Raw genomic sequence first — 70,974 nt, 5'->3', positions numbered from 1 at the left:
ATAAGTACTCCAGACCATTATCCGTCCTCAAGCAGCCCAAGACTGAGCTCTTTTCTGCCTCCACACCAACACACCATTCTTTGAACTTTGTGAAGGCTTCTGATTTTTCTTTCAATATGAAAATCCATATCTTTCTGGAGTAATCATCAATGATGCTCATGTAGTATCTTCCACCACCAATCGACTTCACTTGAGCAGGACCCCACAAGTCACTATGGGCATAATCCAGTGGCCTTGTGGAGGTGTGGATGGCATTTGGGTAACTCAGCTTCTTGGCTTTCCCAAGCATACACTCTTCACACTTTAATGAGTCATCATCTGGTGTTTCAGTACATTGCACAAGCCCTCTCTTAGCTAGCTCCTTTACAGTTCCAATAGCTGGATGGTCAAGCCTAGAATGCCAAGTCTTCAAGTTTTCAGCAACAAGGACATATGCCCCCTCCATAATGCACCTCTCCAGAGTTGATGTCATGTAGTATAGACTCCCTTTTTCTTTCTGCTCTCATCAATAACTTCCCAGATTTACTAATTGTCATGATGTCAGCTTCAGACACAAATTTACATCCCTTTTTCTCAAGAGATCCCAGAGATATCAAGTTTCTTTTAATTTCTGGTATGTATCTCACTGAGTTGAGTAGTATGTCGCATCCATTCCCAACTTTCAGCATGATTGTGCCAATCCCCTTGATTGAACACACTTGATTATTCCCTAGGATAACAGATCCTGAAGCTTCCCTCAGTTCTTCAAACCATGACCGATTATGACTCATATGAAAACTACAACCCGAGTCCATAATCCAAGAACCATTTTCCTTCCTATCTGTAACGTTTAATGCTATTGGAAGCTCACACTCATCCACTTCCTCAATGGAATTTACAACCTTTCCCCCACCTTCCTGCTGCTTCTTCTTCCAAGCAAAATAATCTTTCTTTAGGTGGCCCGGTTTCTTGCACCAATGGCAAGATCTTGTTTCCTTTTGTTTACTCGGACTAGGCTTAGGAGCATCACTATACTTCTTGTATGGTTTCTTGCCCTTGAATCTCTTCACATTCAAGCTTTCATGGACTGAATTTCCTAACTTCATCTCAATACTTTGCAGCTCCTTAGATCTCAAGGCAGCCTGCACTTCCCGAAAAGTCACAGTCCTCTCCCTCCCATACAATATAGCATCACGGAGCTGATCATAATTCGATGGGAGCGCATTTAATAACAAAATCACCTTATCCTCATCACCAATCGACACATCTATATTCTTCAGATCATCAATTGCCTTATTAAAATCCTCCAACTGCTCCAACACCCCCTTTCCCTCCAAGAACTTATAGTAATACAATCGCTGCTTCATAATCAGTCTATTTGCAAGCGATTTAGTAAGATACAAGTCTTCCAATTTAGCCATTATACCTACCGCCGTTTTCTCCCTCGCAATCTCTCGGAGTACTTTATCTCCAAGGTAAAGAACGATCGTGCTATACGCCTTCGCCTCAACCTACGCACGTTGTTGAATCACTTTCTCATCAAGATCCTTGTCCTCTGCCTCCTTTTCTTTTGGCGTCAAAGTAGATACAAGACCTTGCTGGGTAAGCATAGCCTTCATCTTCATCTTCCAAAGGGCGAAATCGTTCTTGCCGGTAAATTTCTCCGCCTCAAACCTCGATGCCATCTCTGTCGCAGATTCGCTTTCTTCTCACAAGAATCAAATCGATTCTCAAATCGTGCTTCCCACCGGACGGCGCCAATTGTTACGATTATGATTGGATTTGTGTTGCGTGTATGTGTGCTTGATCGGAGAAGAATCGAGCGAAGGATTTCGTGAAGAAGAAAATCTTATTGAAGACGGGAATGAAAAACAAGCTCAAACAAACTCAACAAACTAACGGCTATTTAAAACTAAGCTAACTAACGGTCGAAAACTAATCGAACGGTCAGGATTTAATCTCATCTTGAGCTCGTGATCTGATGGCTGCTGAAGCGTTTCAGCTCACCCGATTTCTTTAGCTTTGATGCAGCTCGATTGCAGCGATTCATCACTCAATTCCCACAATAACAAAATCACAATTCAACTAATACTAAAAAAATCTCTCCACAGATCACAAATTGCTAATCTAAAAAGAATTAATCGCATCATGTTTTCCTCTATTTTCAAATTGGGGCAAAATGACCCTGTAATTTTGACTCTCAATCACCTCAACCGATGAAGCAACGATTAACTTCAAAATCACCGTAATTCAACAGCAAACGACGACGAATGCACAATAAAACACGATGAAAGTCTCAACATACCAAAATTATCGCCGAAATTGGTCCAGATCTCGGCCTGAATAGTGCGGTTACTGTCAGCGAAGCCGATAACCTCGACAAAAGCGGTGGGAGGGATAGAAGGATGCCCCTTGACGAGTTCCTGCTCGTCGGTGGATTTTCCGGTTACTGAACCGGCGTCGTTTCTGAGAACTTGAATCACCGCGCGAACTCTCTGGCCTAGATGCATCCGCAGCATCTCGGCGTTGACAAAAGCCGCGGGATTCGATGCATCCATTTCTTCTAGAAAAAGTAAATAAATTCAAATACGCTATCGAGAAATCTGGAAAGAGATTGCTGCTACTTGCTAGGGTTAATTTATGTCTCTCGCCTTCAGATTTGTAGATTAATCAACGATGAGATGTGAATTTTGCTTGAATTGAATTAGGGATTTATATTGATTAGAATTGATGCCCAAATTGTAGAAGGAATGGAGCCATATATTCCCGCCTTTATGGCCGATATTTATAGAGTACTCCCTTCGTCCCCTACCTTCTCGAGTGACACGAAATTTTAGATAAAATAGTTATTTGTGATAAAATAAAATGGAAAAAATGATTGAATATTTTAAGAGGAGAAATGAAGAAAGTGATTTAATTCCAAAATGTAAAGGTGGATATCTTAAATGAGAATAGTAATTTGATTTTCTCTATATCCTTATTGCTCATAATTTTATACTATTTGGAATAATTGAATTAGCTTCCATTTTACTCCATTCGTCCCATTTATAGTTTTGATTTTAACTTTACATATAAGTTTTTAAAAAAAACTATGAAGAAACAAATAAAAAATTAAGATGTGAATCTCCCCTTTTATATAGTTGAATGAAATAATAAAATATAAGTGTAATAATTTAATAGAGTGTGAAATCTACAACCTAAAATGAAAAAAAGAATAAGTAGAATTTCATAGATGAATGGAGTTTATGATTTGGCAAAATCAGAAGGAAGAACGTGTAATTTTGTTACTAGATTTTTCCCTCTTCTTTGAAGTTTTTTTCGTTTCAATCTATATTAATTTATGATACTGTGTTGTGATGAATTGATATTAGGGAATGAGGTAATATGCTAGCCAATTTGTTGGTGAAGAAAAGAACACTCTTCCAAGCGAGGAGGTTTTTTTCAGATCATCCCTCACTTCTATGATCCGATAAACCTAATTTTCATCTTATTCTGCCTCTCAAATTGTATTATAAGTATTAAATTTGCACCTAAAATAAATCCATAACCACATATAATTAGCTACAAGGGAGATAAAAAATGTGATTTTTATTCATGAATAATTTTTATATTTGTAAATATAATCTCATATGCCTTTTTAGCGATTTTCGTTCATTGCACCCTCAATATCAAAAGGGCAAAAAGAAATCAATCCATGTTACTTCATAGCAGATGGGGAATATAAGAATAGACAAAGATGCCCTTCAAGGTTAGAGGGCGTTTTCATCCTGAAAAATCTAGAACGATGAAAAATGAACTCGTACGTGAAAAATGTAAATACTAGAGACTAACCATGCTATTGTTTTTGCTAGGATCTGCAATTTGGGAATTCATATGCTAAGGGCACGTAGTTCACTCTTTTTATAAAAGTAAAAGATAACGATTTTAAACTAATTACATATTGTATTTCACACTCCCTTCGTCCTAAAGTAGATATCACACATTTTTTCTTTGTTTATCCCATAAAAGATGTCGCATTTCATTTTTAGAAAATATTACCTATCGTACTAACATAGTATAAAAATATTTTCTCTCCCCCCTCTTAACACACAAAACAACATCTCTTAAAATCTCATGGCATCACCCAAATATGACATCTACCTCAAGACGAAGGGAGTACTACATTTGTCATGCTAGCATTCTTTTGGACTTTAATGTGATTTTTAATTTTCTGCTTTAGTATTATCAATTTATTTGTGAGGTTAATTTTTTAAAATATATATTGTATTATTAATAAAAATTAAAATGTTTTTTCATTCATAGATCAAAACTAAGGCAAGCTAAAGCCATTAGATTAGGGTAATCATCCGCTTAGATTATGTCATGTAACATATTTATTAATTAATTTTATGCTATGGAGCAATTAAAAAGAAATTTTCAATGCTGTTATTTGTTCTTTGCACAATGAGTCCATAAATTTGTGACATTATATTTGAAGGAGTGATTGGTTAGATTTTGATACGTCACATTCCTATTACAGAAATTAAACAAAAAATTTTGTCCCTTGTAATTTGGAAGCAAGATCCACGAATGAGGATTTGAATGTATGGATCTGCAATTCGAGAAAGCACGAAAAGAGAAGATTTGAAAATGTGATGAAAAAGTAGTGTACAAAAAAAAACATTCATCTAAATTGATTTCTTTATGATTGTCTTGGTTACGGCGAAAACTGCGCCTGCGACAGTTTTCTCTCTGATTTTCTTGGTTATGGTGAAAACTGCGCCAGCAACAGCGACGACGATCCCAGAAACGATGATCGCCTTTTTAAAGCTACGCAGCGCATCCTTCCTTTCCCGCTCTTTTCTTTCGGCCGCTTCTTTCTTCACAAACATATACTCATTTAAGTATGGTTTGGATCCTAATTAAGACGAGTTTTGTAGTGTGTGTGTATGATTGATTACCTCGACGGCGGAGGAGACGGAATCAACCTCGAATTCCTTGTTGCTGCCCGGATGCAACTCTTTCTCCAATTCGACGGTCGGAAATGCTTCCCCGGAGCTTGTCATTCTGTTGCTTTCAGTTACTATTGAATTGGGGTGAGATATGTCATATGTATGCCTTCTTTTCAACTAACAAATACAGGAAATGTGAATCTCGCCATACAAATTCCCTTCTAAATAGCTCATCTCTAACTAACTATGATGATGGATATGTTTAACTTCTCTCATATCATCTAATGGTAATAACTAATACAATATACTCCCTCAGTTTCATTCATAGCATTTTTTTTGGCATGGAGATTAATGACTACATATTCCATCCTTTCAATAAAAATATGTACATTTTAAAATAACACGGAAATTAATACATAATTGGTAAATTAAAAGAGAAGTGAAAGAAGAGTACTTAAATTAGTGTTAGTGAGATCGACATTGTTATTAGTATTTAATGAGTTAGTATGAAAAATTATGATTAAAATAAAATAAATTTATCAATTATCGAAACATACATTTTTTATATAACGTGTATAATACCACATAAACACACTTGTTAATTTCAATACATCAATAAAATTTTGCTCTAAATTATTATCAACATATTCATATCATTTTATAATTTGATATAATGAATCTTGCATCTAAAACATTTGGTTATTGGCTATTGATAAAATTGTTATTTGTGGTTTTTGATTAGATGGTTGACGTGTGTATTGTCAAGTTTAATAACTTTGAAGTCTATTTTTGTGTCAATCATACATGTAAAGATTGATTATACGACTGAGTTTATTGAGAATGTGTTGAGAAACAGGTAAAAAAAGAAACAAAATGGTGAAAACCTTGAAACATGGACGAGATCAGGCCCGCCAAGCGGCCCGGGTGAAAGTCAGCAGAAAAACATCCCCATCTAGAGATGCTACCCGGACCGAGTAGGGTCAACCCTACCCTGGGCAGTGTGAAACATGCGGAGAAGTTAGAATTCTCCCTATTTTCAGGCTTTTCAAATCCTACTCATATTTGGAAACCTAGGGCACGATATATACATTATTCCACAGAATTCCACACAATTCCTCACCCTACACACATACCATAGAGCAGCGGATTGAAGAACGGACTTTACTAACCTTTCAACAGAGTGCAGACGGTGCTTCCGATCATGATTCCTTCGATCAAGGGTGTAGTTATTTTAGTTAACAAGATTTCTACCATTAGTTTTTTTACTTTTGCTATAAACATGTCTAGCTTAATCTTCTGTAGCATACTACGGTAGATACAATAATTTATGTACTTAATTGACTTCTACCATATAGTTATTTTGATTTCTCTTCTGATAAGACACTTATTTGACTGTAATATTGTAAATGCATGTGGATTTTATTACAGTAATCGGGAGATGAATAATACTCTCTCCTTCCCATAGAAATAGGCCATTTGAGATTGGCATGAGTATTAATGTGTAATTGGTAAAGTAAGATAAAAGGAGAAAAAATAGTTGAAATAGTGTAATGAATTGTGGGGCCCATAAACGATGAAGGAAAAAAAAGGAGAAAAAGATTTTCATAAATGGATATAGACTATTTCTATGGGACGGACAAAAAAGGAAATATTGCCTATTTATAAGGGACTGACAGACAAATGTTTTCGGCGGGCGGTTCTTGTGTGTACTGGCCAAGAGGGTACCTAGACCTAGTCGTGTCGTTGGGTCTGTGCCTAAAACCCCTTGTCAACACAAAACCTCAACCAACTTCTACTAGTTAGTATAGTGGAGTAAGGGTCGATCCCACAGAGATGGAGAGGACGTGTGCAATTACGAAGACATCTTGGAAGGGTTGGTTTGCTACCACGCTTTATGGGGTTGAGATTAAAAGTAGGCGTGAAATAAAATGAAACCTATATCTAAAGAGGGAAACTTGAACTTGCAAATGAAAACATGACCTATACCTAAACTGACTAGTAGGTGAAAATGAGACATACCTGACCAGTAGGTCGGGGTGGGCTCTAAATGCTGCCTGATAAAAGAAACTAAAGTGCGTATGTAAACTAGGGTGCTAGTGTGCATATGAGAAGCTACTAGACGAAACTTACTACAAATTGCTAGACAAAAGGTAAAGGAAATCAAAGACATGCTAGCTAGCTAACTGCCTAGGTGTGCAGAAAAGCTGAAAAAGTGCAACTACAAAAGCAAAAAACAACATAAGTGGTCTCATTCTTTGATTGTGACATTTTCTTCTTCACTAAGCTAAACCAACAAGATTAGTTTTTAATCGAATAATTTTTGTCGGGCTTAGTTGCATGAGTCTATAACCTATGCATGGGCATTAAGGCAGAATAGAAGATTAGATTGGGTAGGCCTAATATGTTATTTGATTTTTTCTTGTGACCTAATTTGAGTTGGAATTCTTTTTTACTATGCGTTAATTGAGTCAATTTCGTTGATTACGTGACGTGACTATTTGAATAATTGATGCAGGGTGAAATTAATTGTTTCTCGAATAGTGATAACTTGTTTTTGAGCTTGAAATAGTGATGGTGAAATCACAAATGATTTTAAAAATTTCTTTCCGTGAGTAATATTTATTGGACTCAATTCTGTGTTGTATCCGATAAATTAAATAAATCGTACACTAAATAATTCCAAGAAAATAAAGGATCCCAGCGCCGATCTCTTCGGTGACTTTCCTCCCATTATCTCCAAAATAAAGTTTCAATTCAAAATTAGTCAAACACAATTTAATTGTGAAATCAATTACTCTTTTTATACCCCTTCCTCACGCTACTAACCGATCTTCAACTCTTCAGCCTGCTCCAAAAATAAACCTCCAATCATCACTTAATTCTAATTGATTGGGAATCAATTGCCTCAATTTCTCACCCTAGAAACGGTTTTATATACCCTAGCTTCTCACTGCCACTTCCACACATAGCACAATAGTCGAAAACTCTCAAACACTCCCAATTGAGGAAGAAGACAGCAGAGGCTTCTCTGTCGGTGCAAGGGCCCCAACTCTCTTTCTAATCCCTTTTACATCACAAATAATCGAAAACCAAACTCGAAGGAGGAGGGCATCGTTTGTTCACTTACCATCTGCAAGTTGAAAGGTATACACTTGCCCCACCCAAATCCAATTTCACTTACCATCCAATTTTGATTGCTGGAATTTTGAGAAAAAAATTTTGGGGTGTTCTTGGTTAAGATTTACAGTAGAGAGAGAGGGTAGCAGACGGTTTTGGGGAGAAAGGGGGCGATGAATTCGGGAATGGAAGAATAGTTGTTCCTTAATTAGCATCCTCATCCGTGCTCTTGCCCACGAGTATGGATGTGGACCCGAACCCACTTTTACTCCCTGCTCTTAGGCAAGTGCACAACACCCACATCCATGCTCTCCCGCAAGGCCAAGCTCAAGGTCCCATCATTCTATTATTCAATTTGAATAAAAACATTTCCACAAAATTAAAATGCATTAAAAATATCCAAAATACTATTACAAATTACAAAAAAATTAAAAATTACATAATTAAAATCCTAAAAATTAAAAATTAAATAATTTAATTCATAAAATTAAAAAAATCCACTACTCGTGGCCGAATTTTACCCAAATGTGTTTGATTAGGTCTTCTTGTAGCTCAATGTGGGCTCGGGTATCGTGCATTGTGTTCCTTGTTTCGATCCTCTCGCGCACCGTCGTATGCACACCTCGGCGTGGGAGAGACCTCGGGGTTGAACTTCCGACTTCATCCTCATCGTAAAAGCTAGCCGTCATCGGTCCTTCGTCAGCTATAATCATTTTGTGCAAGATAATACACGTGTACATGATGTCGGCGATATTTTTCACGTACCACAGTCGAGACGGGGCCTTCACAATGTTGAATCGGGCTTGAAGGACCCCAAAAGCTCTTTCGACGTCTTTCCGAGCGGACTCTTGACGCTGGGCAAAAAGAACCCGTCTCGGGTCTTGCGAGTTGCTGAGCGTCTTCACGAAAGTCGACCACCTTGGATAGATACCATTGGCGAGATAGTAGCCCATGTGGTATGCATTTCCATTGATGGTGAAGTCGATCACCGGAGCTACACCATTCAAAACATCATTGAAGAGTGGTGAAGAATAGAGCACGTTCAAGTCGTTGTTGGATCCGGCAATACCAAAATAGTCGGCGATCGCTTCAAAGATAAGTGTTGGGCCGCCGCCTTTGTGGCCGCTTAAGTATTGCCCCCTCCAAGCAGTCGGGCATTTCTTCCACCTCCAATGCATGCAGTCAATACTGTCAAGCATACCGGGAAAACAATGGACTGTTTCGTGTAAACGAAGCAACCGTTGGCAATCATCGGTGGTGGGTGCCCGAAGGAATTCCTCACCAAAAGCTGAACGAACCCCGTCGCAAAAATTTTTAAGGCAAAGGATTTCAGTTGACTCACCGACATGCAAATACTCGTCGAAGAGGTCAGCCGTTTGCCCAGTAGCAAGTTGTCGGATGGCACACGTACACTTCTGCAACGCCGAGAGACTTTGTCGACCGGTTGCGTCTATACTTGTTTGAAAGTATTCAACACGGACGAATATTATGTTGACAGTACGCATAAACAAGCGTTTTGACATGCGAAAACGGCGCCGAAAGTAATCTTCCGGAAACCGCGGCTGGTCAGAAAAATAGTCGGCAACGAGCCTTTCGTTGGTTCCCACCAGGTCACAGTGGATGTAGCGGCGAGTTGATCTAGTTGGTCGAGGTGGAGGGGCGGGGGTATTCGCGGTGACTTAGGCTTCATAGGCGGCACAATATTGTTCATAGTATTCTTGTTCTTCACGCTCCACTTCGGCAATGAGATTTGGTAAATCCATTTGAGAGGGTTTGAGTGAGAGAGGAAGATGTAGATAAGTTGTATGAAAAAATATGAATGAGAGATGAATGGGAGATGATTTGATACGAAAAATGGATGATAAATGTGTGTATTTATAGATGATTTTGGGAATAAAAAATAAAAAAATTCCAGAAAAACAGTAAAAAAATGGCCATATTTTTGGGAATCTGAAAATATATTTTTTTTAATTTTAGGTATTATTTTCGATTTAAAAAAATGAATTTCCAACGGAAATGCCGTTGGCCAATCAGAACGCGCCACGTCAGCTGCTCGCTGGCACGGACGTGCTCGATGCATCGAGCAGCGGCGGACAGCAGGTGCCGTGCCGCTGGCACGGACGGACGGACGCCGTTCTTCAACCGCTGCGTATGCTCTTATGCCTTCAAAATTTTAGAGTTTGTTTTTGTTTTAAAGAAAAATGGAATGGCAGTGTTGTGTGTACGTGTAGTTACTTTAGGTGGGGAGTATATTTTTGTTTATTTATTAATTTCTTTTTTATATTATCTTACCATGGGGTAATTGATGCTATTGTTTAAAAACATTTAATATTTGTTGGGGTGTGAGCGGCCGGAATTAATCGAATACCTAAGCTTCTAATTGGAAAAGAAATTATAATTTTGATCGAGAAAATAATTGGAGACATAGGATGCATGTGAAAGAGCAGGTTTGTGTCAGGTGTCGTGTCGAGCATAGGATGTATCCTACTGATCATGATAGAACCTCAGCTATGCCTGAACCTGGTATCAATAATTCCTCAACCCACTTCTACTGACTATTATAGTGGACGTAAGGGTCGAATCCCACAGAGATGAATGCGCTTTGGGAATTGTGGTGAAATTCTGGAAAGATTTGGTGAGCTACCACGCTTTGGGTTGAGACTTTATCTAGGCTGGAATTTAAGATGTTACTTTACTGACTACGAGGCGGGGAGAAAGATGATTGACATGTAGTTGTGTATGTGGAAAGTGGGGAGCATAGGGTTCAGGAAATATATGGAAAGTACGAGTTTACTATAAAAGGCTAAACGGAATATCAGAGGAAAAGAGGTAGTTAGGTGACTAGGCCTACAGATCTGAAAAGTGACAGCTGAAAAGTAAAGAAAAGTAAAGGACAAAAGCAAAAGTAGCTAAAAAGTAAAAGTGGTCCAAAAGTTGGATGGAGATGTTGTCTTCTTCAACATGAATCAAATCAGATCAGCGAATCCAGAATTATCACCATAGAAACACAGATCAACAACTTCATGAACACATATCTACAATTAAAACCTCAAATCAAAAGATCAAATACCGAAACTGCAACTAAACTTACTGGGCGACATGCAAGGAGGCAGAAACTACGTAAACTAGGCTTTCACACTTAACCATTTCAGATCTAAAATCTAACAGCTATCTAGACTTGCAAACTCAGGCAGATTAACTACAGAAATGAAAACATGCGATTCAACACTGGAAATTACTGTAACTACTGGATTTAAGCTATCTAGGCAGAAAAGAACAAGATCAAACACGAACCGAAGCACAAAAACAACTTCATATCATAGAAACGTTTGGAACACAACTAAGACTGCAAAGTAAGCAAATATTGAAAGTGCAACAAATCCAACGTAAGAAAACAAAGTGCGATTAACTAAGAAAGCAAATAAAGATTGTTTGCCACTCCGGGCGATGAAACTGTTAACACTACGAAACACGCTGACTGGAACAAAAGGATGTGGAACTCCGGCGAACTGATGAGCTTCAGGTGACCATGGTTGTCGGCGAGGAACAAGAATATGAAGGATAATGCTGAAGGATTGATCTACCGAAGAGAGATTGCTAACTAAGCATAGGAGTTGATGAACTAGTCGATGATGATTCTCTCTCCAAGTGGCTTCCTTTTATAAGGAGGCCTCTCTTGATTTTTAGGGTAGACTTCAAACCTGAAATGACTCTTTTGCCCCCTTGCTTGCGGCTGATCTTCCCAGCTATCCTTCTTCTCCATCTCGAGCCTTTTTTGCATGCATACTGGTCAGGATAGCAACATCCTGATGCCCTTCTCACCTGAATTCTCCTAACATTCTCATACTGGCTAGAACACTTCCCTGCACACTTTAGCAACTGTTTTGCAGATATATTCCAATTATGCACATTATACTGACCAGTAACCAAGGCCTAGAATACGACTTATCAGCATGCATCTTAATTTATTGCTTGATTATTTGTGTTGATCTATGTGTTATTTTAAAATTCTAAAGGTGATATCTCTTAAGTGAATCGTGATCGCAAGGGAAATAATATATTCGAGGATTAAACACTTGAGGTAGACTTTCTTTTAAATTATGACAACGTCCTTACTGTTTTTATCGATGGGAATGAAACGTGGAAATGTTTATCATGTCGTATTTTGGTATTTAACGCGCCTATTTGAAATGACTTTGCCATTTATTATTAAAATCGAATTCGGGTCCTTGTAGGGCTGCAAACCCTACTTGGATTAGTGTACACCTATGGTAGACTGTGTGCCAGCGTACGGCTGGGCCGGTCTAGCGACTTGGTTTGTGGCCACATTCCAAGTCATGTAAGAGCAGATATGGTTGATGTCTATGGGAAAATTACTGCGCAGTCAAAATTTTGAACGATGAAATATTTTGGTGCCTCGGGCCTTTCTAAAGCTAAAACCCCGATAGTTACTTGACAATGGCATGATAAATATTATTTTTGATAAACTGTTTTCGGCATAAGTCCAACGTGTATTTTATAGTACTCGGCCCTGCATGTGTTTTCTTTATGTGCAGGTTGAGCGGTGACGAGCATTGGTAGTGTTGAGCAAATACAATTTAAGTCTTTTTGGTTGTCCTTGCACTTTGAGTGTCGTTGTGTCTTCACACATGACGCACTCTTTCTGTTGAACGCTTCCACTAAAATAATACTATTTTTTTCACAATCATGTTTTGAACCTCATCTACTTTTGGATTATTGATTATGATATCTATTGACCTTGCATTTAAATGCTAAGACATTACTCTGATTCTTCCTTCGTTATTTGAATATTAATTATTTTGGTCAAACTCTTTTTTTAAACCGTAGAATTTTTCCCTTTCTTAAAGTCCTATCAGTCGTGATCACCCGCATTTATTTACCCTAGAAAGGGCGGTCGTGACAAGAATCTTAGTCAAATGCAAGCAAAACAAGTACTTAAACTAAGAAATCTTAAAAACAAAGCAAGAAAAGGATTGTTTGGCTCCTTGGAGCGATGAAACTGGAAGAACTTCTTGAAATATGGTGGCAAACTGGCTGGAACGGAAGGTGGACTCCTTCCGGCAAGTGGCCATAAACTTCAAGTGAAACCTAACTAACTAAAGCTATCTAGGACAGTGAAGTGGAGCTAATCTCCAAAGTGGTCTAAACGTGGACATGTTTCTTCAATGTCTATCTTCTATTTATAGGGCGTACTGCCCCAATCCCTAGGGCTATTCCTTTTCTTGAAATGACGATTTTGCCCTTTCTAGATAGATGATCATTTGTAGCAATCCACTCCTTCTCTTCCTCAAGCTTCATGGTACGCATTCTGATCAGTATTGCACCCTTACTGTGTTTTTTTCACCTAAATTTCTCCAGATGTCCTCCTCACTTGTATCTCACCCTGTACACTTTAGCAACTATTTTTGCAAATATTATCCAATTAAGCACGTTATCTTGACCATTAACCAAGGCCTAGAATGAGACTTATCAAGAACGGAGGGAGTATAATTTTATTCAAAACAAAAATTTACGCCTTAATCAATAATAGTTGAGAGACTTGAACTTTTATGTGAAGAATTAAATCCTAAGAACTTTAAGAATTGTTAATTTAATCCTAGAATGACACTCCAGTTTTAACTTGTAATCTACAAGTAGTGTACTTCAGGAGAATGTATGATTTTACTTTGGGATGGGTTAATAACTTTTGAGACTCTTAGTGGCATAGTTTAGAATTTAATTGATCATAAGATGGTTGTTATTGAACCCATAAAATTTTGTCTCTCCAATTCTTGGTTTCCATCTTTTAACTGTTTATTTTATTATTTATGCTTTCAATTTAGAAGAGTTAGAAAACAATTGTCTAGATAGTAGAAACAGTTGATAAGTAATGCTTAGGATTAATTCATTGGTCTATGTGAATACGATAATCTTTGCTTACCCATGACTATAATTGCACAGTATACTTACAGTTATCGAGCTACCGAGCCTCCACTTAACATATCTGCTAAGCCCGTGTGATCTGTGACAGAACTAGTAAGTAAAGAAAACGATGAAGAATTTAAACAAGACAACACGTCGTTGACACCTCTATTATCTTTGAGAGGGGATAGCTCATTCTAATAGTACTAGTTGCCGGGGGCGAACACAGTGAAGGAGAGGGTAGGGCGAACACAAAATGAGTTTAACTTTTCTACTTCTACTTTGTTTGAATTTTTTTTAAAAAGTGTCTTAAGCCCTTACCAATTAACGTAATTGAAGATTAAATTACTCCCTGCATCCCATAAAAATATAGGCAATGAGTATGGCACGTGAATTAAGACAAAATTGGCAAAGTAATAGAGATGAGGAGAATGGTATGGTAAAGTAAGAGAGATGAGGAGAATGGTAGTTAAAGTATGTTAGTGGATAGTGGGAACTACATTATTAAATTGATATAACTTTCCAAAAATGGAATGCACATATTTTTGTGGGACCGACGAAAATGGAAAGTGCGCATATTTTTATGGGGCAGAGGGAGTATTAAAAACTGATAGAGGGGCTGAACTTAATCTTAAAAGAATTGTAGAACAAGTGAATAACAATGGAAGTCGTCGTGTCTGAGAAGAAGAAGAGTACCCAAAAATGTGAATAATATAAGGGAAATTGGTCCTTAAAACCATGAACTTAGCCTAAAATGTGGTATTTCCCACAAACTTTGAAATTGGTACTCCCTCCGTCCCTACTAAGTTGAGTCATATTCCTTTTTGGAATGTCCCAACTAAATTGAGTCATTTCCTTTTTTGACTAAAAACAAAATATCCAATCACCCTTACTTTTTTCATTACATACTTTACTCTCTCTTTATCTTTCTTACTTTATTCATCTCTCATACTTTTCAACACAATTTCTTAATCTCCATGCCCAAAAGTTTTGTATCAACTTAGTTGGAACGGAGGGAGTATATAATATCACAAACTTTGCATTTTGTTTGGTATTTCTCGCGACATGTCTATTACTATATTTGACTAAATTACGAGACAATTTTATCATACTTGACATAAATAAATCAACGTGGTTTTCAATTTGACTTTTTATCCTACATGTTATGAACTTAAAAAGTGGTTTAAAATATCATAAAACGTATCACGGTTGCCTACGTAAAACAAGATTTTGATAAATATATCTTATTTGAGTGAGTTTGGAAAATACCAATCAAAATTCAAATTTTGTGATATTAAAGACAAATTTCAAAATTCATGGAAAATACCATATCTTAGACAAAATTCATGAGTTTAAAGACCAATATCTCATAATATTATATTATTAAAATCCTTCTTAAATAGTGCCGCATTGTTTTGCTTTAAAAAGTGAACCACTCTTAGTTTTCAAATAAAAGTGGTACTATTATTTGTATTAAATAGTTTCGATTAGTATTCCCTTTATCCCATTAGAAATGAAATATTTTTTTCTTTTTTGGGTTGTCGCATAAAAAATGAAACGCTCCCTAAAATGGAAACAACATCATCTCTACTTTTTCTTCTCTCTTCATTAACTTACAAAACAACCCTACATAAAATCCCGTGCCGAAATCCAAATGTTTCATATTTATTGGGAAGGAGAGAATATATTTTTTAGAGTGAACTACCTCAAAAGTCTCTAACTTTTTGGGTTTTGACACCACAAGTCCCTAAAAAAATATCATCAGAGGATCCTAACGTTATACATAATCACGAATCATGTTTTTAGCCACTTTTCGGACGAAAATGCCCAATTGGCTTGAAGGGCATTTTTGGCAATCCCTAAATTCGCTGACATATGAATTCTGTCACATTTCTATCAGCAACTTCTTATGTGATATCCTAATCAGTTCTGGTACTTCATACGTAATTAAAGTTTTGTCTTCTTATATTCCTCTATTTCTAGTTAGTGGTAACAATACTAGTTATACCATGTAGGAAATTCATTGAGAAACAATAAAAAATATGGAAAAGTGAAGTTGTTTATGAAATAAAATCTGAATCAATAATACATAGAATAAAAAATATTTCATATTTAAATAAATGATACAATAATTATTTTCTTGAAAACACTAACATTTAAAATATTATTTCATTATATATCATCAAACTAATTTATAAAATATTATTTCATTATATATCATCAAACTAATTTGTTAATCTAAGTCTAACTTTAAAATGATTTTATATTTATTGATATTTTATTAAGAATTTTAATTTAGCTCAAATTGAAATTTTAACGTTATATGAATATTCAGTCCTTATATATAAGTTTGCATAGTTTCTTGTAATTCATGATAAAATTGAAACATGAGTAATATATTGAACAACGGGGTCAACGTGCTTCGGCATGCGTACTTCGGGGTCCCCGGATCGAACAACGACGTCAACGTGCTCAACCAATCCGACCTCTTCGCTGATTTTTGGATGGTAAAGCGCCGGCCATCAACTTCATCGCTAACAACTGGCGGTATAAAATGGGGTACTATCTTGCCGTCGGCTTCTACCCGAAGTGGCCAACCTTCGTGAAGACGTTCAACAGGCCGGTGAACTAAAAACAGGCTCTATTTGCGCAGAAGCAGGAGGATGCTCGCAAGGATGTGGAGAGGACGTTCGGGGTTCTCCAAGCGCGCTTCAACATTATCAAAGTCCCGGCTCGTACGTGGTTCATGGAGAGTATGGTAGACATCATGTATACGTGCAGAATCTTGCACAACATGATTGTCGTCGACGAAGGACCTGGGGCGGGAAATTGGTTCGACCCTAAAACCCCCGGAAGCTCTACCGCAAGTAGTCCGCCTCGCAGTGGAGTGCATCCGTCTTTGCAAGATCGGTTGTCTATTCGGGCAAAGACACGTGATTCTACCGCCCACGCCCAACTCCAAGATGATCTAATGGAACACATTTGGGAAAAATTTGGCGGAAGAAATTAAATTATGTATTTTTCTTTTTTTAGGATTTTTAATTTTTTTTAAATTTTTTAAGAATTTTAAGTTGTAATTTTGTTTTATTTAATGAAATGTGTTTTTATTAATTGAATTTGTTGGAAATAAAAATAAAAATAAAAAATAAAATTGAATGAATAGTAAGTTAAGAGATGGTTAAGAGATGGAGTGAAAAGTACAGTGGGGCCCATGAATAGTTAAGGAATGATATGGTTAAGAGACGGATAAGAGACAGCGTTGCGAATGACCTAAATAATGATAAAATTTTAATTACGTATAAAGTCTCAAAATTTATTAGAAAATTAAATAAGAATTTGCTGATAAAAAGTGGCAGAAATCACATGTCAACAATATAATGGAGTGACAAAAATGTCATTTTAGGGTCTGAGGATTAGGCGCATGTTTTTTCGTCAGGGGCCTATGGTGCCACAACCCGAAATGTTATGAACTTTTGAGGCAGTTCACTCTATTTTTTTTATAGTATAACTTCTTGTTCAATTTAAATCTGCAATTATAAGATCCATATATATTGTATGAGTAAAAAAGAAAATTTGCGTCTGTACCTTCTAGTTGTTCGTATCATAATTGTCAATTTATGGATTTGAAGCAGTTACTATTACCTTTTTTATATTATTAGAGACATGATTGTGATATTGTAAAAATATTGGAAAATGAGTTAATAAACAAAGTAATTATATAAACACAGTGCTATAAAATATAGATACAATGAATCAATATATTATATTAAAATAACAAATTTTCAAATAGTAATTAAAAAAATGTAAATAGAGAAAAATTTGTTAATAAAGAATAAAATTTAAAAAATAAAATATCCCATGCACCAGTTATCGAAATTTTGTTAAGAAGTTTAAAATAAAAAAAATAAAAATAAAAATAAAATATCACCCTACCCTATGACACTACGCACAAAAGATAATAAAAAATTAAAAACCTACAACTCGAAAAAGTATTTCACTCTCTCCCCTCATCCCTTTCACACTTAGTAGGGTACATGGTTAATTACGCGTTCCCTAAATAAGACCTCCGCAATTTATTTCACGTGACCGGACCATATGCCCAAATCAAAAGAATAATATTCAGTACATTTTACACATGTTAAACAATGTTTTGTGTTCAAATAGTTCTGCATCTACTTATCGCCGACGAAACGAAACGAAACGAAACGAAACGAAACGAAACGAAACGAAATAAAATAAAATAAAATAAAATAAAATAAATAAAATAAAATAAAATAAAATAAAATAAAATAAAATAAAATAAGATTTGTTGAGGGCCATTTGCCTCAGCACTATGTATATATTGGGCAATAACGGTTATTCGTGATGCGTAATTCGTTGCTAACTTTATTAAGTTGTTAACTCTGCTAATTTATTAATATAGTGTATTAAAAATATCAATACGATGATATTGAAATATTAACAACTTACTTGATGTTTTAATACACTTTGTTGATATTAATATTTAAAATGTCAACACTATACATTAAAATGTCAATACAAATTAGTGTGTATATTTTAATTTGATTCTGTTGACATTTTAAAGTATACAAGTCAGAAAACTATTCTTCAATTATCAACTTGATTATGAAACTATGAGATAAAGAAAAAAGTAGCAATTGAATTATAATTAGTGAATTGTGGGACTCATATCATTATGATATGTGATAAAAACTTTTCAAAAACAAAAAAATATATACCAATTTTATGAAATAAATTAAAATAACGAAATAAGATTATTTTTTTATAACGAAAACATTTACATTACTTCCAAGGTCTTAGAGGATGAGTAAAAGAAAGGGAACAAATAATAATGTCGACTGGGTTAGGTCAATAACAGGTTTTTTCTTTTTCTAAAACAAGTGGGATGAATAAATAGGGAAAAAATAACTATAATGTTACAGTCAACGGTCTAAAAGTGGAAAAGAAATGTGAATGGAGTGGATAAAGTCAATAACAGATTTGTTCTTGCTCTCGTCATATTTCAATGAACTCCATTAATACGAGAAATAGCAAAATAATCATAAGAACTCCAAAATGAAAAAGCTCAATTTCCAGTATTAATAAATTGTATCTACACAGTCAACATGCATTAATGACGATTTCTAGATGTAGGCAACTACCCCAATGTACATCCACAAAATATTTACGTATCACTTTTTATGTCAATTTTATAGTACTACTACTTTATGAATTGTTACTACTAACTATAAATTGACATCATGAACGTGTAAACCTATCATGCTATGTTTAATTATGTTTTCTTCTATGAGCTTTAGGTAAATACATTGTTAAGAAATTGAATATAGAAACACTTGTTGAGCATAAAACAACTTACTATAAGTGCATACTTGGCAAACATGTTAAATTAGCATAAGATAATTAATTAATATGAGTTTTGATGGTCTAACATCGACCTTATTTATCTACCAAACAACTAAATAACTCATATAACACATATATCTTGATCTTATCTATGCTACCAAACAAGCAATAAATATATAGATTTAAGTGAACTGGAAAAGATGGGCTAGAACATCGACAACAATGAATGCAAAGACTCACAACACCATAAATAGATGAGCTCCGACGAATTGAAAAAGGTGGGACAGACCTTCGCCAATAAAGAATGCAGAGAGGTTTTCGTATACATTTTTTATTGACAAATAAATAGAAATTTAAAGGTCGCGTCTCGATGAGTTCAATCTCAAGACCTTTGCTTTTACACATTAATCACTCTATCACTAGGTCAACTCGGATATACAAGTTATTCATCTACCTTTCAATATGCAAAAAGGTACATGAAATGCATACTATCATATTTATAGGGCAGACCTATAAATATGTGTCATGTACTTGGTCTCCAAATTTATAAACATCACTAAAACTAATCTCATAGGAATTGGGTGACTTCAAATTGAAATTAGGCAAGTGCAATAAGATTATGTTTAACTTTACCCAACGCATAAATTTGTTAGGTGTGTGATCAAATACTAACTGATTTACAGTAATAACTAATAACTAATATCAATTTTGTGAATGGGTTGGCAGCGGAAGCGTACATAAATATATTACATAATAATTTTGATCTATTTAGCAGATTATTTAGACAAATTCTATTCGTGCAATTATCTCATGTATCATGCTCATAACTTGAATTAAATCTTGTTTTAAGTAAAATTGAAACCTAAAACATGCTTTCTACTGATTAGCCAATTTACCTTGAGGATTCTCCAAAGAATTGAAACCTAAAACATGTCTTCTCCACGTGAAGATCTTGAGTACTAAACCACGGATCTTCTGACTGGTTCCCGGACTGTATGCTGATATCAGTGTGGGCTGATCTCACCAGAATACTAGGACTTAAATAAAGAATACAGAAATCCCTCACGGAAGAGGAGAAGAAATCGTCTCATATGTGAGATAAGAGAGGGACGCAAATTTTAGGAAAATTAAAGTGTATATTTTATGTCTCATTTATTCTCCTATTTATATTAAGTCACATATTGGGCCCAGTAAGGGATATATGGAAGGTTTTGGATATGGTCTCCCCCAATTAGGGTTTTACTAATTAAATTGAACCCGCAATTTAATACAAGCTTATATTGGAATATTACGAGCAGCCACTACAGAAGTAATATTGCACTGCCCATCCAAATCCGAAATTATAAGTACTCCGGGTTTCCATTTATCTGTCGTTCATTTCCCGCGCTTAAGATAGAAACATCCATTAATTAATTAGTGTCTGCTATTAATTAACGTCTTATTAATTCAAAGAGTGGACTTAGCAAGAAACGCTTATTTATTATTCATGGAGTAATCAAACTCCAACTAGCTAGACTCCGAATAATAAAGCCTTGTTTTGAGCTCCTCTTGAGGACGTTATCAAACGAGACTCACCTCGCGCACTATTCAATATAATAGCAATCCTAGAACCGCTAGATATTAATCACCACTACCCAATATACCAGGATTATTGGGTTGCGAAAAACCCGTACCATTTGGTAAGTCAAAGTAGTGCATAATCAATACTGTATGCTCAATACTAACGTACATTGATTAAGAAATAAATAATTTATCAAGATCTCGTCTTTCAGTAAATAGCATAAAGACTTGTCTCGCTGTTAGATCCAATTCAGTGCTCTACCATACCAATGTCATCTTATTTCAGTAAGGCTTAGAAATATGCGGACTGACATTGCAACCTTTCACGATAGGTAGTCTAGGCGCCTATCTGGGTTGTGAAATTCTTATTTTTCTTTGTTCAGAACTGACCGTGTTACCTTAAAGTGGGCGACGCCCACAACCGGTCTACTAAAACAAAGACTTAGACTTTGTTTAGTTACTTATACATTTAAACATGCAATAAACATCCATTAAATGTAAAACATAACAACATTATGACAAAATTAATCTGTTTCATCCATTGGAAAATAAATAAAGAGTTTTACAGTATTCAATCACTCGAAATGTGATTTCTAGTATACGAACTCTAACATTTTATATATTAAAAATATAACTCTATCACTAGGTCAACTCCTTGTTGTTAGAAATTTGGGCTTCCACGTGACTAATTTAATGCGTGTGGCTATCTTTCAGTTGCCCAATTAAAGTGATTCTATAAAGAATAAAGTTTAGGCTAAAATGTATTTATTTGTTATGGAAATAAGTGTAGATACCATTTTGTGATTTTCTATTTGTTGAGGGACTGAATAGAAAATAAAGGTTCTTATATTTATATAAATATAAGATTAGGTTATGGTCCCCAGACGTCAGAAGAACATTCGATACCTCTGTATTCTCTCGGTAGACTATTGCAAAGAATGTCTCTGATCGTTTGAAAAATCCATAGCCGCTACAAAGCAATTCCGCCCTTCAATCCAATATGGATTAAGGTATGCTTCCGCTTTACAGTTTCTGCTCCTTCTCCGTCATTCTTGATTAATCATCATAGAGCGCTTCAGGTAATTGTTCACTCAATGATTACAACACTTGTTAATGTTATACTGCTATAGATATGTAAAGCTTATATTAGCAGCGAAATTGTAATCGAAACTTCTAAAAATTCACTCATATCACATATGTCTAAAACAATACTCCCTCCGTCCCAACTTAGGAGTCCCGATTTAACATTTTTATGTGTCTGACTTTAGGAGTTCCGGTTAGAATATATTCCATAAATGATAATATGCCCCACATCCCACTAACATTTTTCTACCCACATTTTATTATAAAATTAATATATAAAAGTAGGATCCACATTCCACTATTTTTTTTTCACCTACTTTGTTTTACATTTCTTAAACTCGTGCTAAACTCAAATGAGACTTGTAAAGTGGGACGAATGGAGTAGTACTTTTCGGGCGCCCATAAATGCCAAAAGCTCACACGTGTCATTTACATATTAGAGCATGTCCAAGTCTCCTAGCTAGGTTATCGTGGGTGCTAAAATATTTTTGTTGACATTCAACTGTAAATTTTCGAAATTGTTAATTTTGTTTCCAATTATTTTCATGTTGGAACGTAGTATTTGTAGTCGATGGCGAAAATATTGGCAAGTGTTGAATAGTTTACATAATTGATCGAATAATATTTTTGAAAATGAATCTTCTGCTTAGAAACGAAATGTTCCAAGTATTCCTAGAAATTCTTGCTCCCATTGGTCCATTGGTATCTCTATGCATCAAGATTCTGATTTATGAATCTTTCGTCGGTTCAAGAAATCCACCTCTGTCTCCACTGGATAAGTTCCCGAAAGTACTCTAAAAAAGGAACCTTAATAAGAGATATTTATCAAAAATATTACTCTCTCTATTTTAATTTAGGAGTTCCATTTGAGTTTGACATATATTTTAAAAAATATAAAGGAAAGTTGGTGAAAAAATTATAGTAGAATGTAGATCTTATTTTTATATACTATTAGTTTTATAATAAAATGTGAGTTGAAATGGTTAATAAATTATAGGGCATATTATCTTTTATGAAATATTTTAATTGAGACTGTTAATAATATGGGATGGAGAGGGTACATAGTCCATAGTTTTCTTTTACAAATTGGACTGAAATATTTATTTAATATTAATGCGACGGCGGGTCAGTTCCCATTTCCTTACTCTAAATTCGAAAAATAAAAGTAGTCATCCAGATACTAAGATTAATAATATTTCTGCCAGCAGATCAAAGGAAATAACCTTCACAATGGGATAAAAGATTGCGAAGACAATGAAAAAACCGGTACGTTAATTATATAAAAATATTTAGAAACATCTATTAATATTGGTAAAACTTTCAAATACGAACACTTTTATTCAGAAACACTCCATCCCATCCGTCCCATAAAATTTGTCCTATTTTATCATTTTTGTTCGTCCCATAAAATTTGTTCCAATTGAAATCTTTCTAAAAATAGACATTAAATACATCCACCAATCTCGTCAATGTGAGACTCTTATTCCACTACACACCTCCATTTAATATAAAATCAAACAATTTTCCGTGATAGATCAAACTGGAACAAACTTTGTGGGACGGAGGAAGTAAAGAAAATATAAACCAAATGATAAATCCAGAATGTTAAGATATATAAGGGTGTCCACAATAAGAGTACCTACAATGGGGAGCCGCTCCGCTGCAGTGTTACTAATACGTCGTGATTAACTTTGGGTATTAACTTTACGTAAAATTAACTTAAGCACAATTTATACTTGTGATATAAGATATCTGTCTGGCAAATGTCTGTATTTAATTAAAGAAAAAATTAAAATAAACGCTTAAAAATATTGTTTCTTTCCATAATACAAACTGAAAAGAAAAGGATATGGACTAAGGAATCTTTAATTATTTTTGAAAAAGAAAAAGTACTAACTAATGTAGATATTTTTAATTTTAAATACCACTCCACATTTCGAATCCCAAAAATCGGTTATATCATGATTCCATTTGTGCATTATTGGGCACCACCCTAATTAATATCAATATTAAATATAAAACACGTTTTATACAATAAAAAATAGTAGATAAGATTAGTCAAATTGACGAAGCCATAAGGAAAGAGTTAGCCGTCGATTTAGACGCCCCAATCAAATTCCATAAATAGCGAACTCCACCCCACAATTCATATCCCCCCACACAACATTTTATTCGATTTTCAAATGGTAGGAATTAAGAAGAATCTCTGTATCAATTCACATATTTCTAAGCCTTTTTTTTTTCTTTTTTTCAGGATATTGAGAAGAGCAACAACGTTAACGTCATGTACGAAGAGGTAACTAAAATTATTCAAAATCCTGCAATTTGAATTCTTCAATTTAAAAAAATTGAATTACAATTTTTGAATGCAGAAGTTCATAGTGAGTCGACGTGGAGTGAAGCTGTTTAGCTGTCGTTGGGCGCCAGCGGATAGAGAGGCAAAAGCTCTGGTTTTCTTGTGCCATGGCTACGCCATGGAGTGTAGCATCTCCATGAGAGGTGTGTATAATCGATTATAACTATCCATGGAAATTTTGAATCTTTTTATTTTTTTATTTTTTTATTTTATATGAATCGTTTAATTTTAATTTGGAGTAATTGGTGAAATTAATTGATAGGGTGCGCTGATCGGCTAGTGAAGGCCGGGTATGAAGTCCACGGCATCGACTGCGAAGGCCACGGGAAGTCGTCCGGCCTCCTCGGACTCATCAACAGTTTTGATGATCTCGTCGACGATCTCTCCGAGCACTTCACCAATATCTCCGGTCAGTTTTTCTCACTTTTTATTAGCAATATAAAGCGGATAAATTTTATTCAAATACTCCTATCTTCAGTTGACTCTTGAGAAGTACTTATTGACGTACTAAAAATTGTTTGTATTTTTTTTATTGAAGTTGAAAATAGTGAAATTGGTTTTGGTCTAATTATCCAAAAATCAACAAGTTTGGTCATATTTTTGTGCTTTTAAATATATCTAACTAATTATATTACTCACTCCATATATTGATGCTCTTTTACATTATTCTCTCTTATTTTACTTTTTTTCCTTAAAACAACGACTAAAAATAAATTAATCACATATAGTAGATGGAGGGAGAATAGTTTTTATATTTTTTCTCAATTTTCTTATTTACTTGTATTTGGATGAAAGTTTGTATGATGTGGAAGCCCAAATCTAAGATTTTTTGTGCAAATTTATGCATCTCTCATAAAAGCCATTGATTTTAGTAAAAATATAAATACGAATATAAGACTAGGCTAAAGTATTTTGGCTTCTAAGTTATACCCCTCGCCCCCTAAAAATAGAAACTCTTTCATTTTTGGTCTGTTCCCTAAAAATTGAAACTCTTTCATTTTTGGTCTGTTCCATAAAAATTGAAACTACCTATTTAAGAAAATTTCTTTCTTTCTATTGAGGTTGGATTCATTTTCGACTAAAATAATTTTTCTTTCTATCCCTCTTACTTTCCCAATTTTATATTAAACTTTATGTTGATTCAATTGTTTTTATTTTTAGAGGACGGATAGAGTATTAAAATCAACGTGATAATTAAAAGTATCAAAATTAACTATTTTTAATAATAGTGAATAAATCAGAATTTAAAGAAACTTTATAATAATTTACCCTTTATTTTATATTGGAGATAAGGAATCCCATAATAAAAGGGATTAGTGGATGTGCAATGTTGACTAGATTTGATTTAAAATAATGTTTATGACTTTATGCAGAGAAGAAAGAGAATAGGAGAAAGCTGAGGATATTAATGGGGGAATCAATGGGAGGTGCGATGGTCCTACGCTTGCATAGAAAAATGCCTGAATTTTGGGATGGTGCCGTCCTCGTTGCCCCCATGTGCAAGGTATTACTCTCAATTTTGATTTTTCTTCTTGCATCCTAACACACAATTTCCACCACTTTTTTTTTATTTTAGACTCCAAATCTTAACTTTATTTGTTTGGAATGTCACCAATTTACATAAATCAAAATATGGTTTATTAAATACTTTCTAAATTCTCCTCCGAATTTGAGTTTCATCCCAAGTTGTACAAAAATATCTAATATTTTATTTTGTAAGAGAGAATGAAGAAAAAAAAAACAAAGTCCTTCTCTATCCTGCCAAGGGTGTCGTTCTATTTTGATAAACTAATATTCCTTCATTCCAACTAAGATGACACACTTTTCTCATTCTCTCTCCATTTAATACTTATACTAATTATTTCTTTCTTCAATTAACCACATTAACCAATAATTCCTAAAATCTCTTACCGACTATAAACGCAGATAGCTGAGGAGATGAAACCAAGCCCTGTGGTTATAACTATTTTGACCGCTTTGGCTCGCATCATCCCCACTTGGAAACTTACTCCAACTCCAGATATAATCGACATTGCCTTCAGGGACCCACAAGTTAGACAAGAGGTATGTATAATTTATAAAAAAATATATTAATTAATGAATATATATGATTAATTATGTATATATTATTATGCACAGGTTAGGTCCAACCCTTACACATACAAAGGCCGACCTCGATTACAATCTAGCTACCAACTCTATACAGCCAGCGTGGATTTGGAAAAAAGACTTGATGAGGTTTGGCTTTGTCTCATTTTTCCCATTTCTATTGTTACCATTAATTTTATCTTCAACTTTTCCAAAAAGGGACCACTTAATTGTAGTATCTATATAACTCAAAACTAATGGTCTACCACGTAAATATTACTACATCCGTCCCGCATTAACCGTCACATTTACTTTTTTGCATTCATTTTGAAAAAATGATAATAAATAGTTAAAGTTGAGAAATAGTAAAATAAGAGAGAGAATAAGGTAGAGAAGAGTCTTCTTTACATTATTCACTCTCTTACTTTACTATTTCCACACTATAACTATTTATTATCATTTTTACAAAACGAGGGCATAAAAGTAAATGTGACAGCTAATACTGGACGGATGTAGTAATTTGGACCTAATGAAAATAAATGCAGGTTTCGTTGCCGTTCATTGTGTTGCACGGACAAGAAGATAAGGTGACGGACCCGTCGGTGAGCAAGACACTGCACGAAATGGCACGCACCACGGACAAGACCGTCAAGCTGTACCCCGGCATGTGGCACTCCTTGTCGTACGGCGAGCTGCCGGAAAATCAAGACATCGTATACTCCGACGTCATCAATTGGATTGACCAAAGATTGAACGCCAGATTGGAAGAGCAACTCAAGTCTGCTAATGACCAGAATATGATCCAAATTCATTCCGATAAATAAGGAAAAACTAGTATTTTATACCACTTCGTGTTTCTTATTAATTAATTACAATTTTCTTTTTTTATTTTCTTTTTTTTTACTTAGTTGTTATACATGTAAGTCATTATTCTTTAAAGATAAGCCTATCCTTACATACAATGTACAATCAGTTTTAGTGTGCAATTTACAGAGTGTTTGGAGTGATTGGATGTAATAATTTAGCATCTTTTGGCTGATATTGTGAAAAGGCGACCACAACTATCTCAAATTAGAATATGGACAAGTAAAACAAGTTATTGATATGAGATATGAAGTGAAGTCTCTGTTTATTTTAATGGAACCCAACATTAGTAAAATGAAAACTCTTATAACTATTTATAGGCTAGAGGCATACCGTTATGTTTTGTGTTGTTAAAATTGCGTTAAATTATTGTGTTAATGTGTATGGGCTAAAATTAACTCTATGAAAAATTACGAGCTTCTATATTTTGCTTTATAGGCAATTGAATATAAATTTATTGTATAAGGGCTAAATTAACTCTATGAAAAATACGAGCTTCTACAATTTTTTTTAGGCAATTGAATATAAATACAAAATTTATGTCACTGTATATTCAAATTTAAGATATTGGTCTAAGACTTTGAACACTCTACTCTTAAATCAATCTAAGCACAATCAATATTGCTTTTATAGAATAATAAAATATAGAGACATGTGAAACAGTATAGACATGTCAGAGAAAAGTAGTAGATGTATCTCATTAGTCAGCATAACTCGCATACATATAGTACCAGAGATGTAGTAGATGTATCTCATTAGTCAGCATAACTCACGTACATATAGTACAAGATATTAAGCTAGACTATATCACATAACCATGTGGGATGAAATACATATACTAATGAAGTATATAACACTCTCCCTTAAGCTGGAGCATATATATTGTTCATATCGGGTTTGGTACAAAGTTCAAAGACAAGTTTCATAGGAAAATGTTTTGTGAGGATATCAGCAATCTAGTTAGACGATGAAGTAAAATGAGTGGCAAACGTCTGATTCAAAACACACTTTCAAATAAATTGACAATCAATTTCAATATGTTTAGTCATCTCATGAAAAATCGGATTATTTGCAATGTAGATTGCAGCTTTGTTATCAAAATGCATAGGTTAAGGTTCATTGAAAGTGAACTACAATTCTACAAATAGATTCTTGACTTCGATCATCTCAGTGGCAGTATGAGTCATAGCTGTAACTCGGCCTCAGCAGACGATCTCATAACATTATGTTGTTTCTTACTTCGCCAGATTACCAAGTATCCACCCAAGTAGGTGCAATATCTAGAAGTCGGCTTTCTATGAATCTTAGAACCAGCATAATTAGCGTTAGATAATCCTTCAATTTTTGTTTTAAATAACATCCATTTCCCAGGAGATTTCTTGCATGTTGAACCATTCGAATGACAACATCTCAGTGAATTTGCCAAGGCTTATCCAGAAAATGACTGATTAAACCAACCATAAAGGAAACATCTGACTTTTTTTTTTTGTCAAGTAATAAGTTTGCCATTAAGCATCGGTGATTGACTTTATCATCCAAGAAATCTCTATTTTCATCCAAAACTTTGAATCATCGTATCTACCCAATAGAACTAACTCATAACAAGAGTCATAAAATTAATGAAAGAAAATATGATAAAACCAAACTAACTACACCCTTGATCGACTTGATCGAATGAATCGCGATTGGAAGCTCCGTCAACACTCTATGGAATGATTGGGGGAATCCTTTCTTCAATTCTTCAATCTCAGGCTATTTCTATCTCTATGGAATGTGTATATGGTGGGGAATGCTCTAAAAACCATATAGAGCACCAAGTTGCCAAATATGATTAGGGTTTGAAAATTTTGCAAAAAGGCAATTTTCCATTTTTTCCGTCTTTGCCACCCGTTCGGGTAGGGTCATAGAAAGAACCCACTTGGACCGCTCCATTCCTCTGGTCACGAATTCTCGATAGGCTAGCCAAACGGTCCGCTTGGCTACGTGGCACGGGTCACCTAGGCCGCTCAACCATTCTGGACAGTGCGCAGTCTTTGTAAGACGAGCATAACTTTCTCTACAAAACTTTGATTGAGGCGTGCAAGTTACTCACACGAAGATCTTTTGAAGATGAAGAGATTGATGTCTATTAGACGCTATTTAGGTATCAGAATTAGGGGTGGGAAGTTATACCAAAATACCGGAATACCGAACTTACCGTACCAAAAAAATACCTCAAATACCGATTTTTTTGTATACCGTAGTTTTCGGTACGATATCATACCGTACTGAAACATTCGGTACGGTAACGGTATTAGATTTCCTATACCATGGTATACCGAATCATCGATATATGCTTGCACTTCGGTATACCGTGGTATACCAGTATACCGATTGATTATTATATATATAAACATACTATATGTATATTTATGTTATATTTATACTAAAATTTAAAAATAGAATTCTTTATTATACGAAAATAAAAAAATAGAATTGTTTTTTTGAATATTTTGGGTATAATAAATTTTTTTCCGGTATAACAGGTATAACGGTATGTCATACCGCAGTTCGGTATACCGCAAAAGTACGGTATACCGAAATGATGTACGGTATACCGAAAACACGATATGGTAACGGTATACGGTCTGACACTCAATGTACGGTATACCGTACCGAACCACCCTAATCAGAATTGTAGTCCTTTTTCCCTTCAAAACTCAACAAACTTATCGAACAACCAATTGGTGTATAATTGACTCAAATCATAATTCACGCTATGAAACTCATCAATAAATACGTCATCTACTAATCAAAAACTACAAAATAATGATTTTATCAAAAGGTTTGGTAAATCTATAGGTGTATGAGTGATATCGAGTCCGGCATGGGTCGAAGTACATGGAAGATGGCCAATACACTTCAAGTGGTGGCGGTGGTACTTAGTGGTGGTGGTGGCCAATCCGAGCGCAACGACGAGGAGGTCGCAAGACAGTTTACGGGAGCAACGGAGGGTAGTCCCCGGGAAATTGGTTCCTGCCGGGGAATTGGGACCCCCTGCCGCTGAGATACTGGGACCTGCCGCCTCGAAACTAGGACTCGCCGTCGGGATACTGGGACTCGCCAATATTCAAGGAATTGCTATCGAGATTCATTCTATTGCTAGAGAGAGAAAATTTTTAATGGAGAGAATTAGAGGTGAGAATGAAATGGAGAGCAATGAGGTGTATATATAGAGGTAGAGAAAAAATAAAAATAAAAAATGAAAATGGAGATCGGCGCTACGATTGGCACCGCTGCTCGGCCTATCCATTGCAACAGGCACTGTTTGGGGGCGCCGATCGATGCCCCTATTATGAATGCTCTAAAACAAGATACATATAATTTCACTGTAGATGTTTTATTAATATGACATCATACCAATATACTCCCTCCGTCCTAACTTAATTGTTACTCTTGGAGTGGGCACGGGTATTAAGAAATGTAAAGAAAAGTTGGTTGGAAAAGTTTGTGGAATGTGAGACCCATTTTATTTTATTAGTTTTATAATAAAATGTGAATAGTGTGAGTTAATGGAATGTGAGACCTACTTACTATTTGTGGTAAAAATGAAGTGTGTTAATTAAATTGGGACAGATCGAAATGGAAAAGAGTGACAATTAAGTTGGGACGGAGGGAGTATTATTGAAGGTATAAGTCAATGAACGAGTTAATGGATATGTATTATTGATAACAATGAATTTCAGTATTATTATATAATATTAGTATTTGATTTAATAGTATACTACCTCCGTCCAAAAACATAGATAAGTTTTATCATTTTAGGCCGTTCACTAAAATTAGACTAATTCTAAGAATGGAAAGTTTTAAATCAATATTAACTCTATATATCATCCTAAATGTGGGCTCTATAATCCACTAACACTAGTACTTTCACCATATTTTTCCTCTCTCTCTTACTTTACCAATTATGTATTAAAACTCATATCATTTACAAATTTATCTATTTTTTTAATAAAGAAAACCATAACTATATCGTAATATGTAACAAATTGTCATATCATATTGTATATAGCCTAAGCCAACTAACACAAATATGATATGCAATTCTCAAGGTAAATTGTAACCGAGTCTAGGTCTTTTATATTGTAGACTGAATGGTGAAAGTCATCAAATTACTAAAGGTTGTTCAGTAAAAATAAAAAATGAAAATGGAGATCGGCGCTACGATTGGCACCGCTGCTCGGCCTATCCATTGCAACAGGCACTGTTTGGGGCGCCGATCGATGCCCCTATTATGAATGCTCTAAAACAAGATACATATAATTTCACTGTAGATGTTTTATTAATATGACATCATACCAATATACTCCCTCCGTCCTAACTTAATTGTCACTCTTGGAGTGGGCACGGGTATTAAGAAATGTAAAGAAAAGTTGGTTGGAAAAGTTTGTGGAATGTGAGACCCATTTTATTTTATTAGTTTTATAATAAAATGTGAATAGTGTGAGTTAATGGAATGTGAGACCTACTTACTATTTGTGGTAAAAATGAAGTGTGTTAATTAAATTGGGACAGATCGAAATGGAAAAGAGTGACAATTAAGTTGGGACAGAGGGAGTATTATTGAAGGTATAAGTCAATGAACGAGTTAATGGATATGTATTATTGATAACAATGAATTTCAGTATTATTATATAATATTAATATTTGATTTAATAGTATACTACCTCCGTCCAAAAACATAGATAAGTTTTATCATTTTAGGCCGTTCACTAAAATTAGACTAATTCTAAGAATGGAAAGTTTTAAATCAATATTAACTCTATATATCATCCTAAATGTGGGCTCTATAATCCACTAACACTAGTACTTTCACTATATTTTTCTTCTCTCTCTTACTTTACCAATTATGTATTAAAACTCATATCATTTACAAATTTATCTATTTTTTTAATAAAGAAAACCATAACTATATCGTAGTATGTAACAAATTGTCATATCATATTGTATATAGCCTAAGCCAACTAACACAAATATGATATGCAATTCTCAAGGTAAATTGTAACCGAGTCTAGGTCTTTTATATTGTAGACTTAATGGTGAAAGTCATCAAATTACTAAAGGTTGTTCAGTCGGTTCCTTTGCAGAAGAAACACTAAATTTTGCAACCTATATAGAGTATAGACTCCGGATAACTATCGTGAAAGGTTTGCAATGTCAATTAAAAAATTTATTAACCTTAGAAAATTAATAAGATTGTTGTGGAATAACACTAAATGAATCTAACAGTATAATAAACTTTTCTTGCTATTTACTGAAAAATGAGATCAGTGATTATTATTTCTTAATATTTGTATATAACATTGAGTAAACAATATTAAATCTGCACTACTTTAACTTATCAATAGGTACGAGTTATTTGTAACCTGAAAAACCTGATATTTTGGACAATGGTAATTAATTTCTAGTGGTGCTAGAATTGTTATTGCACCGAAGCAATTCCCGAGAAGTCACAATCCAATTATTTTGGACATGTTGGACATGGTTAGATAATGATTTTTTTATCAGAAAAACTAACATGTTGAATTTATTGCATGCATAATAAAAAATGTTTTGAACTATATACCAACTCCAGGTTAAAGATACTTTCTTCGTCCCGGTCAAAGTTGGACATTTCTTATTCAGTTTTTTTAGAGGGAACAAAATAGAGAACTGAAGTTTCCATTTTACAAAATATGTCAATTAGAGTGAGATATCCAAAAAAAATAAAATATACTCTCTCTGTCCGCGAATAAGAGTCTCATTTTTTCATTTTAGTCCGTCCGCAAATAGAAGTCCCGGTTTTTTTTACCATAAATGATAATAGGATCACATTTTCCACTAACTCATTTCACTCACATTTCATTTAAAACCAATATTTACAAGTGAGACCCCTATTCATATAACTTTTTTCTACCCATTTTTTTTAATATTTCTTAAAACTCGTGCCGCCAAGGAATGCGATTCCTAATGGCGGACGGAGGGAGTATCACTTAAAGTGGGACGAAGAAAATATTAATTAATGAAAAACAGAAACAGACTTTAATTTATCAATAGATATTTATATACTCCCTCCGTCCCACTTTAACAGTCACAGTCACTTTTGAGCACGTTTTGTAAAATGATAATAAATAGTTAAAGTGGAGAAATGATAAAATAAGTTAGAGAATAATGTAGAGAAGAGTCTTATCTTTATTCTCTCACTTACTTTACATTTTCTCCACTTTAACTATTTATTATCATTTTTATAAAACGGGTGCTCAAAAGTAACTAAGACTGCTAAAACGGGACGGAGGGAGTATTAAACGATGAAGCCTGTATTATTTTTAATTGGATCTTGATTGATTAGTCAATAATATCCACTATAGTGATACTCCTTTTGTATATAAGAGTATGCATTCTTTTCTTTTTAGTCTGTCCCACAAGAGTATGCATTTTCTAATTTTAGAAACTCTTTCCAAGTGAAACTCATTATTCACTAATAATACTTTCATTATTTTTTCACTATTACTCTTATACTTTATAAATTGTGTATTGAAATTCATGTCCAACAAAAAGTGGATATACTTGCAGAAAGCAGAACAATATTGTAATATTGAATTTTAATTAAATTTTAACCTAATTTAATTAGAAACAGACTTGCATATAAAAAAGCTCGACATGAGACAAATGAGATAAAAAAAACCCTAACCTCATAGGTTGAAATAAAACAACAAAGTCATTATTTTAAAGCATAATTATCTAGTGCGTGAGACAAGCAATTAGAAGGCACAAGCATGTAAATTTAAGATTTCACTAACATAAATAAAATAAAATACAAAGTCACGTTTCAAAAGCATAATTATCCAATGCATTCTAGGAAATACAGCCATGATAGTTAACGAAGAAACATCTTACCAAGAAAGAGGCCTACTTACATGCACAACACCAAATCTAGACCCAAGGAACAAAAATGTTAGACCTGTTGCTCGTACATGCATCAGTCTTGGCTCTTCGTCTTCTTCTTTTTATCTTTCTTCTTAGCAGAAGTCTCGTCACAGCCATCCTCAGTTTCAGCATGTTTCCTCTTCTTTTTCTTCTTCTCACTGACGTCCGCATCACCATCTTTGTCTGCTTCTTCAGTGTGCTTTCTCTTTTTCTTCTTCTCCTTCTTAGCTGGCTCGGTTTCAACTTCTGCGTCATCAACTGCTCCTGGCGTGGCATCTTCAGGCTCAGCCCTCTTTTTCTTTTTCTTCTTTTTCTGCTCTTCTTCAACAACTTCAGGTTCTGCTTCTTCTTCGTCATCCTTGGAGAGTGATTCCGTGAGTGCAAGAACTGAATCAGCTGCCGGATTGTAAGTCTGCAAAATAAGAAACTTACTTTCAGATAATTACACTTAAAATCATCGAGGCCGCATTGTATTACTAGAATATGTTTCGGACCTTGGCAGGAGTGATCATCCCTCCGGATCCCTTCTTCCTGTCCTTGTCATAAAACTCGATATTTGGCTTTCCTTTCACCGAACCAGCAGAACGACTTAGTTCTTTTCCTTCTAAGCTCCTCAGCCGTGCTTCAAGCTACAAAAGGTAACAAATGAGTTTTAAAAAAACATACTGTGAAAACAAGATCCTCCTTCACATACTAAGAAAAGCAGGAAATACCTTGATTCTATTCTCCACGCCCATTGTGTTATCTGCGCCATCTCCGAGAGCATCACAGCGGATAGCCAAAGCAGCTTTTGCAGCGAGAGACCGTGATATTTTACCCTTGTGCTTAGGGGCAGCTTGACCGATCAGAGATGCATGATAGATAAGACCATACTTCGGAGTTGCATGCTTAGTTTTCAATGCTCTGAAGAGAGCCTTCTCCGCACCAAGTATCTGCACCGTACTTCCAGGCTGCTTAGACAGATTCACCAAGCTGCCTCCATGAGCAATTAACCGAGCACCAACAAGTTCGCCAACAAGTGCAGTTAAATTCGGGGCAATAGTGTTCATCCTGCTTTTTAGATAGTCGTACAGTTGAGCTCTGTACTCAGAAAGAGAGAGAACTTGGTTGCATAGATCCTTTATGTTCTCCAAATCCAGATCACTAACTTCAGTTCCCATGGAGATCACGGCTGCCTCCTTTAGTTCTGTCTCAACCTCCTCCGGAAGTATCTACAATATTTCATCATAATGAAAGTACTGGAATTAAATCTCCACCAGTTAAGTAAAAACTTTAAGAAATTTACAAGAAAGTCATTCTTCAAATAAATTGATTGAGGGCTTCGTACTATCAATGGGCAAAAGGGTCCAATTTTTAGATTAAAGACTTGCATGTATAAATGTCATGAATGAAGCTGCAGGCAATTAGTTATTGTTGGTCTCTTTAAAGATGAAAAATGGCATATAATAGAAGCAAAAGTTTAATCTCTATTTACAGATCTTTATTCATCAAATCCCATAACTAAGAGTTGAAAAGGGGTGGGAAAACAAGACGACACAAAATATCTACCTCAGAGAAATCAAGCTTGGCAGCATTGGAACGGTAGCCCATCAATTTCACAGACTTTGCATACAGGATGTTATCCTGCACGATCTTCGCAAGTTCGGGAAAATGCCATCCATACCACTCCCTGACCCTCATTGCATATGTATTCAACTCTTTGTCAAGGTCATCCAACAAGCTAATGGCTTGAATTACCATTGTATCAACCTATAGTATAAGTCATGAGTAATCATTGATAAGAAAACCAAAAATGTGCAAACATGAACCAGCTACATTGATACACCACAAAGATGGAGGCAGACAACAAAATAAAGAACAAAAATCACATATCAGAACTCTTTAATATTATATTTCCATTCACCTTTGCAAACATTGGCACAAAAGTTTTATAAGTATGCCTAGCATACAAGCATTTCCTTTGTCTTTCAGTTAAACACAAAAAACAACACAACCTATGATGTATTAATATTACGATTAAGACATTATAATTGAACTTGTTACACATCAATTACTAAGATGCACAGTTTACTCCAGGCCACATATGTTGAACCTCTTTGGTGACTAAATCATATAACTCACCTTATCAGGGCTGAACTTTAACTTATATCTGGATAGGCTGTGAGATAAACCTAGGCTCATGGGTGCCACGTCTTGTGCTGCTAGGCCAGATATCAGTTCAGTCAATTGACTTCTGACTCCTCTCATTAATTCCATAACCGAATTGTTATGGACGCATTCAATTTGCTGCAAGATTTAAAATAATCATATACACACACAAATTTGATATATAATCAAATCAATAATAAAGATATGCTAACTTACAAGCTTCTCTTTGATTGTGTTACCAAGCTTAGAATCAGCTACAGCTAGAATATCACCATCACAGTGGCTACGGAGGAATTTCCGGAGGCCTTTGCTGGGTTTACTCTCTATCAGTTGCGTAGCAGCAGACAATGCATCTGCGGTATTCTCAAATTTTGAGAATGCTCTCAGCTTGACAACCTAAATTTGACATGAAATCAATGGTTAATTAAGTCCATTGCTTTGACACATAAAAACACCATATCAACTATGAGAAGGAATCATACATTCAGCTTAAATTACGAATAATCAATTAGCAGAATAAAATGAACATACAATAGAACGCATGCCGAAAAATCAATAAATTTAACCATCTGAGAGAAACTAAACTAAATAGAATTTCATCACAAGTAGAAATTGGCAAAATTAGAAGAAAATAGCATTTGAGATTACACCTGTCTAGCGGAGTCAGGGGAGGCGAATTCTTTGCTCAAATCCTGCAACAGAAAAAAAAATGAGAAAAAAAAATTAACAAAGTGAAAACATGAAAACGAAAGGAAACGAAACTCCGACGAAATTACCTCGACTTTGGAAAGTTTTCCTTCATCGAGAACCTTGAAAAGAGCAAAGCCAGCCGGCGTTTCAAAGAGAAGCAACATATTAGCTTTGGTTGCAGCAGAACTCCGACGACACAAACTCCACCGCCGCAACCTCTAGGGTTTAAATTTGGCCGAGGGTTTAGGGAGACAGGCGACTGCCGCTATTATACTCAATATATATAGTTAGTGCGTATCATATTTACTGTATTTCGCATTTTACTGTACTCGGACACCTATTATTCTCTCTACCAATTTATTTTATGTTTTAACTACTAGAAAGATTTAAGATCAAATATATTAAAAAATATATATACATATTATATCAAATTTCGGGATATCTGTTAATAAAAATAAGAAAGGAAAAGTATATTTAACACTCTAGCGTGTAGCTATCATATTTATCTCTTCGTCATAAAACTTAATGTTCCAATGGAAGAGTATTTGAGGAGGTATTAGAACATCCCCAACCACGTCCCGGATACAGGTTCTAAGTCCCTTCTATGTCATCATTCTCCTCATTTTCTGCACCAAGCCACAACCCTACATGCCCCATTCAGGCCACAAACATCAATTTGCTATTCACAACTTCCAACTATTTTACTCTTAAAATTGAAAACGTTGACAATTATATTTTAAAAAATTTATTGTTCATACAAACCCTAGAAATTTTAAAAAATTTACAAAACCCTATAAATTAAAAATTACAAGTTTAAAAAATTCCAAAATTATAATTTCAAAAAATTGAAAACTTTGTACAATTAAATTTCAAAAAATTTATAGGAATAGTGTAGAAGGAATGAAAATGTTGTGGAGTTCAAATAGGTAATAAAAATTTAAAAATCAATTTTTAATTAAAAAAATGGGGTCGGGGTCGAGGTCCGGGTCCGGCCCGAGCGCCCACAACACCGGCCGGGCTGCAATGGGGCGCGGCCTAAGAGCATCCACAACCCCGACCTAGATTCAGGCCACAAGTCCCCCCCCACGTCATCACTCCCCTAAATTTTAGTCCTATGCTACAACTCCTCTAACCTTGCAGACCTCATCCATGCCCCAACTATTAAATTGTACTATTCACAACTCCAACTCATTTTACTTGTAAAAATTGAAAACATTGAGCATTTATAACATGAGAAATTCATTTTTAATTAAAAAATAATAAATTATAAAATAGAAATTAAAAAATTGATCAAAATAAGAAAATCAAAAATAAGAGCTCCACTTTCAAATTTCCAACATATAATTATAAATTTTACTATAAAATAAAATAAAAATGAAAACATAAAAGAAAGAAAGAAAAACAACTCTCTTCCATTGCTCATCTCCCTCTTCTTCCTCTCCTCTTTCCCTCTTCTTCCTCTTCCAAACTAAAAAAAATAGAAATTGAGGCTTGGGTCCAGCCCGAAGGGCCTCCAACGCCGGGCCGGGACGCACCGGATAAGGCCCCGTATCCTCCAACCCCGAGCCGGGCCGCAACGGGGAGCTTCCCCAGGCCTCAACTGCGGCACCAGGCGTGTCCTGGGCCGCTCCTCGCCATCCTCCATCGCGCCAGGCCGCAGGCCAGGACCCATACCCAGGTATGGTCTGATCCAGCCCGCGGCGTTAGTGATTCTCTAAGAGCATCCTTAACCCTGGCCCGGATTCAGGCCCCAAGTCCCCTCCACGTCATCATTCCCCTAAATTTGAGTCCCAGACCGCAACTGCTCTAACCCTGCAGGCCCCAACCCGGGCCACAACTAATAATTTGCACTATTCACAACTTCAACCTATTTTACTCGTAAATGCAATATGTTGAACAATTCAAATCGGGAAAATACATTGTTCAGTAGAAATTAAAATTACAAATGCTAGACAAAACAAATTAAAAATCATAGAAAATAAAAATACAAGTCATACATTTTTTTTTAAAAAGGATAAAACTACTACTTCTTCATTTGTGCGCGAAGGTAGGCGATCATCTCATGGTGCAACTCGAAATCGAACTCTAACATTGTCGAGGTATCCCTCGATGTCAACTCCGTCAGCTGGCTCATCCTCCAGGTAATACTCATCTCCGACATAGAGTCGGAGATCTTATCCAGAGACTGATTGGGCGGCGGTGGCGGCATAGCGGAGTAGCTCGCAGTTTCCTTCCCCTTCGCTTTCCTCTTTGTCGTCTTTGTTCCCACCGGACTGCTTTGAGTGCTAGGGGATGAGAAGAAGATGTCGTCGTCCGTCACGTTGAGGTTAATTGCCGGACCTTCTTCGCTCGAAGAGTAGTTTCCGGCGGTGGAAACTTTGGTTCTCTTCAGCGCCCCACTTGTCGTCGGTTCGGCCCCACCGATGTACTTCGGGCTCTTCTCAACAATCTTCCAAACGTCGAAGTACTTGAAGTGCTTCTTCCCGTCAGCGAAGAACTCCGCCTTGGCCTTCTCCACGAGGTCCATCTCACTGTGCCCGCTCGGCCACATCCGGATTACGTTGGTCCACTTGCCATTCCACTTGTTCATCTCCTTCTGGACCCGACTTCAATGCTTGCGCAGCTTCACGTAGCTACGCTCGAGTGACCCTCTAGGACGACCAACATTGTACTTCTCCGCAATCCGCTGCCAGAACACCTTGCCGCTCTGCTGGTTGCCGATGATAGGATCCTCGGAGACGTCGACGAAGTTCTTGGCCAGCCACAATGTCTCGTGCGGACTATACTTCTTCGGCCCCTCATCATCCGCAACCTTGCCCTTGCCCCTCCCTTCAGCGGGCTCCATATCACTGATCTCGTACTCATCAGTGCTAACTGACGATGTTATGTCGATATTGCTAGTCACCCCCAGACTAGGCGTCGTATGCGATGGGGGTGATGGCGGCACGTACCAATTGTTGGCGTTGACGAACTCGTTCATCGCTGTTAAACCACTCCATAGAAGCCAAAAATATGGCAATACAAGAGTATTGAAATGGGTAAAGTGCGGAAGAATGTTGGCAAAATATTCAGTATTTATAGACAAAAATTTTTTAAAAAAATAAATTTTTGAGGACTTGCGGCCCGGCCCGGAGAGCATCTAACGCTGGGCCGGGACGCGTTCGTTGCGGCCCGGGCACACTTAACGCCGGTCAGGTCGGACCCCGGCGTCCCCAGGCCGCAACTGCAGCCCCGGGACCGGCCTGTGCCGGAACTTTCTCCCCTCCAACGCCATGCACGGGCCGGGACTCGCTCATTGCAGCCCGGCCCCGCGCATTAAGGATGCTCTAATAGCTCGGAACGCCTTGTCGGGCCGCAACCGAGCTCAGCCTCATGCCCCTTCGGCGTCCCGAGTCGCTGCACAGACCCATCCCCAACTAGAACACAGTTTTATATACGTGCATAGTGGAGTGTGGCTTTAAACAATCTAGTACTTTTGGGTATGTACTTAACCTTATTGCCGGTGCTAGTGCACGAACAACTTTATGGGTGTGATTTTGGGATTAATATCAGTGGCAGATGATTTAATTTGCATTTGGGTTCGAAGTAAATACAGAGCCTTCTTTTAGTTTTTCTTGCAAGTGTGTGAAATAGGCAATGACTATGTGCCTTTTATAAGCATCTTCTAAGTTGTTAATCTTCAGCGATTTCTTATCTAATTCATTGGACACTTTAATTAACGACATCACAGAACCACCTCACCTTATACAAGTGATGTCCACAATGAATCTACTACAATAGTGTAATTCGAAGACAACAACTACAGCGACACAATAAATTACTTCCCTACTGGCCACCATCTGAACCACCTTCATAATAGCTACAAAAGATTATTATTTACATAGCTTTGACACACAACGTAACACCACACATAATAGACATAATTTTTACACACATAAATGGAGGAAGCAATCAAAATGGAAGGCCTTTTCCACACTTTGCATGTCAACACCCTTCATTCATGTGGCTAAATAACTGAAGGACTTCACCCAACCCAGCTTCTGGGAGCTCATGGGTGTTTAACAATATGTGGCCACCACTTAATCGGGGAGTTTGACCCGCACGAACTTATGAGGCGACTTCAAGGTTGAAGGCCCGGCCACAACGTGAGATGGTACAGGGGGTGGGGTTAGGTAGCATCCTTCTCTTCTCCTCCCGAGTTTGCAGCATCTCGTCCGACCATAAGCAGTGGACTTGCGATCCTAGGTCTCTGAAGTAGATCCCACCATCGGTAGTGGACTTGCGATCATTGGGCTCTGTGTCATCCTCGAACAACTTCCGGCCGACGTTTGGGCCAGGGAACACGGTCGGAGAGTTAACCTCATCTTCTCCTTCCACAAGTTCGGTGGTTATGATTTCATCCCGGATAAATCTTTTCGGTGTTGTCAGAGATGACGTCCACCTCCTTTTGTCCCTGGACCTTTAAGTCATCGAACCCAAACACACATGCGAGGAGTGCGTAAATGGGTTCTTCAACATATTATCCCGTGAATCATCCGGTGCCAGTACGCACCTCGGATGGGGAGGACAGCTTTGAATGTGTAGTACCGCTTCCACAAAAGGTTGACCCGATCCTTAAGCTCAAACTCGGAGAATTTGAAACCTTTTTTGTTCTGGATCCACTCCCGCGACCGTAAGTAGGAACCATGAAGGGAGACGAACTTCGACCAATGTGTCTCTCCCTTCAATATGATGAGGCAACACACCGTCACATGCCGGAGATCATTAGCCTTTGTAGAAGAAATCTGATTGTGGAGGGATGGTCATCTTTGTGTTACGGTGGTTGTGTATGTTGCTCAAGTTTGTGAAATTAGCAACGCAAATGATGTGTTTAAGTAGGAGGAACGTGATTAATATTGAATGACACTTATCCACCCATTCCTTCATTGCATCTTCACACCCTCTATTAATGGTAGCATCGCATCGCTTGCAGGCAAAACTCATTACAATTTCCACCCACTAATGGACTTTAATTCATGAGGAAAGAAGTCTTGATTTGGTATGGATTCACTTCAATCATACTTCAAATCAACTAACTAAATAAATGAGAGACTGGGATGTATGCATGTTGGAGATTTGAATGTTTAATACACTTTGCCATTTTTCTGTAAGCGGAGAAAATGAGGGGAACTGTCTTGATTCAACATTCTCAGAGCAAAACGGTAATCTTCGCTTTGTTTCTGGATCCGAAATTCAAGACAAGAAATGAAAAGTTTTGAATTAGGCGTATTCCACAGTGCGGGCCCATATTTATTCCTCGGGCTCGCAGCATTTAAATGTTGTAACTTGAACAGGCTCAGAATTGCACTCATATCTGATCATTTCACATAACTTGAACATGCCTTAGAGTTACTTTTAAAATTAAGAAAAAGGCGTGTAACCTCCATCCACGTTAGTTATGCAACCTCTTTCTCCATTACTCCACTCTCTCAACTCTCAAGTCTCCATTATGCATTCCATCGCTCCACTTCTCAAGTGTTTCAGCCATTTTAATCCCACCCTCTCCACGTTTAGTTCATGAAGCAGGTCTCCATCTCCAAGTCTTTTACAAATAGGACTCATCTCATTTGCCTAATTTACAGTCCAACAAAAAGTTGCAACATGAGGTATACAAAATTTATAGTGTTTGTTTCATGCATTAATTTCCCATGTGAAATTCGTATTGTTTGTTTTGTGCATTAATCGGTTCTTTTCGTTGTTGGGTTAGGCATGACTGAGCATCAAGGTTAAAAAATGGTTGTCGATGGTACTCAAAGGACACAAGGTATGAGATTATGTGTGAGACTCCATAAAAATTTATTATTCAATTGTAAAGTGGTCGTTCTTGATTTACTCATATAATGCATTGTTTAAAGAGATTGGGTATAATATTTGAAATTGGGTATTATACTATGTAAACAGAATCCTCTGGTGAGAGAGAAAGAGTTAGTGAGAGATACACAAGTTCATTCCATGAGAGCTATTATGTGTTTTTTCATTTGATTGAGGTAGATTAGCGAAAGAGTTTCTCAGTGTTGTGTTGTATTGTAATCTTCATTTCATTGAGAATATTTTACGTTTTCGGTCTTCATGGATGTAGGTTCCGCAAGTGGTAGTGATATAGGGCATAACAAGCCCAAGAGTGAAAAGACAAGACGTGGCTATACTTATTGTGAAGAAAAAGTCCTACTAGCTTTTTTGAAGGACATAATTGGGCAAGGATGGAATTCGGAAAATGATTTCAGAAACAGATACCTCTTCAAACTTGAAGATGCTATGAAACTGGACTTCCCTACCACTGATTGGTTATATGGCCAGCTCCTTACATGTATATGTATTTGGTTACAAACTGGGACGCGCGTAGAGAAAATAAGGGGAGGAGCTGGCCATATCGTCTCATGCATTTGACGTGTGTAGTATATAGGTGATGAATATTTTTTTATAGGAAGGAAGGGGAGTTTTATCAGGAAAAAAAAAGAAAAGGGGTTTTTCGACGAAAAAAAAAGAAGAGGGAGAGAATGAAAAATTAAAGCATAAACTTAAATTTCATTTTAGATTTAAGCGATGCAAAAGAAATATTTGTGGATAAGAAAAATGGGGAGCATGTGAATTCGACAGATAAAGGATTGCAGAATGAAAAGAGGAATTTGGAATTCAGTTAGATTGCCTATCATAATCTATGTATAAATTACGCTTTTAGTTTTTTAGTTTCATATATGTTATGTGATTATTTAGTTTTTTAGTTTCATATATGTTATGTGATTATTTGCTATGTATTTGACTAAAGTGAATAATTGGAATATGTTGTGAAAATAATATTAGTATGGCTTATTTGATATCTATGGTAGAATATGATATGAATATATGATTGGTGTAATGAATATATTTTATACGGTATAGGAATTATTTGATGGAATACGATATGGATATGCAATTGATAGAGTTGATATGTTTTATATATTATATTATTAAAATTACATGAATCATATGATTAAAGAGGATATGTGACGGTCTTGCCCTGGATCTGATATACAATGGCAATAGACCTAAGGGTCATATACAATGATAATAGACCTACGGGTCAAACAAAAGAGCAAAGAGGGACCTTCGTGGAAAGATCAATACAAAGAGCAAAGAATGGCCTTTGTGGAAAGGTCAATACAAAGAGGGATCTTCGTGGAAAGGTCAATACAAATAGCAAAGATGGGCCTTCGTGGAAAGGTCAATACAAAGAGGGGCGTTCGTGGAAAGATCAAATAAATAAAAGGGACCTACGGGTCGTATACAATGAAAATCCCGAGCAGATACCTGACTTGATCCGTCACATAATAATAAAAAGGAATACATAGGCATGTGCATACGGATATGAAATTATTTATGATATATGCATTGTATTGTGTATGATTATATACATTATTTTGTGAGTTGATGAAGATAGAGTAAAATAATAGCAAGAAAAAGCAGAGATTGTGTCGTTTCTATTTTATGATTTTTTTATGGAACAGAAAGAATATTTGTTTATTATAAATTTGTTACGTCAGAGAGGTTGAGGTATGACAATGAAAGCCTTATTTATGTTGCTTGGTAGCAAGGTTTATCTAGTGCTTGCGTTTTAGCTTGTGTTTTTTTTGTTAAGAAACACGATGTGTAGTTTATTTTGTTTAAATTTATGATTTTAGCATATGGTACTTTTAAATGTAGTTGTTTTTCTTAATGAATGTTATTTTCTTTATTAAGCTTCATTGTGCTAAAAAAACACAGTTTTTGTTTATTAAAATGTGTAGATAAAACTTGTGCTAAAAAAACACAGTTCTTGTTTATTAAAATATGTAGATAAAACTTGATGCATTGTAATTGCAAATGAGAAGATAAACATGAAAGAAAATAGAACAGAGATAAGTTTGTGAAGAATGGAGATATGGAGAGAGTGTCGAGTTGTTATTTCATTTTGATTGCATATGTAGTTTAGGATTTACGTGTGGCTAGGTATTTGTTAGGATTTAGTTAGAGGGAGAACGTAACAACAAGGCATCACTATCGGGGTTCAATTTGAGAATTGCGATTGTTTTTTTTGCAAATTTTTTATTTTTTTAAAAATAAACTCCTATAGAAAGAAGGCAATTACAACTAATGTCAAGAGGGCTCGAACTTGGCACCTCATACAATAATGTCTAAGCTTCTTGCCGCTAGAATAAAGGCTCACATACCCCTTTTTTTTGCCAATCTGCACATTCTTGTCGTGGAGTTGAGATCAGTTTTTTGTGAATAGTGGAACGGTGGAACGGATGAAGAGAAATAAAAACAAAGGATATTTGTGTAAAAAAATATGCTAATACGAGGGTATTTGTGTAAGAACATAGATTTGTCAGGTTTCAAACTTGATGGAGATAAATAATCAGACCATGGAGACCAAGCTATTGATTGTGATTCTATTTTTATGAGTGATTTATGGAATGAGTTGTTATCTCTAAGTGGCACGAAACAGCAGTTTACAGTGGCTTATCATCCTAGACAGATGACCAATCTAAGGTCACGAACTGAGCATTAGAAAAGTATTTTCGAGCCTTCACTTATGATCGCCCAAATAGGTGGTTTCTTCTCCTTCCGCGGGCCAAATTGGCTATTAACTGTAGCTTGAATGGTAGTCCCCGTTTCAAGCGCTCTATGGAAGGAACCTCCTAATTTATTCGCTACTTATACCTGCCTTCGCATAACTTGACCGTGGCAGACCTTTTGGAGGAGCACAAGTCAACATTGAAAGCTCTCAAGGATCGCATAGCCCAATCCCAGCAATCGATGGCCGAGTTGTTAGAAATTCTTGTATTCATCTAATGAGCGCAGCGTAAATTGCAAACAAGAATAACAGATCTAGATTCATAATCATATTGCAAGTTGAGCACGTAATACACAACGAAACTAAATCTTACTTGTTGTTGTGTTTTCTTCTACGATCGTGTCCTGCAAATTGAATCAACTACTATCGAAGTCCACGTGTATTCTGATCCGATGCGGGAACAATTCCTCGTTACAATCGTTCTATAGAGAAAGCTAGGAAATCTCATGTGAACGTAGCGCCGCTTTTCTCTCTTAGAGAATTAGGTTTTCTGTATCTTCTATTCTCTACAATAGAGCATATATATAATAGAATAAATGTAACATTGGACCAAGCCCAATAGAATTATTTCCTATTAATGTAATCTAGCCCATTAATCTTTCAATCTTCCACTTGGACTAGCATTAGATATAATACACAGCTCTAACATTGTACCCTTGAGCGGATCAAAATACACATATAGTGCGACCCTTTAGGCCTCATTATCGACGACGATCTAATCGAAGTCTGCACAAAACTCCTAGACTGCGTTGGCAGCGTAGCTCGATATATGAAGGACGTTTACGTGAATTCGGTAAACAAGCCTTTACACAAAGTTTATAGTAATATCCTTTCATTCACGAACCACCCGATTGATCCTAAGATTTGTCATGTGTCATCCAAATAGCTCAATTACTTTATCTCATCTTTATTAAATGACCCATTCGATCATATTCAATTACTTTAATTGAATATATCTTTGCATTGGCCAATGACTTAATGGTCAAGTAATATAGAGAATTTGAGTGTTCTCTCGAAATTCTAATCGAGTAATGAATCTCATTCTTGGCTCAACTACCATTTCCATTTGTCTTATGATATACCCAACACAAGTCTGTGTCTCAATCCTCCTTTGGGAGGCAAAGCGTTGGACAAGATCAAAGCACACCACTCAACAAACAAAATGTGTAATGACCTCAGATCCAAGGACTATTACATACTTCATGTACTAATAAACTGTAGACACTTAACAAAACAGTTTAATAGTAGGGTATACCAATACTCTCCAAAGTATACCATGTGTCCATCACGAGTATCTAATATCTCATAGTTGTGAGAACAACTACATTCTCGAAGAATGTGATGCAAACCCCATGCTAACCTATAACATATTATCAATATCCCATTCTTGATGATCATTGGTTAGGGCTATTTTAGAATTATACTATATCATTAATGTCTCACACCATTAACGACAGCCATAATTCAAGGGAACAAATATTTAGAATAAATACAAACATTTTAAACAATTATTCCAATAAGTGCACAAAACCCATTGAAAATTAAAATTTTCATATAATGTGATCAAGTAATATTGTCTCAACACAAAATGTTTCTAAGACATATAAAACTGTAACTCTCTCTGACTTAAAGCCATCTACCAACATTCTTAACACCTAAGCTCTCAAAGTGCTTGTTATGTTTTGCTATACATAACGGTTTGGTGAAAGGATCAGTCAAATTATCATCAGTGGGTACTCTTTCTAATTTTATGTCGCCTCTTTCAATTAGTTCTCTGATCAGATGATATCTTCTGGGAACATGCTTGTTCCTGTTCGTAGCTCTGGGTTCTTTTGCTTGCGCAACAGTACCAGTGTTGTCATAATACAAAGGTATTGCACTATTGGCACTCGGAATGACACCCAGTTCTTTAACGAACTCTAACAAAGAAACAACTTCTTTGGCAGCTTCAGATGCAGCAATATACTCGGCTTTGGTGGTGGAATCGGCAGTTGTACCTTGTTTGGAACTATTCCAACTCATTGGTCCACCATTGAGGACAAAAACATATCCAGACTGAGACTTATAGTCGTCATGGTCTGTTTGGAAACTAGCATCAGTGTACCCAGTAACTAAGGTACTTAAGAATTGTCTTAACATTTTTTCAATGTTCCTCACCGGGATTTTGCTGAAATCTGCCTGTCATGCTAAGCGCATAGGCCACATCTGGCCTAGTAGAAATCATGGCATACATAATAGATCCTATAGCCGAAGCATACGGGATCCTTTTCATGCTGTCTCTTTCTTTGTCATTAGAAGGACAATCCTTCTTTGACAATACAATGCCATGTCCCATAGGAAGAAAACCTTTCTTAGAATTCTCCATTGAGAAGCGTCTTAGCAACTTGTCTATGTAAGTGGATTGTGATAATCCTAACATCCTATTTGGTCTATCTCGATAGATCTTAATTCCAAGGATGTAGGAAGCATCACCCAGATCCTTCATCATAAAGGAACTAGACAACCATTCTTTCACGGATTGCATCATGGAAAGATCGCTTCCCGTAATCAAGATGCCATCAACATATATGATAAGGAAGACAGCGTTACCATTCTCGCGTTTACTATAAACACATGGGTCCTCTTTGCTTCTGACAAAACCAAACGATTTGATTGTTCTGTCAAAACAAATATTCCAACTCCTCGAAGCTTGCTTAAGTCCATAGATGGACTTCTTTAGCTTGCACACTGCATTCGGCCTTTCTTTCGATACAAAACCTTCTGGTTGTGTCATATAGACATCGCCTTCTAATTCTCCATTAAGAAATGCGGTTTTGACATCCATTTGCCAAATATCAAAGTTGTAATATGCAGCTATTGCAAGTAATATCCTAATGGACTTGATCTTAGCAACTAGCTAAAAGGTTTCATCATAGTCAATGCCTTCTCGCTGACTATAACCCTTTGCCACTAACCTAGCCTTGTAGGTTTGTACTTTGCCATCTGCATCTCTCTTCTTTTTGAAGATCCATTTGCAACCTATGGGGTAAACCCCATCTGGCAAGTCAACTAGTTCCCAGACTAAGTTGAAGTACATCGAGTCCATTTCAGATATCAAGGCTTCAAGCCACTTCTCTCGATCGGTGTCTGACACCGCCTCGGTATAGGTCTTAGGCTCATCATCATCTAAATCAACTTCATCATCTTGGTTCTCAACCATTAGATTCAGCCTCTTAGGTGCACGACGAATCCTTCTAGGCCTATTGAGTTGGTTTTGCTCTGGTTCAAGTTGTTCATTCTGTATGTGAGAAGGTTCGGGAATATCACTATGATCTTCTTGAGGTAGAGGTGATGCAACTATTGTATCATCTTGCCTTTGATGCATCTCATTGTCTTGAGGTGGTCCTTCGAGAATTTCTCTAAGGTCCTCTCTAAGAGTAATTTCCCCTCCCAATAGATCATCAAAAACTCCCACTGAGTTATTGTCCAATCCAGTGGATAAAATCTCATCCTCATTGTTAACTTGTGGTTCTTGAATTTCTTCAAGATCTACTGTATTTTGACCTTGTTCCTTGCAGACATATCTGTCTTCAAGGAACGTCACATTCCTTGATGTTATCACCTTGTGATTTTCAGGACAGTAGAAATCGTACCCTTTAGTTTCTTTAGGATATCCCACAAAATAACATTTCTCACTTTTAGTTTTCAATTTATCAGTCATCATTTTCTTAACAAAAGCTGGACAACCCCAGGTCCGGATATGGTTAAGACTTGCTTTCTTGCCACACCATGACTCATATGGTGTTTTCTCGACTGATTTAGAAGGAACCCTATTTAAAATGTAAATAGCCGTTAGTAAATCATGACCCCAGAGAAATAAAGGAAGACTAGCTAAACTCATCATGGATCGAACCATATCTAATAATGTTCGGTTTCTCATTTCAGATGCTCCATTCATTTGTGGTGTACCAGGAGGTGTCCAGTCTGACTGAATTCCATGCGATTTCAAGTAATCAAGAAATTCTCGGCTCAAGTATTCCCCTCCTCGATCTGATCAAAGAGTTTTGATACTTTTTCCAAGTTGTTTCTCAACTTCACACTTAAACTCTTTAAATTTCTCAAAGGCCTCAGACTTGTGTTTCATAAGATACACATATCCATACCTTGTCAAATCATCAGTGAAAGTAATGAGGTACGAATAACCACCTTTTGCTTGAGTTGGAAACGGTCCGCACACATCTGTGTGGATCAACTCTAGCACATCATTAGCACGCACCCCTTTCCCAGAAAGTGGCTTATTAGTCATCTTTCCTTTGAGACAGAATTCACAAGCACCATATGATTCAAAATCAAATGAATTTAGATAGTCTAACTTTCTCAATCTCGCTATCCTTTTCTCATTGATATGACCAAGTCTACAATGCCAAAGATAAGTAGCATTATTCGTATTACATAGCTTAAGTCTTTATTTTACACATTGAGAATATTCCGCTTGCATTCAAGCATATATAATCCATTCTGTAAAGAGGCATTTCCATAAAACAATCCATTATTAGAAAACGAGCATCTGTTGTTTGCAAAATGGAAGGAAAAACCTTCGATGTCCAACATCGGAATGGAAATAATATTCTTTGAAATAACTGGAACAAAATAACAATTATGTAAATCTAGTCTATGTCTTGAGGGAAGATCTAATCTATAAGTTCCCACGCATTCGGCAGCAACTTTTGCTCCATTTCCAACACGTAGGTCTACTTCCTCAGGCCTCACTTTCCTGCTGTCAATTAACCTTGCACATTATTACAAATGTGTGAACCACAAGCGGTATCCAATACCTAGGATTGTGAGTTATTCATTGACATATTTATCTCAATGACAAACATAGCTGAGCTCCCACTCATTGCACCTTGTGCCTTGAGTTTTGGGCAGTCTCTCTGCCACTCCGTGAAATTTGACCTAGTCAGTTTGTTTGTTTCCATCATACACTCATAAGATAAGTTTGACATATTATCTGAACAGAAAATAAAACGAAAAGCAAATTAGAAAACATGCAAAGATCACATTCGCATCACTAATCAAACAAGGGTTTATTGTATTTATTAGCTCCCACTAATTTTGACATATATTATGCCCCCAAACATAAAATACGAATTTATATAAAATATAAATTTTAGTGGTCCAAGATCCAAGTCTATATTATTGCAGCCCCTGCTTTGGCTCATCACTACAATAATATCACAAGGTAGGCCTCCAAGCCAATTGCAACAACTATTTTGCAATTCTTGGTTTAATAATCCAATTAATATGCATCCATAAACTATTTAGGTCGCTTTGGCGTCACTAAACAATTTAAGCAAGTCAACCCCATCACACGATGCCAACCATGCATCTATGAATGAGCCTAGGCCTTGTAGATTTAGAGTAAACACTTTGGCGTAAAACTCGTGGTCGAAAAGGCTAGGAACATCAAACAATTATGATGGACGATGCGTTTGTTTCAAAACAAGACTTATATTTTATGGGGAATAATTTTGTGATACTAATTATCAATTTAATATCTAATATTAAAATCTTAAACAATTACTGGGCGCCGCCGCGCCGCCTACCTAGACATAGTATAACACGGACTACAAATACTGGGCGCTGCCTACCCAGACATAGTATAACACGGACTACACATATTGGGCGCCGCCTACCCAGACAATGAAACGGTCTCTAACTACTATAGTTAAATAAATAAGCATAAATCAAATAGCATGTTTATCACATAGGATATGAAATAATGCTTAACAAATAAAATCAAATTTTATTCTCTAATTAAATGTGGATTTAATTATATTAATTCTAAATTAATATAATTATACATATTTAATATTAATTCTAAATTAATATTGTGATGTGGAGTATATATTATCATTTCTAGATGATAACTATGTCCCAATTTGTTAATCTAATTAACGAAATTAATCCAATCTATATTAATTCTAAATTAATAAATTTGTACATCAAGTAATAACTCCAAATCATCATCAAGCACATATATTATTTATTATTCCAAAATAATAATATTAACAAATTCTAGCTCATTAATCCATTAATCCAATTAATAAATTTATCATCTAATATATATCAATTCCAAACTAATATAAATAAATATTTAATATTAATTCTAAAACAATATTAAAACACATTTACTATTATTATTCAAAATAATGATAGTAAATAATTTATTGGCTTGATTAATATTATTAATTCTAAATTAATAATGTGATTTACAGTGATCGAAATCACGATTCAGATCCGACCCGGATCTTCAAAACCCGCTAGGGTTCTCGAAAAATTCACCTCCATGGTTCTGCCTTCATGTTGTACATACAATTGAAATCAAATTTCAATTCATTGAATTCCAAATCCAAGTTTTGACCGCATTGAGATTACTTAATTGTTAAGCGTGTGAAACCATCGGCATTCGCATCTCACTCTTATAAATACATACCCCAAATTAGTCTTGAGTTTGCCAGTTTCAATACAGAGTACTAAAATTCCAAATACTCCCTAAAATCCCCATCAATGGCTGCGTACGCATCTCAAAGATCCAATGGACCAATTCTCGGATCCACATCCAATTCCGGCAGAATCAACCGCCACGCGCCACATTCCCCACCGCCAGCCCGCCGGATCTGCTGCCTGCTGGAGCACGTTGAGAAGGAGCTGCTGCGACTGCAGCGTTGCTGCTGTCCAGCCCTTCGCTCGCTGCTTTGGCTGCCCGGAAAGCAAACTGTCGCTGTCCAAGACTACGGCTGCTTCCCGGTGAAGACGAGACAAAGAATTTTGAAATCCAATTTCAGAATTTTGATTTCCAAAATCATCCACAAATTAATTAGGAAACAAAATTAATTATGAATCGAGCCCTGAGCTCTGATACCACTGTTAGGATCGTCGACTGCAACATTAGTTTGATATTGTCCGTTTTGGGTCAAGCCCGCACGGATTTGTTTTTGGGTCACTCCCAAAAGGCCTCAAACTAATTGGGGTTTGACAAGAATTATATACACCTTTCAACTTCCCTCAATTATCCGATGTGGGATAGGTTTGTAACCCAACAAACCTCCCCTCAAACTGAGACCACATCGGGAACGCAGTCGACACAAACATGGGTCGTTCCAGCCCTGGCCCCTGGGTCATCCTGGGCCCGACTCTAACCCAAGTCCTTCAGGGCCCGACCCTAACCGGGGCTCATCCAGGCACAACCCATAGCCACCTGGGCTCTGATACCACTTGTTAGGAATTCTTGTATTCATCTAATGAGCGCAGCGGAAATTGCAAACAAGAATAACAGATCTAGATTTATAATCATATTGCAAGTTGAGCACGTAATACACAACGAAACTAAATCTTACTTGTTGTTGTGTTTTCTTCTACGATTGTGTCCTGCAATTGAATCCACTACTATCGAGGTCCACGTGTATTCTGATCCGATGCAAGAACAATTCCTCTGTACAATCGTTCTATAGAGAAAGCTAGGAAATCTCTTGTGAACGTAGCGCCGCTTTTCTCTCTTAGAGAATTAGGTTTTCTGTATCTTCTATTCTCTACAATAGAGCATATATATAATAGAATAAATGTAACATTGGACCAAGCCCAATAGAATTATTTCATATTAATCTAATCTAGCCCATTAATCTTTCACGAGTTTGCTAATCTCCATCGACGCGATATTGAGTTCCAAGTGGGTGATTATGTCCTCCTCAAACTACAACCGTATAGTCAGCTTTCGGTCGGGAAGCCTCTTTCAAAAGGATAGGGAAGGTGGCGTATCGTCTACAAGCAAGATCCACAACGTCTTCCATGTTTCTCTTGTCAAGAATTATGTACCCTCCATTTTTGAGCCAACAATTCTGTCCAACACTTTTCATCGGAGCCATCCATTTGATATTCCGGCAAACGCTACAGCAGCTCGTACGGTCCTCGTCGATCGATTCCCACAAGAAAAGTGGCTTGTCAAACGGGCCTCGGATACAACAGTTGAACCAGCGCGGGAGTCCTAGGCATACTCCAATAACATTTTCCCAATGTCCACCTTGAGGACAAGGCGGTTGTTATGGAGGGGGAGTCGATAGGGGCTCACTACACACGAACCAACGAAAGCCATGCACTCGCTTGCCGTGCGCGTGGCCCCTTCTCCGGATGTCGATACAATAGCCCAACGGGTGATCAGCACCGCGGAAATAGTGAGCAGCCTAAGAAGGACTGGCCAAAGAGACGCACGACCAAGCCCGCGAGATACAAGGACTTCGTCTCGCATTGATATCTTTAGTTGTTTTCCTTAATTACATATTGTTTATTTATTTTCCTTAATAGTTGAACCATTAAAATATTAGAATAGATTGAGTCAAATATTCCCGGGTTTTCTTCATGATTTTTTCCCGAGTCGAATTTTCGGATAAAACAGCCGAAAATTTCTATAAATTATAGAAATCTCATAGATCGAGTCCTGAGAATTAAATTTGAGTAGTGAAATTATCTTTCTTCTGAAACCTAATAGCCGAAAATCCTACCCTCTTTTTAGGGTCGTTCTTCGCTTTTCACGTACGACGAGTGCTCAATTTTCTCGATATGACCTCCTGTCCTATCAGACTCGCAAACCACTAAGTTTTTCAACCTACCTTCCTTTATATTTCTTAAATCCGTGTCTAGTCAAAGTAAGACACATATTGGGTGATGGAGGGAGTATTTCATAATGGGAGGATAAATCCTTTATTCACGTTCTTATTACATGCTAGAAAGCTATAAATGGAAGTATTGCATAATAACAAAAAATCAATCTTCATCCCGAAAACATGCTCAATCTCTTGAATTGGTGGCTCAATCTCTTCTTCCGTAGTAGTTGTTATATAAGGCTCCGGATTTGGCAGCTCAATCTCTTCTTCCGTTGTAGCCTTATCACTCAAATCCACCAAGTTGGACAAACTATATCACATATGCAACTTAACACCAATAAAATCCTGCTATGAAGAGAAGAACAAGCATCAATATGATGATGCAGCTCCCAAATCCTGCACCATCTTTATACGCAGGGGCGGACCCATATATACTTAGGGTGGGGCTAAAGCCCTTAACAAAATGGTTTTTTAATCTTTTTTCTTTTATAAATATTTAAAATTTATCTAAATTTAAGGCAAATTAGTATATAAAAGCCCTTATAAATAAGCTAAAACACCCAAAAATATACTTTAAAATAAAATTTATAAATCATAGCCCTTATCGTTATTTATTTTTGCGTCCGCCCCTGTTTATACGGATCATCACTCCATGCTACGGCCTCGTAGTTTCTGTGCCTTTTCCTCAACTAATCTTGCTCGTCTTCGGCCAACTCGATATGCCTCTGAGTGTGTGGAAAAAATCTTTCGTGCGATTCTTCTCCGATCAAAAGGTCAGAGTGGCCGAAGCCATCGACCACCACCCTCTCATGCCTATAACGATGCAGCTTCATGTACTTATTAGGAAGAAAAGAAGTTTCTGGAGTCACGAGGATCACTATTTTGCCTGATATGTACAGCGTTGGCAGCACCATTCTCTCGGGGTGGATGAGGTACGTGTTGCCTCCGCTGCTATCCACTATGAAGCCGGCGTTGCAGATCTTTCTCAGGTGGGAGAATCCTGCCATCGGAAGCTTTGTCTGATTCTCCTTGCTCATCTAGTGATGTGTCGCGTGGCTGACGTTCTCGTGCCAGAATGTGTTGCCAAATATACCTGAGAAGACCTCACATGTGCATCTTTCCTGGCGCGGGATTAGGCGTGCTATGGATTTCAGGAGGCGATGTGTGATGCTCGTGGTTGATGTTTGTAAGAGATGCAGCGTCTTGTTCTTCCCCATTATCGTCATCGAGATCTGCACATTTTTATGTATTGTTGAAATGATCGGACTTTTTGTAGAGTGTGTAGTATGTTGAGAAAAGAGGCGTACCGGAATAAGGGGCAGCCACATTTTGATGGATGCGGACGTCGTTAGATTGAAGAACATTGAAGAGTTTGTACACGATAGAGAGGCAATGTGCTTGGCTGAAACATGGCCTCCCATTATAGAAATGTGGATGGCTAAGCCTCCCACGCAATGTGCAACGACGTGTACTTTTATGGATTCCCCATACAGCACGGAAAGACTGTATGTTGAGCTATGGCTAGGAAGAGTGATGGTTGAAAAATGGGCGTATGAATTTACCAGTTGGAATGTCTATTTTGCCGATATCTTCAATAGAGAAGTCGTTTGAGGCGTTCAAGGGGTGCAGCCTCGTTCGTAGTAGTACATCGTGCCCCTCCTGTAGAAAAGTTCTTACAAGATCATCTGGCTCAGTTGGTAGGGAAAAGCTTTCAGTTGAGTAGCCATTGAGTAGCAGGAGGGGATAATAGTGTTTCGTTGAGCATCGTGATTAATGGCTTCGCCATTGCTGGCAGCTGATTGTGAAGTCATCTTCTACCAATGTAATGATAATTGTAAAAAAAAAAGGGTCATAATCAGCTATTGAATGTGGATGTGTTCACCTGTCTTGATTTCATGAATCTTGCTACTAGGATAGGGTCTTTGAGTGAAATCTGAGGCGGTGAAGCTCTCGTGGCTTGTTCGCGGTGCTTGAAGTATGTAAGTCCTAATGAGGGATCGCGTTAAAAGAGACAAGAACTCAATCCTGCTTCTGCCCTCAAGTGTGCACATGCATTTCAGAAGCTCTAGCGCAAAAATGCGAAGCTTCCCTTTTAGATTCGTCGTCTTATCTCCCGTTTGTTCACTGAGTTTAACGTCCAACGTGGTCAACTCTCTCCATGCGTATAACGCTAGTAGGTAAGGGCTCATTACCTTTCTCCCTTCAAGAACATATCTGCACGGGACGCCTTTCTTTCATATCACTCTGTGAATAAAAAAAAATGAAGAAATGTGAAGATGAAATCAATCAAACCTTGAACCAGATGAAGATGCAAGGAGGAGATGATAATGCATATACTGTGTATAAGGTTTGTTGTGCACAATTCAACTTCTCCATGAACGATATGCATCTTCTCCATTTCTACACTCTTGCATATGATGTGGCCGCCTACTTCGCCTTGCAGAAGGGAACGAACTTCCCAGCTCGTGCACGTTTGAACCTCAACTTCAGATAAGTTGTGCATGGCATTCCTCCAACATCGTTTCTTTTGCCACAACTTCTGAGTCGTCACGGCTCTTAAATTTTGAGTTGAGCCCTCGTTCCCCAAAATATCGAATATTATACTTCTTTGCCCTCCTATTCTGGATTATCGGCTGCAGCAGCAATAGTGAGACACGGATTGATCCCAACTGAGCAAGGTATGATGGAGGCGTCACACACATACAGTCCATCGTGCACTCCTTTTAAAGACGAGCCATCAAAAACTTGACCATCCGGATTGCATACGCCAGATGAGGCGTCGGATGCTGCAATACAACCTCCCAACAGATGGACGGATGTGCTCCTGTATCGCGACATGAACAAAGCTCCTCCAAGCTTCTTTGCAAGTTTTTGGAAAGCTTCCAGAGGGCAAAATTTGATCTTGTTCGCAACTTTATCGAAAGTGAGCTGTCCACTGCTGTCATCATATCCCATTACATTTAGAACCATATCTTGGTCGCGCTTCAAGCCTACGGCTCGCTTTAAAACATCTATCACGACGTGTAAGAAACAGTTGCTCGATTGCCATTTGTAAGTTGTGATTCCTTTGAATATGCAGCGGGAATCACAGCGCTCTGCAGAAAAAACATAAATTAACCGAAGCATTATGCTGCACAAGAAATCTGCTTAAGCAAATCAGTATACCTGAATGGTGAACCCCAACGATGAAGAAATGGACGGTCCTGGTCTCTCTTGAAACGGTAGACCACAAAACTGTGTTTCGTTTAGTCCATACGTGTTTAAAGGGGCTGAGCTTCCAGCCAAGTAGGCCACATTGCTCCCATTGCAGCTCAATCCCGAGCCAAGCTTCTCTGACGTTGACAATCCTCTCAAACGCGACTGGAAACGTATTTTTGCTGTACCAAGCTGCAACAATGAACGACCTAATCTATACTCCATTTTTTTAAGCAAAAATGAAACTATTATCCTCTTTGAATGAGCATACCTGAAAGTATAACTATGTCAGACGCCACATAGTCAAATTCGTTGAGAAATACAAGCCATCGTCGTTTGCTTCTAGCTTCGAAGCCTCCTTTATCTCTATAGATATTATCGTCGTTTCTCACCACATAATGAACCTCACTTTCTGTTCTTTTTATGCATCCTGCCTGTGAAAATAGTTTTAGAGCAAATGAGGAGAGATATCGTATAATTTGTTGAAAAAAAACTTGATACGATGAGAAACACACTTCAATGGCTGACACCAAGTAAGTTTTATCAGTAGAGTTTTTAGCGTTGTAAGGACATCCAGCGAGACAGTTCCCGCATGCTAGACAACTTACTGGTTGCTGGAACTTTCTAGAATCCTCCACGTCGAAGTTTATGCTCAGTTTTATTTGCTCGTGGATGCTCTTATCGTACTCATTGTCGACCACTTGTTGCATGATGTTGGAATTCTGGAACACCGTTGGAACACTCTGTACATTTAGCATCTCCGATACTAAGGCCTCGTACTTTTCCCAGGGCTCGGGCCATCTAGGATCACGTCGTGCGCGAACTGTTGTAGGTAGTATAATTCCTGCATTCACAAGTGAGCCTCCACCTAAGCCACAGGCCGTCGCTGCAAGAGAATCGTCTTGTATATGTACCTATAGCCGAAGCCAGCATTGATCAGAATTTGTTATATTAAGAAGTTATACAGTTTTGCTGATCCAAAAATGCAATGTATCAGAAAGAATGTCTGAGAAAATCCGCGATGTTTTGGATGCAACGAACCTGAAACAGCGCATCTTTAGGGCCGATGTTGATTCCCATGTTCTTGTTTTCCAGCCTAAGAGTGGACAAAATCTTGAAACTGTCTGATGGAAAATCCTTAGCTTCCCATTTACGCCCTTTCTCGAACAAACACACCTTAAAGCCTGCCATGGACAGCCTACAAGCAGCAACGGAACCTCCATATCCGGAGCCAACAACGACAGCATCATAACCATCACCGCCACAGAAATCATATGTATGTAGTTTCTCCATTACTCAAGACAAATTTTTTATTGCAAGTTTACACACTGTGCACGTATATATATATGGCAATGTGCGTGCGCGTGAGTGTTTACGTATTATTAATGAATTCTAGTGACTTAGATACGGACAAAGGCGACTTTAGTCAGCTGAGAAATAGTGAATTTTATTCTACATTAGAATTTGATAGATGACAAAATTACTTAGCTGCCAGTCATAGGTATATGCTCCAGGAAAATGATTCCTTATTTAACAGATTAAATCAGTAACTATAGATTATTGAAACTTTGATTGTATTTGCAAGAGTTGTGAAAATCCAACTTCCAAGATCATTTTTACCAATTGGATAAAGATTTTATTGAACAATACAGCATATATCAGAACACATTCTGACTAAAACTATTTAAAATTTATAGACAATGTTAGTATGTAGTAGAATTGAACACACAGAAGTTTAACCATAGAGTTGCATAATGCTGGATATATGTAAGAACAAAATTTGACAACTGGTTTTGTAAATGAGTTAGAGTCTTGCTATATCAACACACTTCTTCAAGGCCTCCAACATGCTTCTCATGATCCGTGGCTCTCCAGGAGGCGGTTGATCTTTCTTTGGCCCGTTTCGTATGGCTCTGAAGACTGGAGCAGAGCTTTCAGTTCCGGGAAATACCAAACAATCTATGTACACAAGGACCTCCGTCTCCGCATCTCCAATAGTAATGAAGCCAAGCCTAGCTCCGCCTGGGATTTTGTCAACCTACCAAAATTGAGTAACTATTAATGTGAATCTCCTCAACACGAAGTTCACAACTATCGGTCACCAACCTTGAGTGGCAAGGGCAGCGGTAAATTAGCGCCTTGGCATAGACTGTTTCCCCACTGTTAAAAACATTGGAGATTCTGATGAGTGATTTGGACAAGGGAATGGAAACAGAAATGCATTTTTCTGCAGCAGTCCATCAAATATAATCCGAAATCCTTGTTCAATCATGATTGCATTTGTTTTATGCTTTGCTTCCGAAAATTCATCGATACTAAACTAGGAATACAAACAAGCTAATCAAACAACAAGAACAATCATCAGACAAGAGCAATTCTTGTCTCAATTCCACATTTTTATTAACTTATTGTATACTACAAAAGTGTTTGTCGATGAATACTATGATCTCTCTTAATTTACAACGTTTGTTGGTCTGGTTAAAATTTGTCATTCAACCCGGCACCTCAATACTAATACCAACTACTAAGTACAAATAACCGATACTTCTCAAACCTATTGTTTTTTCGCCATGCATGAAAACAAGATTATGCATCGAAGTAAAAGGGAATTTTGGGACGTGCATTACCTGAAACAACAATGTCTCGAATCTAGCCACATCGGTGTCGGGGGGAAGTTTCATAGTCCCGAGAGAAACTCCCTCGTCATCGTCTAGGGGTGAAATGGCATCTGCTGGTGAGGCCTTGGACACTGCAGCTAGATTATGTTTCCTTGAAAAGTCGGCTAGATTAAGAAACTGAACGATGCTAGTAGAGGCGATGAATGTGGAAGGCTTCGGCTTCACAAGGAGAGACGCTGAAGATTTGAGATGGGATGCATGAGCTATGTTAACAATGTGTCTGATTGCCATGGCTTCTTTGTTTACTAGCTGCTGTTTGTAGTGAGTGTGTAATGTGTGTGTGTGTGTGTGTTGTTCATGTTTTTATGTGGTGCTGAAAGTGGCCAAGGAGATATGATATCTGGATAGGAATTTCACATATGGGGTCAGCATGTATCTGGGTTTGAAATGAATTGGTCAAGTTTCTTTTGTTAATCATCTCTCTTTAAAAAATAATTTCAGAATTTAGTTTTATTTTGATAATAATTGGTACAAACAAATAGTAGTAAAATGATCATCTTTTTAATCCCCGTCTAACTTGTTTTGTCTGCGGACATTTTCCATCTTTAATTGGGGTAATGTATTTCAAGAAAATGAGTGTAGTATGAAATAGGAATAATGCAATAAATTTATAACACGCATGTCCTCTTTATTCGTCATCGAGAAATCCTCATTCCAGTCTTGGGAGAAACGTGAGTGGTAGCTGTAAAAAGACAGATCATCTAGTAATGGAAATTACATAAAATTCAGTTAAAAATCTTAACATGATTAGAGATTATAACCAAGAAGAGAAGTGCGACTAAACAATAGGGTCGAGACGAAAATGGCTATGGGTCTGTACAGTAACAACCGGGAATGACTCACCCATGCATCCTCCTCAGAATTCTTTATTTCACTACGAGGAGCAAGCTTCGAGCTTTGGAAGAAGACTGCGCCAAGCACTGGCAATACTGTTAGCCAGCTGTGCCTGACCTAGGGCAAATTCATGGAAAGCCACACCTAAATCTACCGTCTTTTGTTCTTGGAATCGAACGATTTCTTCATTCATTAGCTTCACAATTTTCTCGAACCTTCTCCAGGCTTCTGCACCCTCAGCTTTTAGCTGCAACAGAAACCAATATTATCAAACAGACAACGAATTACCCAACAGGTTGCATGAAAAGAATATCATGACATCAGCAACTACCTCTTCGTATTCATGCTCCGCATCATACAGTTTGTCTGAACGGGTTAACCTGAGTTTGTTCCTGGATAATCACAAGATCCATAAAAGAAATGTAAAGAGTTAATTAGGAGTTAAGGGACCATACATATCTATTTCTTTAAACTTAATTGCTTCGGCCAGTTCACAATGCTGCCTGAATGCAATTGCTCTTTCTGCTATTGTTGCCTGTCCCAAAATCAACATAAAGTACAATCAATTCTTTAAGAAAAAGTAGGGAATTGTCTACACAGAACTTTCAGGCTCCATAACAACAAATTTTATCCTCAAATATATTGTTGAATTTTTTGCGTGCTAACGAATACATACTTAGAGATTTCAAATACTTAGAAGACGAAGGCCGGTGTTAAGTGTATTGCTGCAAATTGAAAGCATGGACTTACCTTAATAGACTGCACTGAACGCACATAATCTTTCAAAGGTTCTTCAAAATTCATCAAGAGGTTCTGAGCCTAAAATCAGAAAATGAGAAGTTAAACAATATTTCATTTTAAGAACAATTACTATTACAAATCATACCTCTTTCTGCAGAAGAACTGACAAAATCTCTGATTTCGCACCCAGCTCAGAAAAAGCCTTGCCGAGAGCATTTCCTTCACATTCACCTAGTAGCTTCACTGCCTTACCAAAGTCTGATAAAGATTGTCCTAACTCTGTAGTAAAAAAGGGATTTACAATCATATGGAGAGATAAGTTTGGGAAGAAAAGGGAAAGAGAGAAGACAAAGGCAGGTGGAATAGGCATTAAAAAAATAAGTTATGCTAGAGAATTAGTCATTTCTAAAAAGTAGCCACCTAGGATTGAAAAAGAAAAAGAAGAATCCATAATATCCATAAAGTGAAAACAGAATAACAGCTTTTGATATTTGCATACCCCTGTGTCTCTTCACAAGACGGTAAGCATGCTTCTGCGCTTCAGCTAGGTGATCTTCGAGCTGAAAAACATAATTCTTAAGCTTCTCATATTCAGGGCTTGATTCTTCAACCGGTTTCTCTTTTCCGAGAACAACATCACTCACTTTGGACTGTACATCCTGCCAGTATGAAAAGACTGCTGTTGTCATGTATGAAATGCTTCACCCATTGCCCAATAGACATGATATCCAACAGGCAGTTAGTAAGATCATCTAAGAAAACTACATAATGAATAATAGCTCAGTGTAGTTAGTTTACTCCTTCAGTCGCAACGAGAACATAATGTAACAATATCTGGTGCAGGCAATATGAAATAATAAAACTCAAACTAGCATTCTTTATAGGCTAGTAGCTCTAATTGATATAATTACTAATCCAACATAAATGTGATACCTTGAAAATCTGCATCAAATCTGCTGGCTTTTTCTTGAAAATGCCAGTTTCCTGGGATCTTGCTCTTTCCATTGTCTAGAGATCACAGAAAAAATAATTCTTAAAACTGCAATGAGAGGATATCAATAAGTAAAAACTAGGAAACATAGTCAATTCCGAACTCTTTCCTGCTTAACATCATTTAAATTAGCAGAAAATAGATACTCTAAAACTATCCCCTTATTTTTTAATATGTGAAGTATTGTCAAATTGCTTCCACAAGTATACATAATACATGGGTCTTCGAATCCAATTACTATGGCAAAATATTGGAAGAAGTTAAGATGAATTTGAAAATGAATGTGATACCGATCGTATGTGGATGATACATACGAGTGGAAAGCAGAACGTGTCACATACTTCACGGAGCGTCATGTCGATCAAGTTGGAGCTATGTCTTAAGGATTTTCATTAAGTAATGAGATCATGGGTGGTATTCGTCCATCCTTATAGCAATATTTTATGTTTCTTTTTTATTCAAGTATGATATTAGATTTAATTTCCATGTCTAGTTAACTAAGGATTCTTGTTTGTTTCAAAAGTCTTTTTGGTTTAGGAGTCTAGTTTCAACTCTTACAATTCTCCAGTAGGTTAAAAGCGATAAATGTTTTGGTTAATGTTGTAATGGTAAGACTGTAGCCTTTCTGTTTACAACATATGTCAAAGTTCTTGTTATTTCTTTCATATTATTAATATTACATTCTTTATGAAACATGTCAAACACTTGGAGAGCATAGTTGTTGCCCAGGAAATCTGTCGAGCAGTTGGAGGATTTTTCGTTCAGCTCTTCTCACGGAATTCTATGTAATGCATGATTTTCTGTCTACAGGAAGCAACCATAAATTCAAATGCTCAATTAATATAATTACCTGCTCATCAACTGTCAAAAAGATTCTTAAATCCTCACTATGTTGAAGCTCCTGATGCGAAGCTACACGGTTTACAAACACATCCAAAGCTTTACGCCTCATCTCAATGAACTCAGCACTGAATCTGAACTTCTCTGTGTGCCAAAAGACAATGTTATGCTCATCAATAGTTCACATTTTGTGAAGATGTATAAAGTCCACAAATCAACTTCATGATATGTGACGTAGTTCGAAGAAAAGACGGTAAATATCTACATTTGCTGATAAGGAAAGGAAAATCACATCTTCGGCTTATTACCTACAGTGCTCTTCTCGGGAACAGGAGGGATAAAGACACCCTTGTACTTTTCAAAAAGGCGATCTCTTAGCCAAACAAAATCACTGTACCTTCGGATAACAATTTTTTCAGGGCCATCATATTCAGGGAAGTTGGTCTGTGGACAAAAGTTGAAGTTTATTATCACATTAATCCAGGTTAGAATCGTGAGTTATAAATTGTTACAATAACATCAAAGCTAGATAAAAGGCAAAAAGGCCACTATAAACTTCATCAGAGGTGCAAGGTACTGGAAGTTTTTCATTAAAAATGTGAAGATAGCATGGAAGAATTCAAAACACCCACAGTGTAGAACTCTCGTCTCTTCTAACATCTTTCCACCAAACTGAATTAACACTATTAGTAAGCGCAACTTGATGAATTAGAAGACAAATATGACACAAGTCATCATATTGTGCCAATGTCAAGCGAACCACCGATATAATGCATCTAGTAGGGTCTCGTTCAGCCTATCTTTGCATACACAGTCTATAAGCACCACACAGTGTTATTGAGAAGGCTGGCCTTCTCACTCAGCCTACGTTTGCACCCCCACTAAACGCTAACTATCGGGATATATAAACCTTTCTACTTCCAACCACACGCTAGGTCAACTGATTACCATGGCCGCATACAAATGGAAACCCCAAATAAGCTAATTTCTAAAATGTTGATTATGCACACATGTACAGAATCAATTAAGTATTACCTTCGTGATAACTTTGTAAGAGATGTAAGCCTGAACTCCATTGCCCATCTTAGCTGGATCGAGCACGGATACGGTGATATACTGCGACTGTGACGGTGGGGATCGAGGGCTTTGCACCAGCGGCCCCGATCCAGTTTCCTGCTGCGCGCATTAATCTCAATTTCACCAAAATTGCAAATCGAAAGGGAGAGATGAACTAATTATCATAGCATAATTCGACAATTCACAGATTTGCGAGATCGATTAAGAGAGAGGATGGTGCAGGGGCGTTTCGGAGTTACCGTGTTTATCATCTTCGTGTTCAGGTAGAAGGTTAAACTACGCGGCGTGAGAGAAGGTTATTGTCGGCGACGACTGAAAAAGGTTGTGGAGATCGGGTGCGCCTCGAGCGTGGTGACTGCTGCGCTAAGTTACGCTACGAGGGGTGCGTTTGGGAGAAATTTCAATATTATGTGATTGCATTTGCATACTTTTCGGATTTACACTTCAATCTTCAGCTAAATATTCACTAGAATGGAGTACTATACTAATCACATCACATGCCTGTTGATATTATTGATATGGTGTCTTATTTATGACTATTTCACAAGTGTCATATACCCACTTTGAAGTAGATGTGCAATACAAACATATTTTTAATTCTCTTTTTTTAGATGTTTTTTTTTATGCCCTCCAAGGAGTGGAGACTATTTTCGGACTTTCCACCCAAATATTAAATATGATATTTTTTTCGTGTTTGGATACTTTAAGTGATATTTCAAATTTATAACATAAATTAACCCAAAATAAATAAATCAATCAAATAATTTCCATCTCCTTTTTATGCAAAAATAATTCAAAATATTTTTTGACTTCTTATGTATGAATAAACAGTGCATAAAGTATCGTTTTGATGAAAATTGAATATTCTCACTTGGTCAATTTTAATTTGTAAAGTAAATCATCTTTTCAACTTATTTTAATTTTACATAGTAAGAAATAAGGTAGGAGGAAAAAGAAGAAATGAAAGAGAGAGAAATAAAATGGAAGAAAAATAAAGACGTCTTATACAATTAACAAAGACAGAGAAAGGTGATCCGACAAAAAATTTATTTATTTAGTTTATACTCCCCTCGTCCCATACTAGCTGCACTTTTCATTTATGAACCTTTACAAACTATTTATATTATTTTTATTTTAAGTAAAAATTAGGATTTAGTTAAGATATTAGAATTAGTTAAGTGTTCTATTATTATACTTGAAATGTTAATTTTATTATACTAATTACTTATGTTTAATTTTACACTGTTAAGATGAAAAGCGTGAATAGCATGGGACGGAGTGAATATAAATTTTCTAATATAAATTTGAAATGTCATTTTAAATATTTAAATATGTAAAAATATCACATTTAGTAATTGGAATAAAAGTCCAAGAAAATATTATATTTAACCCTTTGGTGGAAAGTCCAAAAATATAATCCATGCCATAAGGGGATATTTTAGGTAGAAAATTTGTCTCAAGTACCAAACGATGGTATGCAATATCAAGTACTATTAAAAAGGTTATAGAAATTTCCCTTGGAACTATCAATGTTCAGAATTGAAACATAACTAGTACTTTACTCTTTATACTCCCTCCGTTCCACGGTAGTTAAGTTATTTTATTTTCTGCACTCATTTTAGAAAAATGATAATAAATAATTAAATAAAGAATGAATAATATAAGAAAAAAATAATATAGAGAAGAGTCTTATCTAAATTATTCGCTCTCTTATTTTGCTCTTTTTCTACTCTAATTACTCCATCCGTCCCAGCTAAGATGGCACGTTCCTTTTTTTCACGTGTTTTAGAAAAATAATAATATATAGTTAAAGTGAAGAGAAAATAAAGTAAAAAGATAATAATATAGAAGATAGTGTCTTCTACAATATTCTCTAATTACTTTATTTTTTCTCTATTTTAACTATTTATCATCATTTTTTCAAAACAAAGTGCGAAAAAAATATGTCATCGTAACTGGGACAGATGGAATATTTATTATCACTTTTCTAAAATGAGTGCAATAAATGGAACGACTCAACTACCGTAGAGCAGAGAGAGTACTCCTTTTATAATATTAGTAACAAAATGAAGTGCATTTTTCAAATAATAAATTTGAAAGTCACTTAAAAGTGAAATCCAGATTCCACTCCACTATTTTAGTTTTGGTTTATTATGCTCCGTCAGTCTCTTTATCCGATATTTTGAGGCTTTTGCATTTTTTTTATATGTATTTGGTAAATTTCAATAGTTAGGCAAAGCTCATAAAATGAAAAGTGCAGCCTAAATACTGCTAGCAAAGCATGATGAATTAACCAATTATACCATAATTATATCTTATTCACAGTCTACACAACAAATGTAGGTATGATAAGGGAATTAACCATGCATGACAAGGAAGGAAATTATCAGCTAATGCGTATTGCTGATCCCACCTCAAAGCATACAGTAAATGAGTAAATGTTTGTTCTATCAGAAAATTCTCAGTAGGCGCATCAGCAGCTGCACGATGCGGATTTCTCTTGTTATAATAGACAGACAGTGTTTCTCAATGTGTCACCGAGTATTACAACAATCAGAATGGCCAATATGGGAAACTCAAGGCTCGAAAGTAAAGTACCAAGTGAAACTTATCTGGACATCAACAGTTAACTAGTCATGTAAAACTTCAGTAGCACATCATCTCTGATTCAGCAAAGAGCTATTCATTCCTTAACATTCGCGCGAAGTATCTTTACATCATGAATAGGCCTGCATGCAGATGGTGAAAAATAAAAGGTTAAATAATAAGCGGTGAATGCCTTGTGAATTGTAACAACGCTATCATGAAGAAACTAAATGGTTTGCGCAAAATCTAGCCCATTAAATGGAGATAGAACTATAACATCGCTATGATGCAGAAACTGAATGGATTATGCAAAATCTAGTCCATTGAATGGAGATACAGCAACATTTGGGGAAAGGGACATCCCTAACATCTATATAGAGATGAGACTACAGCTTCATTGTTATATGAATGAATAAGATAATTTTCTGGTCGGTTGTAAAATGTCTTATTCTACTTGTCAGGCCAAAGCCAGCCTACTGAAATTTCATTCATGTATGCTACCGTTTCACTCAATATAGTTTAATACACAGAATAAAGAATAACAACTCAATGAGTATACCGATCTGTGTTATCAGTCTGAACGCTGCCAAGCCTCTTGATTATTTCCATTCCCCTGCATACTCTACCAAATATCGTATGCTTTCCTATAGAGACAAATTTGTGAAACACGTGTCAAAACATGCAATAAACCATGCCGAAGTTTTGAAGTAATTGATAATTGCAGCCAAATCAAGATGGTGCAGATCAAAACACCTAAGCAGAAACAGCAGACGAATAACAATAGAATGCCAAATTTTATCTCTTTATCACTCTGCTCCAAGGGCGGAGCCACTTGAGGAGTATAGGGAGGGGGGGGGATGCACACACCCCCTCAACATAATTTATTTATATAATTTTGTTCTCCAATTTCCTTCATATATGCCCCACCTCAAACTCTTAAAATTTCTTTATAAGTATATTTTTTCCCCTTCTGAATCTGCTCCTTGTATATCATTATAATACAAATTCAACTCTAAACTGAAAATATAAAAATCATCAACCTACAATAAATGGATCCAGATAATCTCATTTGAGTGCATAGCCTAGTTTCAGATATCACCAGTTCAACATGCTGGTTCCAAACAAGAAGCATCAAAATTCAAAATATCACATGTCAATTCCCGAATTTAATGGCAACAAGGTTGGAAAAGATATGCTGTTAGTATATAATTTTCTTCATATTCAAACTTTCAAGACTAAAATGATTACCATCCAGAGAAGGAGCAGGAGCCAAAGTTATAAAAAACTGGCTTCCATTAGTATTTGGACCAGCATTTGCCATGGATAAGATACCAGCACCTGTATGCTTCAACTCCCTGTGTATCTCGTCGTCAAAGTGCTTGCTGTAGAAGTAAAACACACTGAAGTATTAAACCAAAACTTTCTGAAAAACTCATCCAAAACTGGGCAGGTAGATGGATGTATGTAACAGGTTACCTATTCGTGCTCAAAAACGAATATTTTTGGACAAATTCAGGTGTAAGTGAATACAAACCATAAGATAAATCCCGATCCAAAATCGAGAAATCCTATCATATAACATCTTCATTGAACATAAAAAATGACTAGCTAGATAAAATCAACATAAAGAAACAAGACGAAACCAATGAAAAACCTAACCGATCCAAAATCCAATTCAAAGAATGAGTATGCTCCAATCAGCATCCACACTATATACCTTAAAACACATATACGTCAAATTTATAGTGGAAATGAAAATCAAATCCCTAAGAATTATGCACAAGCAATTAGCAAAGAGAGGTAAAATCAGATGTGAGAGAGAGGTGGAAGCACAAACCCATAAATGGACTCGCCACCCCTTCCAGTTCCGGTAGGATCACCTCCTTGCACAATGAAATCCTTCAATTACACCACAAAATACAAATTAAAATTTGAATTCGAATACGGAAAAGCACAAATCCGACTCCGAAACAATTAAATAGAAAAATAATCACGGAATCGACAAGGCCTATACTAGCGCGAGAGAGAATATGAATGTGGAGAGACGACGAACCTTAATGATTCTGTGGAATTTGACGTTGTTGTAGTAGCCTTTGCGAGCGAGCTTTATGAAATTCTCGCAGGTCCTAGGCGCATGGTGGTAGTACATCTCAACAGTGAAGGGACCCATCGACGTCTCCAGAGTTACCTCCGGCGGTCCGCCGTCGGCAGTCGCCACCGCCTCTTTCCGCGCCATTGAGACTGAGACTCTGTGTGTTGAAAAAGGTCTATGACTCGATTCGGCCGTTTTATCGATAATTATGGATTGGGACTCGGGTAGGGTTTTACTCTAGTGTTGTGGTTGTATTTCTTGGGTTATAAAGGTATTAGAATCATGAATTTTAGTTAAATTTTGATATTTTTTTAGAATTTAAAAATGTTTAGAATATGAATATTATGTTATTTTTCAATCTAAATAAAATATTTTTAGTGAAAATTTATTTTATGTGGCCACCGTTAAATATTTGGGAGTTGTTTAGTTTCAACTAGATAAGGTTTGGTAACCATGTGAAACTAGGTGTTTGGTTGTCAAATTGTAGTTTTGCGAGTCTGTGTTTTATAACTGAGGCCCGGACTGTTTTACCCAATTTCGAATCTACCTCAACACCCTCTATTTGAGTTATTTGGTCTCGATTTGTGTGTCCGATTATACAATTAATTCCCTTTTGCTCCTTGCACATATTCAATTTCGAGATTCTAAAGCATTCTCTTCCGCATTTTATACCCAATTTCAGCTCAGGCGAGGAAAACCCTAGTGCAGAAGCTTGCCAAGATCTACAATTCATGGTCTAAATATTCAGCGGTGCAAGGACGAAGCCAATAGTGTTGCCGAGAACAGTGGCCCACTTGGCTAGGCATAATCGACGGTAAGCTTTTATACGTACCATTTCTAATAAGCTACTCACCCTCATAACGATTGATAGATTGCTAAACGAGAATGAATTCAAATATTTTTCAACCACATTCGTTTTTATGATGTGGGGATTAGTTAGGGGTCGGTGTAATAACAAACTCAAAACACTCCTTCAATATAGAGAATAGAACAACATCTATGGAGCTGACCGGGTTTCATTCGAGTACACCTAAAAGGCTCATTACCATAGCTTTGAATATTGCTATGATTCATGTATCATTTTCCATTTTTCTATGTTTTCATGTGGACGAATTGGCTGATTATTTTTTAATCAAATGAAGTATTGAGGTGTGGGGGTGATAAAGAACTCAAAGATACTCCTCCAAGTTGTTTAGTTTGTCTTGCGATCTAATTTCAGTATGCAGAGTCTTTGGTCATTGAATAGATAAACATTGAAGTTTGTATAGTTAAGATCTGATATGGTAGACATGCTTCTCTGATTGTGTTGTTGAGATCTGCTCTTAACTGATGCCACTTGTTCGTGTTAATGATTGATCCTATAAATTTTTATGAGTATATAATATTAGCATGATCCTTATGAACGTTCTGTAAATGCTAAATTCCGATGTGACGATTGAATAACATTCTCAATCTTAATCAAAGTAATAAAGTCTGCAGTCTCAAAATAACTTTGGGATCTTTGGGGGATTAGTTAGGCGTTGGGGTAGGTCCCAATTTATTTCTTGATCTATTATGATGTTGTGTTATTATCATGAGGATGTATTTGAAGCTGGTTGGAACACTGCGTAGCCTCCGTC

At 36.6% G+C, this 70,974-nt stretch overlaps 7 protein-coding genes and 1 long non-coding RNA gene across 12 annotated transcripts in view; 1 reads left to right on the top strand and 7 right to left on the bottom strand.

Moving 5' to 3' along the window:
- The window catches only part of LOC121799158 (replication protein A 14 kDa subunit B-like), a 4,256-nt gene extending 1,555 nt beyond the window's left edge, over window positions 1–2,701 (bottom strand). The window contains exon 1 of the mRNA XM_042198505.1: window positions 2,285–2,701. Within this exon, the coding sequence (XP_042054439.1) occupies window positions 2,285–2,537 (253 nt within the window). The 5' untranslated portion in view covers window positions 2,538–2,701. The remainder of the gene's footprint in view (window positions 1–2,284) is intronic.
- Window positions 2,702–24,047: 21,346 nt separating this feature from the next.
- LOC121801458 (caffeoylshikimate esterase-like) lies at window positions 24,048–27,461 on the top strand. The gene is made up of 8 exons (XM_042200952.1): window positions 24,048–24,142; window positions 24,211–24,252; window positions 24,329–24,455; window positions 24,575–24,721; window positions 25,686–25,816; window positions 26,239–26,376; window positions 26,452–26,550; window positions 26,946–27,461. The coding sequence occupies exons 1-8, from the start codon at window positions 24,140–24,142 to the stop codon at window positions 27,222–27,224; spliced, it is 966 nt and encodes a 321-aa protein (XP_042056886.1). The 5' UTR covers window positions 24,048–24,139; the 3' UTR covers window positions 27,225–27,461.
- A 6,603-nt stretch (window positions 27,462–34,064) lies between these two features.
- LOC121801209 (probable nucleolar protein 5-2) lies at window positions 34,065–37,308 on the bottom strand. The gene is made up of 8 exons (XM_042200661.1): window positions 37,137–37,308; window positions 37,011–37,052; window positions 36,577–36,756; window positions 36,334–36,498; window positions 35,761–35,961; window positions 34,926–35,423; window positions 34,707–34,841; window positions 34,065–34,624 (listed from the first exon to the last, which is right to left on the bottom strand). Exons 1-8 carry the CDS (start codon window positions 37,212–37,214, stop codon window positions 34,265–34,267), a joined length of 1,659 nt encoding a protein of 552 aa, XP_042056595.1. The 5' UTR covers window positions 37,215–37,308; the 3' UTR covers window positions 34,065–34,264.
- A 17,434-nt stretch (window positions 37,309–54,742) lies between these two features.
- On the bottom strand, window positions 54,743–57,214 carry LOC121800292. Its single transcript, XR_006050470.1, has 3 exons — window positions 56,614–57,214; window positions 55,629–56,535; window positions 54,743–55,553 (listed from the first exon to the last, which is right to left on the bottom strand). It is a non-coding gene; the product is annotated as an uncharacterized LOC121800292 (long non-coding RNA).
- A 21-nt stretch (window positions 57,215–57,235) lies between these two features.
- On the bottom strand, window positions 57,236–58,809 carry LOC121800840. Its single transcript, XM_042200337.1, has 6 exons — window positions 58,558–58,809; window positions 58,125–58,430; window positions 57,788–57,950; window positions 57,487–57,708; window positions 57,289–57,416; window positions 57,236–57,256 (listed from the first exon to the last, which is right to left on the bottom strand). The coding sequence occupies exons 1-6, from the start codon at window positions 58,807–58,809 to the stop codon at window positions 57,236–57,238; spliced, it is 1,092 nt and encodes a 363-aa protein (XP_042056271.1).
- A 378-nt stretch (window positions 58,810–59,187) lies between these two features.
- LOC121799155 lies at window positions 59,188–60,573 on the bottom strand. The gene is made up of 3 exons (XM_042198502.1): window positions 60,144–60,573; window positions 59,623–59,676; window positions 59,188–59,554 (listed from the first exon to the last, which is right to left on the bottom strand). Exons 1-3 carry the CDS (start codon window positions 60,423–60,425, stop codon window positions 59,321–59,323), a joined length of 570 nt encoding a protein of 189 aa, XP_042054436.1. The 5' UTR covers window positions 60,426–60,573; the 3' UTR covers window positions 59,188–59,320.
- A 228-nt stretch (window positions 60,574–60,801) lies between these two features.
- Window positions 60,802–65,179, bottom strand: LOC121799153 (sorting nexin 1-like). 5 transcript variants are annotated; one of them, XM_042198498.1, is made up of 12 exons: window positions 64,917–65,179; window positions 64,636–64,776; window positions 63,909–64,044; window positions 63,611–63,744; window positions 62,703–62,777; window positions 62,269–62,428; window positions 61,915–62,048; window positions 61,779–61,847; window positions 61,484–61,563; window positions 61,360–61,420; window positions 61,038–61,275; window positions 60,802–60,895 (listed from the first exon to the last, which is right to left on the bottom strand). In XM_042198498.1, the coding sequence occupies exons 1-11, from the start codon at window positions 64,926–64,928 to the stop codon at window positions 61,069–61,071; spliced, it is 1,209 nt and encodes a 402-aa protein (XP_042054432.1). In that variant the 5' UTR covers window positions 64,929–65,179; the 3' UTR covers window positions 60,802–60,895; window positions 61,038–61,068. The 5 variants fall into 5 exon arrangements, with proteins under 5 accessions (XP_042054432.1, XP_042054431.1, XP_042054434.1 ...); XM_042198497.1 differs by having other exon boundaries at window positions 60,802–60,876; XM_042198500.1 differs by having other exon boundaries at window positions 60,874–61,275; window positions 61,360–61,408.
- Window positions 65,180–66,962: 1,783 nt separating this feature from the next.
- Window positions 66,963–69,591, bottom strand: LOC121799156 (peptidyl-prolyl cis-trans isomerase CYP18-2). The gene is made up of 5 exons (XM_042198503.1): window positions 69,317–69,591; window positions 69,101–69,162; window positions 68,512–68,645; window positions 67,823–67,907; window positions 66,963–67,406 (listed from the first exon to the last, which is right to left on the bottom strand). The coding sequence occupies exons 1-5, from the start codon at window positions 69,497–69,499 to the stop codon at window positions 67,361–67,363; spliced, it is 510 nt and encodes a 169-aa protein (XP_042054437.1). The 5' UTR covers window positions 69,500–69,591; the 3' UTR covers window positions 66,963–67,360.
- Window positions 69,592–70,974: the final 1,383 nt, after the last annotated feature.

This window comes from Salvia splendens, chromosome 4 (assembly GCF_004379255.2).
Source record: "Salvia splendens isolate huo1 chromosome 4, SspV2, whole genome shotgun sequence".
Lineage (NCBI taxonomy): Eukaryota > Viridiplantae > Streptophyta > Magnoliopsida > Lamiales > Lamiaceae > Salvia > Salvia splendens.
The sequence above is the reverse complement of the archived record's forward strand: the minus strand, read 5'-3'. Positions and strand labels throughout refer to the sequence as shown.

What these genes read in the sequence shown, in the direction of transcription:
- LOC121799156 (XM_042198503.1), bottom strand. Translation starts at nt 69,499, where the DNA reads ATGGCGCGGAAAGAGGCGGTGGCGACTGCCGACGGCGGACCGCCGGAG. An exon ending in AATTCCACAGAATCATTAAG is followed by an intron (nt 69,163 to 69,316) that starts GTTCGTCGTCTC and finishes GTGTAATTGAAG; the next exon opens with GATTTCATTGTGCAAGGAGG. An exon ending in GGTGGCGAGTCCATTTATGG is followed by an intron (nt 68,646 to 69,100) that starts GTTTGTGCTTCC and finishes TTACTTCTACAG; the next exon opens with CAAGCACTTTGACGACGAGA.
- LOC121801209 (XM_042200661.1), bottom strand. Translation starts at nt 37,214, where the DNA reads ATGTTGCTTCTCTTTGAAACGCCGGCTGGCTTTGCTCTTTTCAAGGTT. An exon ending in ACACAATCAAAGAGAAGCTT is followed by an intron (nt 36,499 to 36,576) that starts GTAAGTTAGCAT and finishes TAAATCTTGCAG; the next exon opens with CAAATTGAATGCGTCCATAA. An exon ending in TAAAGTTCAGCCCTGATAAG is followed by an intron (nt 35,962 to 36,333) that starts GTGAGTTATATG and finishes CTTATACTATAG; the next exon opens with GTTGATACAATGGTAATTCA.
- LOC121800840 (XM_042200337.1), bottom strand. Translation starts at nt 58,809, where the DNA reads ATGGAGAAACTACATACATATGATTTCTGTGGCGGTGATGGTTATGAT. An exon ending in CTAAAGATGCGCTGTTTCAG is followed by an intron (nt 58,431 to 58,557) that starts GTTCGTTGCATC and finishes CTTCGGCTATAG; the next exon opens with GTACATATACAAGACGATTC. An exon ending in TGAAGCGCGACCAAGATATG is followed by an intron (nt 57,257 to 57,288) that starts GTTCTAAATGTA and finishes TGATGACAGCAG; the next exon opens with TGGACAGCTCACTTTCGATA.
- LOC121799153 (XM_042198498.1), bottom strand. An exon ending in GTTCAGTGCAGTCTATTAAG is followed by an intron (nt 61,564 to 61,778) that starts GTAAGTCCATGC and finishes ATTTTGGGACAG; the next exon opens with GCAACAATAGCAGAAAGAGC. An exon ending in AAGTTTAAAGAAATAGATAT is followed by an intron (nt 61,421 to 61,483) that starts GTATGGTCCCTT and finishes GTGATTATCCAG; the next exon opens with GAACAAACTCAGGTTAACCC.
- LOC121801458 (XM_042200952.1), top strand. An exon ending in TTAACGTCATGTACGAAGAG is followed by an intron (nt 24,253 to 24,328) that starts GTAACTAAAATT and finishes TTTTGAATGCAG; the next exon opens with AAGTTCATAGTGAGTCGACG. An exon ending in TCGTTGCCCCCATGTGCAAG is followed by an intron (nt 25,817 to 26,238) that starts GTATTACTCTCA and finishes CTATAAACGCAG; the next exon opens with ATAGCTGAGGAGATGAAACC.
- LOC121799155 (XM_042198502.1), bottom strand. Translation starts at nt 60,425, where the DNA reads ATGGCAATCAGACACATTGTTAACATAGCTCATGCATCCCATCTCAAA. An exon ending in TCGAGACATTGTTGTTTCAG is followed by an intron (nt 59,677 to 60,143) that starts GTAATGCACGTC and finishes TGTTTTTAACAG; the next exon opens with TGGGGAAACAGTCTATGCCA. An exon ending in CGCTGCCCTTGCCACTCAAG is followed by an intron (nt 59,555 to 59,622) that starts GTTGGTGACCGA and finishes CAATTTTGGTAG; the next exon opens with GTTGACAAAATCCCAGGCGG.